The sequence below is a fragment of the Oculina patagonica genome, chromosome 3, assembly GCF_052425735.1.
Source record: "Oculina patagonica isolate OP01 chromosome 3, crgOcupat, whole genome shotgun sequence".
NCBI lineage: Eukaryota > Metazoa > Cnidaria > Anthozoa > Scleractinia > Oculinidae > Oculina > Oculina patagonica.
Window position 1 is genome coordinate 12947827 of NC_135760.1, and position 60948 is coordinate 13008774.

General features: G+C 37.0%; 4 protein-coding genes across 7 annotated transcripts in view; 1 reads left to right on the forward strand and 3 right to left on the reverse strand.

The window, feature by feature from the left end:
* LOC144646702 (transport and Golgi organization 2 homolog) overlaps window positions 1-4478 on the reverse strand; it is a 6022-nt gene extending 1544 nt beyond the window's left edge. Inside the window, exons 1-5 of one of the 2 annotated variants that reach the window (XM_078506378.1) lie at window positions 4359-4478; window positions 3213-3397; window positions 2375-2834; window positions 1483-1605; window positions 1-639 (exon numbers count right to left, since the gene is read on the reverse strand). The exon at window positions 1-639 is cut by the window's left edge and continues 1544 nt beyond it. In XM_078506378.1, coding sequence (XP_078362504.1) covers window positions 309-639; window positions 1483-1605; window positions 2375-2834; window positions 3213-3354 — 1056 coding nt within the window. In that variant the 5' untranslated portion in view covers window positions 3355-3397; window positions 4359-4478 and the 3' untranslated portion in view covers window positions 1-308. Of the gene's footprint in view, window positions 640-1482; window positions 1606-2374; window positions 2835-3212; window positions 3398-4135; window positions 4275-4358 lie in introns of those variants that run through there. The other variant, XM_078506379.1, reaches the window with a different exon arrangement.
* A 103-nt stretch (window positions 4479-4581) lies between these two features.
* Window positions 4582-19727, forward strand: LOC144646697 (rab GTPase-binding effector protein 1-like). Of its 2 annotated transcripts, XM_078506370.1 has the most exons (22): window positions 4582-4679; window positions 4764-4898; window positions 6667-6870; window positions 8209-8489; window positions 8996-9046; window positions 9148-9219; window positions 9355-9438; window positions 9694-9781; window positions 10226-10273; window positions 10584-10858; window positions 11770-11926; window positions 12324-12502; window positions 12841-12984; window positions 13459-13638; window positions 13810-13848; window positions 14217-14372; window positions 15900-15999; window positions 16250-16296; window positions 16445-16555; window positions 16913-17029; window positions 17360-17470; window positions 17958-19727. In XM_078506370.1, exons 1-22 carry the CDS (start codon window positions 4640-4642, stop codon window positions 18126-18128), a joined length of 2790 nt encoding a protein of 929 aa, XP_078362496.1. In that variant the 5' UTR covers window positions 4582-4639; the 3' UTR covers window positions 18129-19727. The 2 variants fall into 2 exon arrangements, with proteins under 2 accessions (XP_078362496.1, XP_078362497.1); XM_078506371.1 differs by lacking the exon at window positions 8996-9046.
* Window positions 19728-22174: 2447 nt separating this feature from the next.
* LOC144646681 (uncharacterized) lies at window positions 22175-23594 on the reverse strand. The gene has a single exon (XM_078506354.1). The coding sequence runs from the start codon at window positions 23492-23494 to the stop codon at window positions 22826-22828; it is 669 nt and encodes a 222-aa protein (XP_078362480.1). The 5' UTR covers window positions 23495-23594; the 3' UTR covers window positions 22175-22825.
* A 1764-nt stretch (window positions 23595-25358) lies between these two features.
* LOC144646682 (CST complex subunit CTC1-like) lies at window positions 25359-46262 on the reverse strand. 2 transcript variants are annotated; one of them, XM_078506355.1, is made up of 22 exons: window positions 46113-46262; window positions 45728-45992; window positions 44424-44554; window positions 43412-43523; window positions 42994-43132; window positions 42499-42555; window positions 41399-41480; window positions 40688-40774; window positions 38324-38443; window positions 37780-37935; window positions 37362-37423; window positions 36088-36187; window positions 35563-35640; window positions 34729-34847; window positions 34328-34366; window positions 33565-33877; window positions 31995-33037; window positions 30910-31181; window positions 29641-30040; window positions 29131-29299; window positions 28495-28642; window positions 25359-27680 (listed from the first exon to the last, which is right to left on the reverse strand). In XM_078506355.1, the coding sequence occupies exons 1-22, from the start codon at window positions 46167-46169 to the stop codon at window positions 27526-27528; spliced, it is 4104 nt and encodes a 1367-aa protein (XP_078362481.1). In that variant the 5' UTR covers window positions 46170-46262; the 3' UTR covers window positions 25359-27525. The 2 variants fall into 2 exon arrangements, with proteins under 2 accessions (XP_078362481.1, XP_078362482.1); XM_078506356.1 differs by lacking the exons at window positions 42499-42555; window positions 42994-43132; window positions 43412-43523; ... (1 more) ...; window positions 45728-45992; window positions 46113-46262 and adding an exon at window positions 42409-42429 and having other exon boundaries at window positions 25791-27680.
* Between the last annotated feature and the right edge of the window lie 14686 nt (window positions 46263-60948).

A 60948-nucleotide genomic window follows, 5' to 3' on the forward strand; every position in this document is an offset into this window, starting at 1 on the left:
AAAATTGTTGACCTTTTATTCAATTTTTTTTAATTGGATGGAACCTGGAATACTGGCAACTGTGCAATTTATTAATTACCTTTTCAACAAAAACATACAAATGTTACACAGTCACTTGTAGAGTGTAGGATTTAATTTGTATCTGCAACGCGTGTTATAATATTTAAAATTTGATTAAATAAGGTATTATGAAATGGTACAATATGCAATTAAAATTCCCATAAATGTAGCTTTTAAACTGCCACTATATAATAAACGAGTTTACTTGTTGATATAATAAACATTTTCAAATATTTCTTAATAAACAGTTATTCTTTAACAATGACTTTCGTTGCTGGTTCTACTGGTAAAGTGGTTCCATTCGTTAATTTTCTTTTCTTCAAATGATTTTTAGCTGGCTGTTCATGAGTCCTTTCAGCTGAGTCATCTTTGTTCTTTTTATTTTCAGTTGTTCCATTTGTCAGGTTCTCTGCGGCAGGTGATTTATGATCTGAACAGTCATCAGTCTCCTGAGTGATGTCAAACTCGTACGTGTTCAGTTTCCACTCAGCTTCATCTGGGTCAGTAGCATTGTCCTCCATTGTCCTCTCTACATAAGTAGCATGACCACTGCCGTCAACTAGCACCACTGTGTTTGTCCTGAGAAAATGTAATCATGGGCAAATATATAATTTATGACTTAGTAGAACACTGGGGATGAAAGTGACGGGGATGCTCGTCGTCTTCGCTTAGGGGTGTAAGATTCGGATTTTTGGACTTGTGTTCCAGGCAAAACGCCAATATTTTTAGCCAAAATGGTCTCGTTTAGGGATACACACGAGGAAATATACAAATATAAATTCAATTCTAGTTTTTTGGTATCTTTTAGGGGGTCAAGAAAAGCTTGAGCCACACCCAGATTGGTCTCTTTAGGGGTTCTGTGGAGGGGGGGGGAACACTTCTAAAAAGTAATTTTAAAAGTCTTCGCATAATATCCAAAATATGCTTTCTACTACTTGTATGAAAGTAGATCATGAAAGATCAACATGGCATGGTAATCACAATCTTGTTTGTCCCAGATTTGGTTACAGAACTAAATACCTCGGAAAATGATCATACAAGGTCAGTAATTGAAACCTCAATATCTGAATTAATAACTTCCTCGTTAAACCCTTAATCATACATAAAAAATGTTCTGCTTTAAAACTTAAAATGCGTGTAACATGCCTAAAAGTAGGTTTTCTTTGCTTTTCTTTGAAAAAGATGTTAATTTAGGGGAAACAGAAGCAGGTATTCTCTACCACTCAGAACTACAGGAGATTAATCCCAAAAAACTTAGTTGCACCCCTGGCCAATATTTATTTCCAATTAATTTTTTCAGTAGGGAACAAAATCCATTTTATTTTGTTTCTACTGTTGAAATACTTCCGTAACATCTACATTGAAGGGGGTCTTGCAAAGGGGGCACACTCCCATCACTGTATAAGACATTAAAACATCTACCTTGTTCCATATCTAAATTCCTTGTAGTTGACAAAAATCGCTCGGCATGCATTGATTGCAGTCATATTTCCACCTTCATCTTGAGGACCAATAAAACTCTTCTCATCACCACAACTAAAGTTTCTGACAACAAAAACAGTTTATATGTCAAATTAGCCTAAACCAAAAATGAAAGTGTTAGTGAGTTAAATTGGTCTGCTGTTCATTATGCAGAAAAGGGTAATTAAACTAAACATTTTAGGAAACTGACTGTCTTAAAGTAATTATGTTGAAAGAGGTGTGGTCCACAGACCATAAGGGTTTTAACCTGGTCATCATAGGCAGAAAATTTAATTAATTTCTGCATTCATCTGGTGTTATTAGACATACACACATCATTACCCCCATTTGGCGGATCTATACTGTTAGCCCCTCTGTCTGTCAAAGTCACTTAATTATTACAGAACAGCTATGACTTCATTACAAATAGCTTTTAGAGGTGTTAGTGACAACCAAACAACTCTGCTATGTCCAAGCTGTATATACCCTATTATTAAAAACTGGCAATGGTATATTGCAATTCCTGAGTTTTGATTGGTTGACAGACAATGGTATATGAGCTCATATACCACTGACCACAGAAATGGTAGCTGATATGCGTCAACGAAAACAGCTGGGGAGCTCAAATATTGCAAGTCTTTGGGCATTTTTAATAAAACAATTATTCCACTCAAGCTTGTTGGATATGAGATTGTTATAGTCAACTAGGTGCTACGCGCCTCGTTGGCTATCTACCATCTCATATCCAATGCACGCTTGTCGAATAATTGTTAAATACACACCACTTTGAACCTGTCAACCTGCCTAACAGAACTGTGAGAAAAACTTTATGAGTTACTTTAAGTAAACTTACCTTTGCCGGACATTCAGCAGGCTCATGAGCTTATCAATAAGCTCCTGTTTGGTTGAGGTTTCCTCTAATATTTCAGCAAATCTTTCTCTTCCATAAGCCATCTTGGGCCATGAACAGTTCAGCACTTTATTTGATAAGACATGTATTCCAGGCTTCAACATTGTGACTTGTTTCTCTTCAATGTTACAATACCACCCCACCTGGGTCTCACCAGTTTGTGACAATGTCCCCACCAAGAGATTGAATCCATTGTATTTCTCTGATTGGCTGCTAACAGTCTTCAGATAACTATCAACATTATCATCTCCTTTTAGAAAATCTGGCACAAGATGACCTCTTCCTATTGCATTAGGATCAACAAACTGTGGTGCCTGTCTGTAGTTAGTAATGGCTGCAAATTTTCCATCAGTAGCCATTCCAAACCATGTGCCACCCTCTCTTCCAGGCTCCAGGTCCATACCTGTAAAACAAGTTGCAAATCAGACTGCTCAGCATTTTTGGAGGGAGGAGGGGTGGGTATGGAGGGGGGATGGGTGGGTAAGAATGGGTGTTTTAAAAGGTGGATTTTTCTCAGACGTACTTTGTGCTTACAAATACAAAAAAAATAACGGGACCTTCTCAAGCAAACTGTCTGGATGATGGTTATAAAGCTAAAAGGAATAATGACAACCGACCTAAAATACTTCTAAGTAATATAAAATACTTATAAGACTCTGAAACGTCGTTCAATTTTATCGTTTATTTTTACTTGCCAACCTAAAATAGTATGGTTCATAAAGCTGCTTTAACAATTATCAATGATACCATACATGCACACATAATGCACAAAATGGTTTACCTGCAATTATGCTGGGATTTTCTTCCCAAAACTTTGCATGAGCTGTTGGTCTGTAATAAAATTCATCCCTGTTTGATGCCATGATAAGACGGTATCCATCAGGGCTTGGATCGTCACAGAAGTACAGAAACAAGATGCACATGTTGAGGTCTTCTCTTGACAATACTGTGTCTTAGAGAACTTCTCTGTGAAGATTAATATGTGTGTAGTCACAAAAGGAAGAATTATATGTCAAAAATATATTTCCTGTTACCAAAATATCAAAACAAAATTGGAGTCATTCACAAAACAAAATTTGACCATTAATTACGTGTCATTGCACTCAATACAATATTCTTGTCAACAAAAGATCGAGTACAAATGTTTATACCAATAACAAACAAGTTTGAAATTCTTTAACTAAAATTTTATTAATTTTTTGAAAACACACTCAAAAATTTAATTGCATTCCATTTAATATCCTACAGTCATTTGTCATAATTATTCAGACTGCTTTCAGAAATACTATCGTATGCAAGGAAGTGTACATAAACTAAGCAAACAAATTCAAATGAAAAGTTTCAAATAATACAAAGTTTAGCCACAATAAAATTACTACGTATTAAGCTAAAGTTATTCTAATGTTTTGAAATTAAAACTCTTATTTCAGTCACAAAATGACTGACACACACACAAACAAACACACTTATTAATTTTTTCAAACACGTATGGCAATCACAAAATTTTCCAGTCAAGACTAAAAATACTTGCCAAGAGTGATGAAAAAGGAGCTGGAACAACACGGAAAATAAAAGCTTTGCCAAGAAGAAACTCAAGAAGAGTTTTGACAGATTTATTTAGGGGAATTGAGATTTTATAGGTTAAGCTTATGAGCGATATTGAAAACTAAAGGTATAAAGAATTTTACAAACATCACGTTTTACCTGAAATGCTAAAGTTCTTAGCTCTGTTTTCCACCGTAATAAACGCAGATAAACGCTGACTCACAGGCTGTTTACGTGAGTTCAAGAAAGAAATATTGTCCCATTCGTTCTGGTCTTTGGTTTTACGTTGACCTGAAGTTGTTTTATGTCACGCTATTGATTATTTTCGCTTATTACACTAATAAGTAATCTTAAAAAGCCCACATACAAGGAAGATACATACCTAATGTAAGCTATAGTTAACCCATAACAGCAGACAAGACCAGTTTAATACCAGTAAAAACCCTTCTTGTCAAATTGTTCAATGGAGCTGAACACATGAAAATACGCATGACTTCTTCAAGTATTGTACATCAGCCCCCTCCCCTCCCCCTGATCCTCCTCCAGGGATCCAGGCCACCCCCGATGAATATTGCAAGGGTATGAAGACGAGGCTAGCCTGGAAGTGAGACTCCGAAACAAAATGGCGTCCTGTTATTTATAAAATTTATATCTACAAGAAATATGGACGACCAAGAAAACAATGCAGAGGATCTTCCTGACGGTAACTAGGTTTCAAGGTTTAATTGCATTTCTAAATCTTTCTGGTGGAAACAGATGCTGATATTGTGTTACATTGTGTTGTCAGACATAAATGTCCTCAGAGCTACCATTCAAGATTTAAAGCGACGAGAGAACCAGCTTTTAAAAAATAGAGAACAAAGTGAAATTGAATTTGGCCAGAGGAGAGCAAAATTTAAAGAGCTTTACATGGCAAGAGAAGGTAAGATGCTTCATGTTTGTTTAAGAATCCTTTCTTTAATTACACAAATCATCTGATAAATATATGCTTAGTATCTACTTCTAATTTAACACTGAGTTTGTGATGTGATATTCTGGCTTATTTTAATTCGTTTATATTTCTTTTGCTGGGAATATTTAATTATGTTGTTTAAATATATATATGCATACCCCCTATATGCATATATATGCATAACTGTGCACATGTTTCTTGATTTATTGTGTTCCACAACTTGTTAGTAGACTAGACATGCCGATGATGAAATAGGTTGTTATATAAGCTTAGCTTATAAACAGCGCTTGTGTGCATTATAATTCCTATTTATTTTGCATTGAATATTTTAAAGGAAGCAACACTAGTTAAGTCTTTTTATTTAAGTGAACTTTAACCACGTCACATCACTGTGTAAATAAGTTGTTATAACAGTTCTTGTAGTTGCATATTGCATCAAAATAACTACCAATTATTTGCTTCTCCTTTCACTTCCAATCCATTTCTAAAGGCCGATTTACATGGTACAATTTTGTCGCGTGTGACATGCTTACGACAGGCCTACGACACGAACTGTGTCGAGTAAATCAAACCTACAACTTGCTTACAACTGTTGTAGGCGTGTCATAAGCCCGGGGGGGGGGGGGGGGGACTCGCATATGAAAGTGACGGGGATGCTCGTCGTCTCGCTTAGGGGTGTAAATTTCGGACTTTTGGTCTCGCTTAGGGTGTTCTGGAAAAAAACGCCCAAAACGCCAATATTTTTAGCCATAATGGTCTCGTTTAGGGTTACACACGAAGAAATATACAAATATAAACTCCATTCTTAGTTTTTTGGTATCTTTTAGGGGTCAAGAAAGGCTTGAGCCACACCCAGATTGGTCTCTTTTAGGGGTTCTTTTCAAAATTTCCGACGAGCATCCCCGTCCGTTTCATATGGGAGCCCCCCCCCCCCCGGGGTCATAAGCTAGTTGCATGCGACAAAATCGTACTGTGTAAATCAGCCTTAAGACAAGCATCTAGCAATTTCAGGGTATTCTATATATGCTCTACAATGGGAGCCCCTACAATGTATATCCAAGGAGGTTTTCATATTTTTGTCTTCTTATTTTTCTGTAAGAAGATCAAGACATACATCAAAGACATACGTCACAAAAGCAATAACATGTTGCCAAAGTCAATTTGCAATTCAAGTTTCAGCAATAAAAACATCACATTTTCAAGTGTTGTGTTGATGTAATTTATCACAAGTCAGTGCTTAATCATGTTGTCATCAAATATTGATTTATTTATAATTATTTTTGTTAGTAGAAACTCAGTCATGTTCTATTGGAAGTCTGAGAATCTGATTGGTTCTCCCACTTGCCCTTGTTTTCTGCAAGCGATAGTCAACTGGGCTGGGCCTCATTGACTATTCGTTCTTAGCATAATCCAGCTGCCGTCTATTGGCAAACGCGCAATCTGATTGGCTACACAGGTGCCATCTATTGATCGATAGATGCAGTTTTTTGCTTTGTTTTATCAATCAAAACTGTCAAAAAATCAATTCTAGCGATATTCTGTGTTTAATAGATCGGCCACTGGGTTTATGCTAAAACAATTAGACGGCTTGCTCTCGGTTTATATCGACTTTGATCGTTGGCTTGGGGCTTTGCCCCTCGGCAACTGTCAGCTGGTAGAAACCTCGAGCTTGCTGTCTAATTGTTAAATAGAGAACTCGGGCCCATAGTCTGATTGTTAATTATTAATTTCATGTCAGAGGAACTTGCAAAAGAAAAATCAAAACTTAAGACAACACAAGAGGAAGCAAGAAAATTAAGAAATGAACTTCAGAGAGTACTTGCCGAAGGTGATGGATACAGGGCTGCTGCAGCCTTGGCAGAGAGCTCTCAGAAAGAGGAATTGGAGACACTACGAGCTAAATACCAAGAGGAGATTGTATCTTTACAGGCCATTATGTCTGGTAAGTGATAGATTAAGTAACTAGTTGAGGCCAGCAGATCTGTGTTTGCTAACATACAAGATTATTATTCAGCAAATAATTTGTCACAATGTCCATATATATGGTCAGAGAGTCCTTGTTATTTGTCATCCGTATATGACAGATATCCTACGATAAAAATACGGTAGTTTACCACATGTGGAAGTGTATTTAAGACGACTTTTCCAACATCTTGCAAAAGGCCGCACAAAGAATTAAGTTCATCTACCTATATGAATAATGAAAAATGTTACGACATATCCTCTGATTTAAGCCAATTTGGCCTACAGTCCAATCAGCACAGAAAGGTTAAGTCTGTGTTTGAGCCAGGCCAGATGTCATCCCGGTTTCCACAACACGAAGCAGCAAGGAGTATTTCTACTCCCTCCTGGATGGGATGCTAGTCCATCCCAGCATTTATACCATGCCATAGAAAATACAGCCAATCAGAATACAGGAAAGCCGTTGTATATTCGACGGTATTCAACCCAACCTTCCCATCGTGCGCTGCGATTGTATTCTCGACGAAATTTAGTAAGCGTATTTTCTATGGCATGGTATAAAATAGTTACACAACACTTTCTCGTGGTATACTATGGAATATCCCACTTGTCACTTGTATTTTCTTGGCATACACACTTGCCTAAAGGCTCGTGTGTATACCGAGAAAATACAAGCGACTCGTGGGATATTCCGTAGTATACCACTCGAAAGCGTTGCATAACTAGTATTTATACACCTGGATGGAGAGAGATACTATGAGTAGTAAAGTTTCTTGTCCAAGAACACAAGGCAGTGCCCCAGACAGGGCTGAAACCCACACTGCTCAATCAGGAGTCCAGCGCCAATCAGGCCACTATGCCTCCCCTGGCTTCCCATCAGCATACCTTATACATTTTGCCTCAGTTGTTGCTCCTTCCTTGACATTAATGTTTCATAAAACAAATAATAATATTATAAAGAGGCTTAAAATGTTTGCATTGTATGACAACATTGTAAATGACTGTTTTAAAGGGACATTGTCAGCATTCTTACAGCGCTGACCTGGACAGCATTCACATTTTGAAAAAAGTCCACCATGGACTTTTTTCTAAAAACGAACCTTGAGAAAATTAATGTGCTTTGACATTCTTCTCAGTGTTTCACTAAATGGGAAAATTTGGAGAGAAAAAACACTGAGAAGATTGAAGCAGATTTCTGAAGGTTCTTGACGCATATTTTTGATTTCAGGTTAAGGTGGACTTTTTTCAAAACGTGAAAACTAGTGTCCAAGTCAGCGCGGTCTGAACGCTGACCATGTCCCTTTAACTATTTTTGCAGAGGCTGTAAGAGAAGCAAAGGAAAGTGCAGCAGAACATTTTGAGATAGAGAGGCACAATCTTAATGCCAGAAATCAAAGATTGGAAAATGAAGTTAAGAACCTTAAATCTCTTCTCTCTTCTGATGAGGAAAGCAGCAGTGGCAGGCCTAGAATGTTGTCAGGACTGTCTGATGCTGTTGTTGGTGCCATTAGACGGAACACTGCAACAAGCCAGACCTCTTCTGTGGATGGTGAAGCTGTCCCAGATGTTGCAAAAACACTTGAAAAAAGCATGGAAAAGGTAATAACTAGTTTGACCATGTAGATAGTGGCAGTGGTGAATTGTCACACAAATATCAATTTTGTTGTCTACTGGTAATCAATATCATTTAATATGCTGTAGTTAGAGGTGTGTTGTTTTTCCAAGGATGCAGTATTAGGGGCAAATTAGATGGTATGATTCTTCCTACGATTATCGCATGTGACATGCCTACGCCATGACTACAACACAAATCACAAGGTTTAAATGAACGTACCACTTCCGTATGACAGGAGCATGTGTGTAAATGATCTTAAGTCATGTCGTAGGTTGTCATAAGCTTGTCGCATGCGGGAAAGTCATACTGTGTAAATCAGCCCATAGACTTCCCCTCCCCCCAGTACAGTTTTGACCGTCATGGATCGCTATGGCAAATATCCTCAGACCCCAGTAGAAGGAAATTCCAACCACTGTTGTCTTTGCCCGATGCAACAAAAACTGGAGCCAGTTCAGTGATAGAGTATGCATATCTGTTTGTTTGCTCAAAGGCTCAAGAAGATGCAGAGGCCTGGCGCTCAATTGTGATGCCATTGGAAGAGGTATATTATAGATCTTTTATATGTGTAAAGATTCATGCTTCTCAAAAAAATCTTTGCATCCTGTGAGAACAAAGTTAACATTTGTTGATGATGTGTTTCAGGAATTATCCTTTATGAAAGCAAAGTTAAAAGATGCACAAGAAAAACTTAAAACCGCAGAAGCCAAGATTAAGGTGCATTATAGTGTTCTAATGAATTATTCCTTTGAATTGTATTCAAAACTGGATGTTTTGATATTTAATAACACCAACAGTTTAGTTGTGGGTCCGGTTGTGTCTTTTTATTGTTTAAAATGACAAATTTTTCAGGAGGGAGAAAGCAAAAAGCATGAAAAGAAATCTGAAGAAGAAGAATCTTTATCAAGAGAAACGTTTGAAGAGCTGCAGGAAAAGGTAAGGAGATATCTTCTGCAACTTAAAACATGTTCATGAAGAAAATTAGTTCTAAGTACTATGCAAAGAATCATATTTATTGAATTAAAAAATTTATCAGTAAAACATGTTTTATTATTAATTCCTGACGCTGGATAAATGAAAAGGTCCTGTAAAAAAAAAACAATATTATTTGGGGTGGTTCTGCTGTACCTTAAGTTATAATCTTGATGTAATTTTGCAAATGCTGGATTAATTATGTTTTTTTCTACACAGGTGAAGGAGTTGAACCAATACCTTGAGTCTGAACGATCATCACGAACAGATCTGGAAATGTATGTGGCTGTTCTTAACACTCAAAAAGGTTAGTAATATCGCAGCCTTGAACTTTGCACCTCTTACTTTTGGTTTGTATCATTGTTGCAGTTTACAGTGATATGCAAACCCTGAAATTCATAATCCAACTAACAATTGTGTTTTTTGATGCCATCAATCATGATCATATGACGACAGGCAACAAACCATAAAAAAAAGAAACAAAAACAAAAAAAATGGATGAAATCTATCAATCACAACTGTCAGACGTTATCTTTGACCAGGTTAAAGTGAACTTCTGTTTCCCGAGAGGTCTCCTAGGATGATTGACAGCAGCAAAAAATGTATACTGTTACTCCTGTTACTTTAAGTTCTGTTCAGAATTTAATTCCATGTTAGAGCTATTTGCAGCTGAAGGTAGCTTTCAACATAAACACAGAGCTCTTTCTTCTCCTCGCTAATCCTTGCTAATGAGAATTTTGGTTTTTTAAAGGTGTTTTGCAGGAGGATGCAGAAAAATTACGAAAGGAACTTCACAATGGTAAGTAATTTTAGTGTGAAATAAATCAAACCCCAATCTCGACATAGAAATTCTCCCTATCTTGTCCTCAGACATTTTTTACAATACAAGATGTGAGAATTTGATCAAACTTTTTGCTTTTGGTAACCAGTAATGACCTGCATGCCTTGCTGTGCATTGATTACTGAAGGAAAAAGTAGATCTTGAGCGCTGTTAGAATGTATATGATCAACTCTTAAGAATTGCAACTAATATGGGAAACTTATTAACAAAAACTGGAAAGTTAAAGCCAGTTGTTCCTAAATTTTTTTCTGGTTGTAATTTTTTTCAGTTTGTAGATTGTTGGAACAGGAAAAAATGTCACACAATGATTTAAAACAAACATGGGAGATGGCGAATGTGCAGTTTGTGGAAAATTTAAGAGTGCAGGGGGAAGCTTTCTCTAGAGTATGGAACATACTGACACCTGATCAGAGAACAACTGTTCAACAGCAACAACAGCAGCCACAGCCACAGGTGGACCAGCAACAGCAGCAGCAGCCACAGGTCGGCCAGCTTATTGATCTACAAAGTCCACAGACCTCCCCACAACCAACCAATCAACAGGTAGTTTGTCTAAGCTTGTGCCAAAGAGACAGCGCTGAATAGTGTGTAAATGATTGTCTCATTGCAACCCTCCAAGTTAAGATCATTTAAGTTGCCTTGGCGACTAAAATTTTGGAGCTGGCGAATAAATTGGAACCAAAGTCGCCAGCCTGGTGACTAAAATTGAGAACAAGGATTGAAAGTGTGAGCTTAATTTTTTCACTGGTGACCAAACTTGAGCAATCAGTGGACAAATGGCCACTAAGGAAAAAAATAAACTTGGAGGGTTGCATTGCATGTGAAATTTGGTAATGCCATTGAAGTTAAGGAATATGTCAAATTGAAGATTTAGGCTGAAACAGCTATACTGCCACTACAGAGATCTGTGTAGTTATTCTGTTTGGTTATCACTCTGTTGTGATTTTTATTGTGCATACATGTACATGAAACAACCAATCAGTCATTTCAAACTTTTACAGTCAAAATAGTCAGTGCATGCCACCTAGTATTCCAGAATAGTTCTGATTAACGGCGAACGGATTGCATTTTTCGTTTCAAACATTCAAATTCAATTTGAATATTGGAAATCATTCAACCGTAAACACGTGAACATGTGAACCTGTCAAAAATTATTGAATTTGATTGGTTAATTTTTGACAGGTTCACGTGTTCACGTGTTTACGGTTGGATGATTTCCAATATTCAAATTAAATTTGAATGTTTGAAACAAATAATGCAATCTGTTTGCCGTTAATCAAAACTATTCTGGAATAAATTATAGGAAGCAATCGCTAACTATTTTGACTGTAACATCTTTCTCCTTTGTGATAGAAAAAGGTTTCGTCAAACCATGAATGGGAGTGAACGTAACTTGCCTAAATCAATAATGTTTCACCTTACAGTTCTAATCAGCTTCATCTTTGTTTTTTTAGCCAAGCTTTGTTCCCCAACAAGTGTCAATATGGGACAACATTCCCACAGTTCCTTGTACAAATCAACTGGGATCTGAGGTGGAGAATACAGAGGACAACAAGGACTCAGGATTAAGGAGAGCGCACTCAGCATCTGATCTAACACTGAGTCAGGAGAGTGAGTAGCAGCCATGCTGTATGTTGTGTTTTAAATTTATCTTTGGTTTAAAATTTTACAAACCAGTGTAATTTTAACTTTTGTTGTCTCATATTGGTTATCACAATCTGAAGCAAAGGGAAATAAAAATCCCATGTATTGTTACACCAAAAATAAATTTCGACCACAATATAATATTGGTAATTTGAAGGTTTATGAATGTACATTCAACCCTAAACTAAACACCACTGTCTAATAAATGAAGCTGAACCAACCAGTTTTTAAAATATACATGCATTACAGTGAAATTAGTTTTAATAGCTTTCTTAAGTTAACCTTTACAAGTACAAAAATTGAGTCAGATGAAATTGTTAATATTAATTATTAAAATAAAGGTTACCACTGAATTTGATTTCAGCAAGTAGTACTGAAGTCTCCAGAGCACGCTCAGTAGAAGAGCTTTTATCATCCAGTCCAGAGCCTGTAGCTGCGTCAAATGTACCACCACCTGAAGGACCCAGTTCCCTCCCAGCCAGACCACGGGTGCCCAGCAAAGGATCTGGGGGCAAGTTTGATTGGAAGAATTTCCAGGAAGCTGTATGTATATGACATTTTGTGAAAGTCTGTTAGATTTTAGAAAAACGCATTTTAATTTGTATATATCGTAAAATCAAATTAATTGAAAGACATTTGCTATGAAAACAGCAAGCAGAGTAAGCTTTCTTTACTTTGTTAACACAAACCGGCAGCAGAAATGGTGTATCCATGAAGTTAAAGTTGCAAAAAATTAACATGCACTTGGAAGCACATTTGACAAATCTAGATGGCCTGTAAGTAATTTATAATTATCTGGAAAATTACTTATGTCTGAGTTTGTTTGACTTTTTGACAACTAAATACTAATAGCATTTAATGTCGGTATACATGTTTTGCAGGTGAAAGTTTCCCATGAGAGTAGCTTGAGCAGGTCATGTGCCATGTGTGGTAATTATGAGCGGCAGCTACAAAAGATGCAGGATGAAAATCAAAAATTTCAAAATTTAGCTTCTAATTTACAAGTTGCACTTGATCAGGAAAAGGTAAGAGCTTAGTTACAGTCACACAAACAGAGCTATTTTTACATAAGGTCTATAAGAATTGTGATTTTTATGTACTAAGATTGATTATGTCTGGTCAGAGAGGGGTAAAGGTAAAGGTAAAAGTAAAGTCTGTGTTTGAGCCTAGTGACCCATAATTTAAGCTAGAGCTTATCCCGGTTTCTGTGGTATTAAGTGACAAGGAGTCTTTCTACTCCCCCTGGATGGGTTGCTAGTCCATCGCAGGGTACCCCCCAGCATTAAAGTTGCTGGTACCCATTTATACACCTGTGTAGAGAGAGGCACTGTGAGAGTAACATGTCTTGCCCAAGAACACAACACCATGACCAGCGCTTGAACCCAGACCGATTAATCTGGAGTCCAGCGCACTAACCATTAGCCAACTGCGCCTCCCACAAATGAAAGTGTAATGAAAGATACATGTTACATTTAATTCATTTTCATGTTTTCCAACAGAAAGAATTGTTCAAAGAACAAAAGATGAGAAATAAGCTGGAGGAGAGTGTAGCACGTGCTGCTGAGGATGCTCAGATGCAAATCAACACGCATGCAATGACAAACAATAAGTTGGAAAAGTTAGTCGCTGGGCTGCGAGAAAACTTTGAGGCAACCAAGCACGGAGCTCAAACACACATTGTAAGTTTAAACTGAAAATGGCTATGTACCAGCTGTATCATGTGCCACTGTGACTGCTGATTGCCCCAAATTCCTTTTCACTAATTCTACCTTATATCTTCTCTAACATGGAGGAGAATCTCCATATTTTATTCCTGGAATCACTTACTAATTTCCCCGTTTTATTTTAAGATGAAGCTTGTAGCATCCAGGGATCAACTTACCCAGGAGGTAAACACCTTTGTGATATTCTGCTCTCAGCAATGTATTTACCGTTTAGAAATAAAGCTGATTTTTTTACCTGGTTCGTAAAAAAATTCAGCAACTAGCTTTGACTCCTTGTTAGTAGTAAAAAAACCTTTACTTGTTCATAATGTCAACCAAGCAGGCTTATTTGGTGTTATGTGCTTTATGAAATTTATAGAAGGCAGAGCAAGCAGGCTTTTGCCCTACATTAGACTTAATTTTACTGCAGAAATTAAGCATTAGGTTGATGACACCAAAAATGACACCAAAAATTCGATCAAGTGACTTGTGAGTACACACAATTTAAAGAATGCTACAATGTATCTAATTCTGATTGAATTTGTCATTAACAGCTGACGAAGTTGAGAACTGATTATGCAGCTCTTCAAGACAATGCTATCCAGCAACTCACACAAATGGACTCTGATGCCAGGTTGGCAGAGATGAGAGAACAACTGATGCAGATCAGAGCTGCATCGGAGGGGACAGAGGAGAAACTGAGAAGTGAGGTAAGAACAGAAAAATGAATATTACGGCTATTTATTTGAATGAGAAAAATAAGACATGGCTACAATATGATGTGAGCATGCACTTTGTTTAAGTCAAGAAGAGAGATTTTGTACCATTTATATGGCCAGTTTACATCCTCGTTAGGACTTGTACAAGTCTATGACCTGTCTATATAAGAAATTGCAAGTCTAATTTAAGACGTGACTTGATAAAGACCACCTTAAATTCCTGGTCCAAAATAAGCCACAAAATGATGAGATAATAGTGGAACACAGACATTCATTTTTAAGTGTTCAGGCAATTAAGTTATTTCAAAGTTGATAAAGTGTGTATTGTAAAGGGAGAAGAAATTACACTCCTGACGATACCAGGCCCAGTGTCCTGCTTAGAGTAGGAATTTATCACAATTTCAAATTACTATAAACTGTTATGATTTAAAGCCCTCCCTCCAATGAGCCCCCCGCCCCCCATTTTGTTGATTAAGGTCGCGGGGGATACCTACAGCATGAATAAATTCATGAAGCGAAATTTCGCTAGACCTGCATGTTTTAAAACGCTTATTTCTCCGCTGTTATGGGTGCGATTAAGCTCAAATTTTACAGAGACATAAAGAAATGATAAATGATTATGTATGTCATCTTTTATTTGGTGAATTGGACTTAACGGCGATGTTATAGCCTTGTTAGTGCCAAATTGGGAAGAACATGATTTTGTGGCAGAGTTTGCGGAACGAGTAGGAGACAGCACACTCTGATCTTGTCACAAACTAATCAGTCAATATCTCTAGAGTGTCATAACAGAAGCGGATTTTTTAATTTAAGATTTGCCAGCAAGTAATGGCGGTTTAAATGCGCAAATTTTAATTGAATGCCTTCTACCTCTTTCTAAAAGCGCTCTTTTAAAATTCCGCTTCTGTTATGACACACTACAGTATTCATAGTTCACCTATCTGCAGTGGCAAGTCATGAAGTTATGTATCCGCGCTGTATTCTCTGCCACAAAATTGTCGGAAAAGTCCAAACTTTGAGATTTCCGAAGGTGTCCCGACCAAAACACGATCAGTTTCCAAAGGAGAGATGTAATTATGATAATTATATTCCACGCTTTTATGGTGAGAACAATGCGTTTTTAAAAAGGAAACGATTGTTTATGCCGAATATTATTGTGATTACTCTGAGCTGCAGAAATTTTCAAATTTGAATAAAAACAAGCTCACAAATTTCCTACAATCTATATCAACGTATAAAGCTAAGTGTTGTTTTAAATCGGTCAAAATATCAAAGAAACAGGATTTTTTTTTAAATCACGCGCACGCACTCATATTTTTATCCAGTCATGAATATCTAGTAAAGTTGTCGATGTCAGTCGTTGCACTTCGTGCATACGCTTTAAATAAATGTATAATGATGAGCCTAAGGTGTCCCCTGCGACCTTAAAGACACATTATAGTAAGCTCCCTGCTACCAATAACAAGAAGGGTGGTGCCTGGCTACCTATACTAACTGATCTGCATATGTTACTTGAAGGTGTCTTTCCTCAAAGATCGGGTTATGGCAGAACAAGTTGCAAAGGACAGTCTAGAGGCAATGCTTCAGGGAGATGTGGACAACATCAGGGCTGAGCTGGGTATGAAGACAGTTTATCAATATTTGTTGACAATTGTGGCAGTTCATTTAGTCGACACTGTGAGAACATGAGCTGAAAATGGTCCTTGAAATACCAAACAAAACCAAATATCAAAATAAGATAGTATTCCAAATCTCTTGCAAGTTTTTTCCTTCCTTGCCCAAGGCTAAAGTTTATTAAAAATGAGGGATAACCCTTTGCTGAAAATAAATATTGAACAACTTCTTTGGTTATTTTGTTTTATTTTTAGATACATTGAGAGTAGAGCTAGAAAAAGAAAAAAGGGCCAAGGCAGAGGTATTGTTGATAATATAGCAACTCAGTGTTTCACTAAGCACGAGCATAAGGAAAGCTAACTTCTTACAAGAGCTGCTCATTTGTTTCCTTCATTTGTTGTGTCTCACCTTGTTGATTATGAATTAAACTGTTTTTGATTTATTGATAGGCACATTCTCAGCTTAGGAAGTCAGATCAGTCATTAAAGAACACAGAAGACAAGTCTAAACAGGTCATCATTGCACTCAGAGGACAGCTGGATGAAGCTAATGAAGAAAAGGTGTGAACATAGTTATAGCTCTTTCCCACTACGTCATCATGGCCATTGTTCTTCTTTTCTCCCCCTCATCCTCTTCATCACCATTGTTGTGCCGTTGTCATCATCATAGTCATTATTATCATGATCATCATCTTCCATGTTTATTGTTATTATGACTGTTATTTTATAAACATTTTTTTGATTCATGGTCACCATGAATACAATCTAACAGTGGTCATTATATGCTACAAGAGTTACCAACAATTGACTGTATTGTTCACTCCATAATAAACCTACAGTTGCATACATCAGCTATTTTACTAGCTGAAGATTTTCATTTTATGTGTTTATGTAAATAGTAACAAACCTCTGTTGCAGTCTAAAGCAGAAGATGAATCTAAACAGTTGAAGAACCAACTGCAATCAATGACAGAACAACTTAACCAAAGTGAAACAGTGCAGAGAGACTTTGTTCGCTTATCTCAGTCATTACAAGTAAGTTGTCTAATATTGCTAAAATGTACTGTTGCGTATGTGAAATAAATTTAAACAAAATCCAGAGAATGTAGCATCATGCTAGCATAAACACAGCTTGGAGTTATAAACTAGTTTGCTTAAAAGCATTAATCTGTTTTGTTAACAATTAATTTTAAAAGATTTAATTTATTGTTTTATATTCCGTTGAAGGAGACAACTAAAAACACCCTCCTCCAGGTCAATTTTTGAATTGAATGTCTGTTTTTACATGTGTTGTGTGATTCTTCAGCCTTTACAATGACCTTATATTTCTTCTAATTGTTATTATTTTTGTCTGCATTGTTGTAGATGCAAATTGCCCAGATCCATGAATCAGAAACAGATGTACGTTGGCAACATCCTGAGGATATTAAAGCATGTCAAAATTGTCAAAAACCCTTGAAATCAAACAAAGAAAAGGTTGGTGAAATCGAGTTAAATTTGAAAAAAATCCTTTGGCTTAAATATCTAAGACTTACAATTTCTCAAAGAATCAAGTGTGCTGTAAGATATTTCTCTGTAAACCTAAGCAGTCTAAATGTCAAGATAGTATACGTTTCTGTACCTTATTACAAAATTTTATACCTTATTATACAAATTCTCCCAATTAAGTGAAAATTCTCTATATTGCCCTACCAAAATTAACGTGTTGCAAAAGTTTTAACTAAGGTTTTTTCATATTTAAATGTAATATATTGGCAACAAGGTAAATGTAATTATGCCAACTTCGAAGGTCAGTAAGTAGTGCTGTTAAGACCATTATGATTGTCTGTGGGAAGCAGGCTTTAACATGGTCAGTTTGATCAAACAGACAATTTCAGTCTTCACCAGTCGTTAGCAAGACTGTTGATGGCTGAAATTGTCTGTTTTGTAGTCAGTTCCATACTGTTGTTTTTTCTTCTCGCAGCACCACTGCCATCACTGCGGCAAAGTGTTTTGTGAACAGTGTACGTCCAAGACTGTTTTGGGAAGCAAATCATCCAAACCACACCCAGTGTGTAACAACTGTTATGTCATACTAAACAAGGACTCTACATCTACATTCTATAATACAACCCTGGCAGATGATAATAGGTGACTGTGGAGCTGTTTGTTATGGCTCACATGTCTCACGTGGTGTGGTGTTATTATCAATTCGAAGAATGGACTCATAGTTCCTGCAGTGGGGCAAGAACATTTCACCTTGTTACTTCATTTTTACAAGAACAGAACAAGAGTGAACGACCTTGTATTTATTTCTGTATGAAAAAGAAGAGCCACTCCTAGTCTTATTATGTTTCATCTGTTTGTTAGGAATGTGATAGATATTGGGTATAAAAGCTGCTGTTTGTCATGTGATGTGACATAAATACAATAGTAGACAGGTAAAATGCAATCCTTCAAGTGAAACACACTTAAACAAAAAACTGGATGTCACAGACCACTGAACTGATGATTTATGTTTGCGGAATATTACCCTGAAGTTATGATGAAAATTTGTTTACTGTAGGTCAGGATACAATCAGATCATTAATAAGCTTGAATTTATGCATTAAAGGAAAAACTATTTTCTGTGTTCTGATTGAAAATGGTGGTGTTGGGTAAAAGAAAATTAAGTTTCATGAATTATAAAACATTAATATTATAGCCAAACCACCAGTAATAGAAACTTTCTTTGTGATCACGTGGAAACCCAATCATCCTTTAAGTGAACATAGTTATGATTAATTTACCTATTAATTAACTAGCCATGAAAAAACAAATTCAGCAGAACATTTTGTTTGTCATAGTTTGCCAGACTCCAGTGGAGATTGACTATAAATTATTTTAATTATTATGAACAAGAGTAAACTATTTCAGTGAAACTTTATGGAGAAGACAGGTAACTGGTGATTATTTGGGAAGCAATTTCCTTGTAAATTAAACATTATGAGCTTTCGCCTGTTAGCAAAGTTTACATGATGGAATTGATGGTTTATCAAACAGATCAGGTCAGTAGTAAAGCTCTACAGATTATATTCAAACTTAGTCAGTATTGATCAAGTATTCTTTGTATACACATTTTCATACACAAATATGGGATAAAAACATAAAGGTAACGATCTCAAACCTCATAGAATTTCTAAAATGGACATAATGTAGTAACATTTGGCTGTGAACTGCAGCATTAACCTGTTGAAAATTCCTCCAGTCTAATTGCGGCATTACCGCTAGCTTGCAAACCTAATATTTTATGAATTCTACCCTTTCTCAGTTATCATACGAAAGACAAACAAATCCTGAGCCATCTGGCGCACTGGTTACTAGGCTCAGACCAAGAAGAAACGTGGCAGTGATGTTAAGATGTACTGACCGAGTTCTAGACTATTTTTACACTGTAGAATTTTTTACATGCCATGCACAGGCTGTGAATTGTCTGCATGGGGGTATCGGAATTGTATGTTAAATAATTTAAATTAACCGTTTTCTAGCAAATAATTACAGCTAGTTCTTATACTGGACATGGTATTTTTTATTTCAAAACAATGTTGGGAAGAAGTTCTCTGGTCCATCATCATGTGAAAATAATTTCAATATCGTCCTGCCTGTATTATTAGTGTATGCCATGGATTTGGTTTTGTCCGGGCAAACTTGACTCTAGTGACACTGCTCTTGAAGTGTCTTTGCGAAATGGAATGAAATAAAGAATGGAAAAGTACTGAGAAGCTTGTCTGGTTGATAAATGCCTCTTGATTCCTGTCTAGCTTTTCAAGACAACCTTTTCATGACCCAAAACAGATTGACTGTGGCCTGGAAACTAGGCAAAATGTCTTGTTTCTGTTGCACCCGCCTCATTTAACTCATCTATGTGTTTCATTAATTATTTAATAAATTAATTTGTTTGTTTGTCAAGTCCCATTACCATTTCTTGATAACCACACCTGGTGGGGGGGGGGGGGTACTCAAAAAAGTGTTTATACAGGGAGGCTCTGCCCCAAGTTCGTAACCCCTTACCTTTTTATATACCATTTTTGACAGAAATTGTACCCCTTTTGTATATCTAAGAGACATGGGTGTGGACTTAAAATAGGACGTTTTCTTGTCGTTTTTATGTAGCGCTTAATGAATTAAAATAATACAGCCATAGATTGCGTCTGTTCGAAATATTTTAATAAATGGCCCTTTTAAATAGCCAAATGACAGATTTCCATACCCTTTCATATACTTAAATTCGTTAAATCCCTACCCTTTTATATACCTGAAGCCTGAAAAAGGTACCCCTTTCAGGCAGAGCCTCCCCGTATAGGCCATTATAGGGAGTACCCCCCCCCCCCCCGGGTAACCACAGCACTGTAACAAAAACTTTCTCATCAGACTCCTGCTGACATAAGAAGAGTCTAATTTTGTTAAGGTTACTCAATAAGTATTTCAATAAAAAGCAACAAAAACAATTAAACACAGGTTACTCAAACCTTGCATACAAATTAAAATTCATTTGTTCTCTTCTTTCACTTGCATACTTACAGAGAACAGAGTGATGAAATAATAATTAAAATAAAAAAATAAAAAAAATAAAAAAAAAAGATTTGCTGCCCTGTGATTTGACAGTTGTAACATACGGCATGGTTTAATGGTACCAATATATACGTCATCACTTCAATTTTCCATTTTTTTTTTTCAATTCAATTTTATTTTTAATCATTACACAACAACAAAACAAACTGAGAAATAATTATATATAATAAAACCAAACTAATATAAAATTCGATGACATTACAACCCTGAGGCTAAAATTGAAAGCCAAAAGGATACCTAGCAAGAATGTTCAAGTTGACTTTGTTTATTTTACTAGTAATAATTATCTCTTACAATCCCCGAGTTATCTGATAGTGCACCTCATTTACAAATAGTTATTAGACAATTGCAGTATGATCAAGTTCCTTTGCTTGTGGATCTTGAAAAACAAAATTGACTGTTGTCTTCCAGGTTTTTGCCAAAAGGTTGAATTTTTATTTTTTCTTCTTTTTCTCAAATTTTACTATAGTCACCAAGTAACAAATTGGTAAAACGACTTAATGTTGTCGAATTTAATCTGCAATGACACTAGTGCTTCTCAAACCAGTTTAGACTTCACTCTATGATGTAGCTCAGTAGAAGTGTCCATGTTTCCATGTTTGATGTCGGACAGTCAAGCCTCTGTTAAGCCCCAATAAGTAATGAATCCAATTACATGTTATAATAGCTATAAAAGCACAAGCCATTTGGCTAGTACTCCCTCCATGTTCTACTGGAAATCTTTGTTGAACAGGTTCTTCCATTGTAGGTTTTGGATTGAAATCCTTCAGTGTCTACTGAAACAAATATAATTACTCATCCTTGTTTCCCACCAGCAATTCATTGTCAACTCAGCTGCACCTAATTGACGATTTGCACATGGAATACTTGGTTTGTAGTTTTATTGTTAAATAATATCAACCCTCCAAGTTTATTTTTTTTTCCTTAGTGGGAATTTGGCCACCAACAGCTCAAGTTTCAGTGGTCGCCAGTGAAAGATTTTTGTCGCTAAATTAAGCTCACTTTCTCAATTCTTCCACGCCAGGCTGGTGACTTTGGTTCCAATTTAGTCACCAGCTCCAAAATTTTAGTAACCAAGGCAACTAAAATGGTCTTAACTTAGAGGGTTGATTATATATACTACTCACAAACTGCACACAGTTTGCATTAGCAAATCGACCACAAGTTTCCATGGTCTACAGGCTTACTGACCATACAAATGACATCATAAAATGTTCAAAACTCAAGTGGAACCACGAGCTGTAAGGCCAGTGGTTTCACTGCAAAGTTGTGATCATTTTATGGCATCATTTTAATGGGCTGTAAAGTGGAGACCATAGAAAAATGTGGTCAACAGAGATGTAGCTAAGAAAACACTAAGCCGACTAATCAACAAGCCCAGCTGGCTTTTCTGGCCTTTGCAGCTCAAAAAGTTTACCCAAGTCTTTGTTTTAATGTGAAATTTCAGCCATATTTAAGGTCTCTTACAGCCAGTCAAATTAGCCGGCGGCCTGCCTGCAGTGAATGAGTTAAATGTTTTAACCACTCAAAAATAAGACTAATATCTAATTGTGTTCCCATGTCATACTTTTGTTATTCAGAACATTCCCCTAGAAGTAAGATGCCTTTATTACATAATCTCTGAAGAATATAAACAACTTATTACCCCTTAGGGAAATACTACAATAATATTTTCATCTGTCATCTGTTGGGAATGATTCTGCATGTATCACTTACGCTGTTTGTCAATCACAGTTATGAATTAAGCATTTCCCTGGAAAACTAGTTCATTCCCTTTAATCAGCTTGGTCCAGATGATACTTTATAATACGAGGGTAAGCTTGTCAACCCATGTTTAATTCTGAGTGATCATCGCTTTGGTTACACATGTAGGTAGCATAAAAAATGTCAACTCCATATTGGTATTTAAAACTTTAAAATCTTTCATAAATGCAACATTAGAGTACATCCAACTGCTTTGTGCCACACCTACACCATTATGACGTCACAATCCCCAGGAGGGCTGCAGGCTGGTTGACATGTTGAAGTGTGACATCCCAGGACAAGTCGAAACACAGCGGTTGAAAGCTGGATGCAACGAACTAATTTCTGTAATTGTATCTTTTACATGATCAATGTAAAATGCAGCCAAGATTGTTTCATAACGCAACGGCATGCTACTGTAGGTATAGCTTCTATTTTACTGTTTTGTATTCCTGATTTCCTCTGTACGCTTTCACCAGGAATCCAGTGTTCATCTCTCTACTTCTTTCGCTGCGATCTTCGTTTGATGCAAGGCGTAATAAAAATCACCTTCGCTGGCGAGCGAAACTTCACCTTCCTTGAACCAGCCTTTCGTTTCAATTTGGAAGCGAACCTTCCCTTGCGAGGTGGTTTCAATATTGTCTTTAATGTTGTAGTTTTTTCAGCAGTCTCAAACTGATCGCCTTCTTCAAACTCTAAATCACCTGAAGGAAAGAGTAGCTTGGTATTTCGCTGTCGTTTTGACGAATTCTCCACTTTGGACCGTTTGTTTTGATGGGAAGCTCTTTCGTGGAATTCGTTGGCCAGTGATGAAATGTTCCTTAACTTTGCCTCTTTAGTAACGACAGCTTTTCTCTTGTCAGATTTCACCGCTGATATTTCTTTTGATACCTTTGGTAGCATGAATGATCCATTGAGACCAACTCCAGTAGAGTGAACAAGCAAACCAGAATCTAAAGCTGTTGAAATGGCGGATTTCACCGTTGCCTCGGCCGGCGAAGGCAACTTCTTTTCACTGTTTGTCACACCATTAAACTTCTTCTCCAAGTATTTCACGATATTTTGCCTCGAAGCTCCATGGTCTTTTCCTTCAGCCAGCATTTTTACTGCTTCGAGAACATGTGGAACAAGATTTTGATTCTTTCGTCTCCTCGTTGTTGGTGACATATTACAACGATTCGAAATCCACGTGAAATCTCAGTTCGAACTGCGCGCCGGTCATATGACGTAACTTGTTTTCTCGGGCTCAATTATGTAATTACAACAAATGATGACAATTAAAATTAACAATTATATGATAATTGATAAGATAATTGATATAGGATGGAAACAATTACCAAGGCCGAGCGAGGATTTTTTTATTATTTGAACGGATCAATTTTGAACCCGACATTGGAAAAACCGAAGGTTGGCGCGCGCGCATTCCTTTCTCATTTTGTTCGAGAATCTGATCTCTCTCGCAAGGTACGCTTAAGCTCGCTTCTCATATAATCGCCCCTATCGTTTCTATCGCCTCTGTCACTTCAAAAAAGTTTTCTTTCGATCGGGGCGATGAAATGAGAACATTACACAGACGATCGCTAACGCCTATGGCGATTGGGGCGATCACGATCGCTTGGATCGCCCGTGTTCTATCCTCCTAGCTTCTCTTTCCCTTCTTCGCCATAAAACTGAAATAACTGAGAAGATCTATAGGAGGCCACAAGTTTTGCTCTTTCATTGAAGGCTGTTATTGTGCTGGATCCAGGACAAAAGTGATTTTACTTCGCGCAAACCAGGCGATCGGGACGATCATATTAGAACCCTCTGATCGCTTCACTCGCTTACGATCGTCTCAGTAGTTGCAAACGATCGATGCGATAGAAAGATCGGGGCGATATATGAGAACCAGCCTTAAGCTTTCCACGCAGTCGTTTTTAGGGGCGATCGTGTTTTTAGGGAGGAGTGAAACAGTGTGGGAGGCTAGGTACGCCTGTGACTGTTCAAACAAATAATTGAGACTGGGAAGGACTAGCTTTCGTCGGTGAGCATCTCGCTCACTTGGATAGGGACGGCGGAGCAATTTTCCAAGTGGGGGGCTGACTAGTGACTTAAAGTGGGGGGGCTTTTAAAAGACTCTTCTCTTAGTAAGTCTTTTTTTTTTCGGAAATTCTGGGGGGGCTTAAGCCCCCCCCCCGGCTCCGCCGTCCCTGTTGGAAAGGAACAACAGCCAGTGCTTCGCAAACTAGCAGTCAATCGAAGTCAAGCGGTCGTTTTACGGTGTGTTGGTGCCGCATTCCTTTTTCTTTCAAGCACATGCTTTTCGGTTGGTCTGGTATATATTTTCTAAGCTATGTAATTGTGATTCCGTTAGATTTGTTTGCGTTTGGTCAGGTGGGGGTGGGGCGTAGAAAGGGCGCTTCCTGGCACATCGCAATAAATTCAGTGTACCACTAATAAACCTCCCCGTGTGCAGTGCATTTTATAAAACCCTTTCGCGGCTTGACCATGCAACATTTTACACGAGCTTGGAGTGTTTTCATAATAATAAGTATTGGTAATCAAATGGTGACGAGTGAAATTAGGCAATAATTTCACGCGCGTTTTGTCAAAATGCTTATAATTTCCCGAGCCTTTAGGCGAGGGAAATTATTAGCATTTTGACAAAATGCAAGTGAAATTATTGCCTAATTTCACGAGTATACCATTTGATTACATTTTAATATCATGGGTGACAAATTACGCTTGCAATCATAGGTTTTTGACTGGTAAGCTTATATTGCATCGTAAACTCTGAGCTTTGAAAAGTTGAAAGCATACATTTTGCTCAAGTTCGCAAGTTTTTTAGTCTTTGAAGAAAACCTTTTAGAGATTCCTTTTTGCTGTTGACAAAAAGTTTCAAAGAAGAATGAACTGTCATTAATTTCTCACATTACGACCGTAGTTCGTCTTGAATGAACTGAAAACAGTGCCCGTGTAAAACGCTCAAAAATCCGCTCGATGCCATTTATGTAATTGGCTTAAATCTAGAAGTCGTTTGGATGTTTTGAAATATAAAATATCATCAAAAGTTTTATTACATGGCCAAGGCTAGCTGGCTAAGGTGAAATTCAAGCGAAAATGTACAAAGTTTAAGCTTTAAAACATCTTTTATTACGGACGCCATCTTGCCGCTAACTACGTTGCCATGGCAATTTTATAATTTCACATGTGAAATTATAAATTAATGCTAAAATTTCGCGCCAAAATTAAGGAGTAATTTGTCACCTATGATATTAAAATAGAAATTTATTGTACAATTAGCCGTATTTTTACAATATGTATCTTCTCCACTTAAACCTCACGAATTTGGAGTGTTTTCATAGTAATTCGTTGTAGAATTAACTATATTTTTACATTATGGATCTGTACATAGATTTAGTTATGCACCAGTCATTTGAAATCCCCGCCCCCCCCCCCTCGGGCATGAGCGGGGCAAAAGCGGGGCTTTCACTTCAGATTCACTCCATTTTGGTCCCCCACTATGCGGGGGATGCGCCAGAAATCACGCTCTTCGCACCCCGGACCGGGGGAATAAGCGGGGCACTCACTCCATGGTCAGCGGGTTGCATTTTCGCGCCGCATGGTAATTTCGCATACATTATTTATGTCCACTCGCTCAAGATGAATAAACTACTAATACTGAGTGAAATACAACTAAAAACTGTCCGCAAGATTTTAGAAATTCCTTTTACGTTAAATGTTAGTTTCACAATAATAGCGCATTATTTAAAGATGCTGGAGACATTCATTTTTGATAGTTTAAGTTGAGTTTGAATACAATGTACCGGTAATAGGAAGTTTCTAGTTTTAGAGATCCATTTAATAACAGAGAGCCAGCTGTTCAAACAACACAGAGCATATTGTAATATCATCCTGCATTTCCATATAAAGTTGAGTTGGAAATTTCAAATAGTCGTCTTCTTCCTTGTCCATCGGGGAGCCTTTGAAAATGTATTCCTAGCTGCTCTGAAATCAATGTGTTCATTTCACGGCTACCAACGTTTTTATCATCCCTTACTGTCATCCCTTGTTGTGCTTGGCTATAACAAGTTTTCTACATGAATTACCATGTGTGTGGATCATATAAAGGGGCGGGGGAGTTCACCATTCACTTTTCTCCCGGGGACCGGGGATTTCACTTGCTTTCACTTGCCAAAAAAGTGAATGCCCCGCTCATGCCCGAGGGGGGGAGGCGGGGGTTTCAAATGACTGGTGCATTATATTGACTATAAATTACACCATAAAGTTACAAAAACTTTGGGATTTATAATTAGCAGCCTTTCCTATCGCTACTTTTGGGAAGCTAAAATGTGTATCATAGGTAGGTCGACCCATGTTACTGAAAATAAAAATATTTTGAATTTAAAAACGAAATCTTGTTGAAAAGAATTGATATTGCACCAGAACAGTAACGTTACTTTTTGAACAAGGGTCGTTTAATACAAATTTCGGATGAAGCTTGTCTTTCTGTTATTTCCATTGTTTCTTTATAGAAAGTCAAGTGAGGGTCGCTTCATTCAGCATTTGCTAACAATCTCTATCCTCCGCAGAAGCTTTCAATAAAGCGTGGGACAATGTGAAGAGAGGGAAATTTGAAGCGCGCGGTGGATGACTAGAATAGGGCCTTGCCCTCCTTCCCTTCTTTCCCCGCGCGCCATCTTTTTCCTCTAAGGCCCTTTATACAAATTTCCCCACGGAGCTGTTACGGAGGAGAGAGGCTAACGACCGTAAAATTTTATCGTTAGTTTTGGGGAGTCGTAATTTTCGGTACATTACGGTATACTAAAACAATTCAAATTTGCTATAGGCGGTTTTCTTTTCTTTCGTTATTGAATTGGTCTTATTTTAAATTCCTATCTCAGGACCATATTTAAGCAAATGGCAACAGCAACGACAACATATCAAAGCGTGTGTCATACAGCTTGATACAGGAATAACTATATTTTACATTTCTCAAAGGACAACGACGCCGAATTTTCCATATTTTAAACTGGAACTGAACTAGAGATTCTCTTACTTCGTGAATAAAATATATTTTTTTTGTAGCCAACGTTGTCCCCGACGTTGCCATTGTTGTTGCTTGAACTCCCTAAACGCCAAAGATTCTCGACACAGCCTTAAAAAGGTTGTAGCATTACGATTTGATGTCCGTGTGTCCTGAATTTACTTTGCTTGTTTTACTTTGTGTCTCCATCTTTAACTTCTGGCAACAGTCGTCGAATTTCATCCACAGTGCGCACCTCAGTAATAGACACTGCTCTCAAGAGGAGTTTAGGTAACACAAGAGTGGTATGCTCTGTTGAACCTACTGTTATACTGCGAGACTCGTACCCTGAAAATAAAAATTAAAAGAGAAATACGGATTGATATAAATCTTGAATCAAAACATTTTCCATAGACATTTCTTTGTTGTAATGTATTTCGAGACTCTCTATACCTAGCATACTCAAGATCTAATCAAAGGTCGTAGCAGTGTTGTCCACGGAGTATTGATATTTTTTCCCCCTCCTGTTCTGTGTAAAGAAGTCATTGAACTGGTGAGAGGTCGGTTTTGGCAAAATATTGGTCAACTTCCTTTTCTGAACGACACGAACAAGCTAGTTGAGGGCATAGCCTGCATGTAGACACAATAATACATTGTATGACTTTCTTTCTCGGCAAACGCACGCGAAGTAGCGCACATTGAGGCATTTACCAGGCTGGTTCGATCGACAGAGCCAGCAGGAATATTTTATGTCAACAGACCTCGGATCATGTGACTCCAAATTCGAGCAATGATTGGATAACTGTTTGTTTTGATCTGCGGATCAAAACATTTCCAAAAGTGGACATTCTCCTGGAGTGTTTACAAGTTGAACAAAAGTTGTCGACAGCAAACAGTTACCTTAAGTACTGACAATATTTCAAAGGAGCAAATTGACGCAATTCACAAGCGGCCCTTATTAGCGGTCCATATTGCAAAATTCGGACCGCTAAAAGAACCAATCAGAATGCGCCTTTTTAACAACGACCACTATGCCCATAAAATAAATAACGGTAACACCACGCACTAATGAGTCGTTTTAACCTTGAACATAACTTCGGGAAAGTTAAACAAATTTCGTAAGACTTGGCTAATCAGCCAGATGAGCATTTTCTTTTCTTACCTTGCTTTGTTCCGCTCCCTGTAGTCTTGTTAAAGCGGAACAACTTACATTCCAACAAGACTCGTCGTTTGACTTGTGATGAGCAACAGTGATTTTCCAAGATCATTTTAGCTTCTGCTTCTTTAGATGATAGGTTTCCTTGGTTTAGCTGAAGGAAAAACAACGCACTTGATTTCGTTTTCATCTGCGTCAGTTTTATTTTTGCCTTTCACAAGTACACGTATATATGTACAAGTATGTACAGAAGGGCATACAAATCGTAACCAGAAGTACATAATCTATGTACTTCTGTCGTAACGTAATTTCGAAACAACGCAGCTTCCCTGGAATTTTAAAATAGGCATGCAAGCCACACTACATGTCCCCAGGCGTCTAAGGCAGAACACGTCAGTTTATATTTAAAAACACTCGAGAAATTCAGGAAACGCCCACCCACGGCTCATTTTAATCTAAATTTGATTTCATGTTCTCAAATTTGTCCCGTGTTCTTTGAAAGTAAGATGCATGACCGTGACTTATTTTATTATTTACCCCTCGGAAAATAAAACTTCGTTAAAAGGGAAGTGTGCAGCACGTGTCATAATTGATAAAACTGAAATTTAAACTTATTTCCAGCAAGTGAATGCTTTACTTTACCTTCCTGTCTCCGCCAAACCACCTGTGCCGCTGATACAACAGCTCTCCAGTACGCATGGCCAGATCCTGAAGATGACGCCACTGCTGACTAGACAGCTTCAGCACCGTGGGCACCATATCGTCATAAACATACAGCTGAGCCTCACCTGTCCCGTCTTCCACCACGCACCTGGGAGAGAAATACCCACAAATCCAAGCGGGTTAAGTTATTCCAGGTGTACTTCAGCTGGATTATAGTCCCAGGGTGTGGTTACGGTACTAGTAATTAACAAGTGAATATCTAAACAAAAATCTTCATTTGGCACAAAAATAATGAACGTGAATATCACCAGTAATTTATATGTTAGGACAAAATTGAGCATCGCACATTCCACGCAAACTTTAAAATCTGGGTGATGTCGCTTTCGGCTGGAAGAGCATCAGGCGACGTTTTAAGGCCAATCGTGGGCGAGAAAATTTTTAATTGATTACAAATATGTTAGTCCAGCGTAAAAATAAACAGATATGTACCTCACTTCAGCATGAAGCTTGTATCCTTTGGAACTGAAACATCCAGCAGTACATTCATTTCTCGTTACCAGCTCCTCGCATCGTTTGCACAGCCATCGCAGGCTCGCCTTCTGTACAGCAGTTACTCGACAACTCACACATGAAATAGTCTGTACAAATTTCCCTTGTGCCTCGCTTTCAATGAGTTCGATGAGACGACGATTTGGAAGTTTCTTAGTAATTTCTTCGCCGGATGTTGATGCTGTAACGAGGGCCGAAGATTGTGGATTCGGTTGAATATCGGTAAGGTTCGTAATTGCTCGTCTCTCCACGACAACTGACGAACACGCCTCAAAAGTGCAATACATGTTTCTGGAGCGGGAAAATTTTCTCACCAATCTACGGAACTGGACAATGGCGCCTAAAAAAGGAAACAGACTTTTACATGAGAAGGCCTATCTTCGTTACCTGTGCTAGTAGAAAAGGAAGAAAAGAGAAAGAACATATTGCAAATTACATAAAACTGGCTAATACTGCCTCGCCAGAGAGATAGACAGCTCCCCTTTGAATGGTAATAAAAATACAAAGCTCCTTACAGATATGCACCTGGCCCAATTTTGCGTCACAAAAACCAGGAAGGCTGTTGTTTGTAGACATGGCTTCTTTGCAGTGGAGCTGCTACAATCTCGCTCTCACTCCATCATATTTTTATTTACTTGTTTCAAAAGATGCTCGCGTACCCCTCGACCTCAGGTCATCCGTCTTTTCAGAGCTAAGTTTTTCTCTTGGCAGGGGGTTACACTAAACAAACTATTAAACGCCCCCATACATGCAAGATCTGTTCTCCGGTCGTGATTTTTTCTACAGTATCCGTAATTCTGAGAACATCCTGCAAGTGCCCAAACCAAGAAGTAATTATCTTAAACGCAGTTTTGGTTTTTCCGGGGCTGTTCTTTGGAATGGACTGCCATCGAAACTACGTAAGCCATTAACCCTTGCATGCTTTAAAAAGGGAATCAATGACTTTTACTCCCCAACGGGCACCCACACGACAAACACGTAAAACAGTATCATAGATATGTTTATCATTTTTTACTGTTTTTACCCTGAATAAATAAAGTTTGTCTTGTCTTGTCTTTTTGGTTGCAGTGGAAAATGTGAGAGCTCTTTCTATCACTTAGTCTTCCCAACGGCAACCCATACTATATAAAAGCATATGGTGGCCATAAAGGATCATTTGTATGTTTCTATCAGAACTCAAGGCATACAGCCGGATTACTAATAACTTACCAGGCAGTATCCCGCAAATATAAGTTATTCTCCTCAAGTCCAGGTACACAGAGATCACGTTTGGTGATTGAAGGTCACGCACTCTCAGCTGTATAATCGTATTGTTTAGTAGAGTAAATCCCAGCTGCAGACCCTTAATGACTGATATCTTAACAGGTCCGAACTTTGGTACTTCCACCAGCTCATTAGGTAACCGCTGACTGGGAGTGTCTGACTGGCGCAGTTCTCGGTTGACAATAAGACCTCGAAAGCTCACTTGAAGGCTCGAAGAACTGCAAAGAAAAAGGAAGCTTCCATTTTCATCTCTCGACAGCGAAAGGACAGCAAAACAGATCTGTTGCAAGTTAAATCCGTTTTCAGGTTAAATCTGTTTCTGACCTAGATTAATCTGCTTCAACCTGAAGAAAACACTTTTCCAGTGACATAACTTGAATTCATTAAAAGGAAGTCCAATTGATTGTTATCTTCAGGTGGAAACAGATTATACTAGGATGGAAACGGATTTAACCTGCAACATATCTATCAAGTCACGTTATTTTCTTTATCTTTCAACAGCGTAGATTTCTAGCCCGTGTGCAGATATCTCTTATTGCATTCCTGTATCGGAAGAGTAAAGAAAAAGTACATCACTTCTCTGACACAGCAAGGAACATGAAAAGTCTGCAAGCAGGCTTCCTGTATAAATAATCGCCTTTTCTTCATATAATGGCGAAAAAAAAAATTAAAAATGGCACAACTTGAAAACATGTTGCCAACATTTATCAAGTACGTCGTTCGTCTTTAGTCTCATTCTCCCTCAGTCATTACTATCTTGGTCCGTTTTTGAAAATGTGCCGTACCGACTTTCCTACGGTGGTTAATTTCTCCTTATCGAATTCAGGCGGATGCCTGGATGGTTATTATTACCTCTGATTATTTTACCTTGGTTAAACAATTTCTCCTTAGATTGAAGTAACTTTGTGCAGCGCAAAAATGGCTGCGTAAATCACAAGATACCAAATGAAGTGATCTTGCAATTCACGGACGTCAGAAACACAGCTTCCAACTAGAAAGTAAAATTGTTCAAGACAACAATTCATTATTACCTTGTTTTCAAAGACTTGTCACCTCCATCTTTCTTACACGAGGCGTTACTAAGAACAGTATCTACAGTATCCAAACTATCATTCTTCAAAAAGTCGTCTTTCAGCCCATCAAACGCTTGAACAATTTCCGTGTTGTTTTCTGCATCCTTCAATGAGGCGAGGCCACAATTTTGACACCAGCAAATTCTCTCTAACAGCATATCAGAACTGACGTTGATCAGCGACTGTATGTTGCCATCTTGTAAGACACGCGAACAGTTTTCATTTGCGACTGTTTCGGTGATGACGTAGAAACAACCAGGATGGAGAAACTGTGACCAACACAAGCTTCTCTTCACCAGTTTTAACGCAACAGTTTTTCTTTGGAGTTTGAAGCCTGAGAGAAAAGTAGAATTATTTAAAGAGCAAGAACATGTTCGTTCTGAGGTTAAGCCCTTATTTTCTGCTGCCTTTTGAGTTTCATTTCTGTAAACAGCAACGACTTTGATTTCCACACCACAAGGATAACACAGCTCTTCTTTCACTCGTCGAAGTGTTGCAACTTCACAGTTTCTGACAATAAAAATAATTTTGCACATGAATCCGTTACTTGCTTTGTCCAAACTTGCGTTGGCGCCCTCATCCTTAGCATGATTTTTAGATTTTTCCTCCCCTGTTGCTGAACATTTCATCTGTCCATCGCAATCTGGTTTCCTGCAAGTGTCTTTAGATATTAAAATTTCTGCATTATCAAAGGAAAACTGAAGGTAAATCCGATTTTTATTTTCAGCAAAATCTTCATGTACGAGATTTCTCGACTGAAAATTTTCCATGACAACTTCGAACTTGTTAATTTGAATCATGGCGTCTGTGTGCCATGTCTGCGCGAAAGGACAGCTGGGACACTTGCTGTCAACTGACAATTTCCTGCAACAATCTGTTGCGCAGTCATGTTCTGTGGCTTGCTGGTCAGCGGCTGCAATCATGCAGGTGATTTCTCCTGTTTGGTCAAGTAATTTCAGCTGACCAGTTTTTGAAGAGCTTCGGAGACAACCAATAAGAATCTACGTAAAAAAGAAACGCTATTAGCCTGAATAACCAGAGATACCTGAAGTGTTAGAGGTGAACAGAAGTCACCGAAAATCGACTTAAAAAACCTTTTTATAAATGTCTTCTACCGATGGCAATATTGGTTCCAGTATTATCAGTAAAACCTGAAGTATCTTTAGTTGCTTATAAGCGAAAATTCAAAATCAAGAAACAACCAATCAGAGGAATGGAATTTTTCCAATCCAATCTCAGACGCCTCTCGACGGGGCCTGGGTAAGAGTTGAGAACGCGAGGAGACGGGTCACTAGTCGCCTTAGCCTGCGTGGCAAACGTTCAAAAAAGAAGGGAGAGGGAAAAACGGGAAGCGCAAAGGCAGGCGTTCACATCGTCTAAAGTTCCTCCGCAGTCGTCTCCTAGCTTCTTCGGCTGGCCTTAAACTCTGGCTATCAAAATAAATCTTTCTAGGACATTTTTATTTTCTAGTATTTCTCTCGTCATTTCTCTCGTACTTAAAGTCGGCTCAAATTCACCCTTCACTCACCACCGGACGGCCGAGACATTCTTGAGACATAACCTTGTAGACCCAGTCTTCTTTTTCCTGTGTCGCTGTGGTTGTGTTACTCGACAATCCGCTCAGCCAGGGCTTATCAGCGCTCTTTTGATTCACAGAATCAAGGAATTCCTTAATTGTCGGAAGCCAGAGAAATGTCAGTACACTAGCTCTGTTCGGATGACACTCGTGAGGCACTTCGAAGAACTCATCATAGATGTTTCTTGAGTGAACGCTTGTAGCAGCTGAGGTGCGTTTTACGAAGGAGAGTAACAACTCTAATACACTTTCTTTCTTCAAGTGTCTATAATCAATAAACAATCACTGGATGAGAATTAATACAACAATCAGAGATTTGTTCAGGGCGTACTTTCCTAAATCCTGAATTTCTCAGTCATGCTCGAAATGCGCTACCATTGGGTTAATGTATCACAATATGGGCTGTTTATGTTGTGGTTCAATTTTACCCTTGGTACAACTTGGTATTGTTCTTTGTTTTTGTATTTTAATTATCATATATTTCCATACACCAGAACAAAGAAAAATGCCAAATTGTACCAAGGGTAAAATTGAACCACAACATTTATACAACGCATCAACTTTACTTGTTAACATTCAGTAATCTCTCACATTTTTTCGATGGAGATGAAACCATTCCGGCTAAGTTCGGTAGTGCGAGATCTAAATTATAGAAACCCGAGATTGGAAATACCCTTGCCTCAGCGTGCTGGCTGTATCGTTATACATCGCTTACCTGTTCTGTTTTGAAGAGTAAGAGACCAGCTGACTTGTCCTGTTAATACAAAAACAAAGTTGACCAGACTACCTCAATGATGCTTTAAAATACAACCAACCTTATGTAAAATAAAATAAACTATAAATATATATAACGTTCATAAACCCCATCTAAAATTTAAAAGAAACCTTGACACTTACATATTATAAATTCGTTGAACTGAGGGAAATGAAAACTTGCATTGGAAATAAGTTTACGTCTCTTTATTTTTCCTTTTAATCAAAGATACTCTAAATAAAATGTACTTTTCCAGTTATGCAGAGTGAATCAAAGAGCTGCTGAAAGTAGCCAGCTATTTAATTAACGTGTGTTTTAATAATCTACATACGTGTATTAACCAAATATTATATCTATAATACCTGTAAAGATGTGAAAATTTCTCAAGAACTTTCTCGCACATCTCAAGCAAGTCCACATAATCAGCCAGGGTGAGATTCTGCGCCAACAGAGCCAACGGGCTTACACAAGGACTGAAAGGCTGCAAAAATGACTTTGTTAATTTAAGTTTGAAAGTTATTCTCTTAGTGTTTCAAAGGATATCATATGAAGAACATTAGACTGCGAGCAGTTTCCTATCTTTTCCTTGCGTGCGACGCGAAAACACGAATGCGAGCCCTCCTCGTTTTTCCCCTCATTTGCATAATTCCAATCTTCCGGTCTCGCGTAACATTTCAGTAACAAAAACCGACTGCTCGCAGTCTAGAACAACATGTCTTCTGTATAAACCGGGTTTTGGCGGGATTTTCCGGCAGAACGAAAAAAATGTTTGGGCACTCGGAAGCTCTGCACAGAACCAATCCGTTCATCAAGACGCCAAACCAGAAAGCATTGCGTATGGCCCTCCCAGGCAGTCAACAAACAAAGAGTAACTAGAAGGCTGGTCTTAACTGGGCATAAGCATAAGCGAGTAAGAACGAAGAACAAACACACTCATTCGTATGACTGATGTCCTCACGTGGCATAAGCATAAGCACAAGAAAGCAAAATTGTTTGTTCTTCTTGTGCTTATGCTTCTTCCTAGTAAGAACAGCAAAAGAAGAGTCAGTGTTCGTTCTTACCATGCGCTTGTCCTTATGCTTGCGCTTATGACATTGAAAACCAGCCTTAACGCAATGTAAGAAAACCTGGGGGAGTGTTAATTGTAAACGTTGTACGTTGTTTGCATCTCATGCAAGTAAAATTGATCTAAATACCTTCCAAGGTGACGCTAGAGGTGAAAATTTCACCACCCGCACAGTGCTTTGCGTACAACAACACAAACCAAGAGTTTTCTGAAATGACAAAATAAGAACAAACACTATTTAACAGGTTAACATAGTAACAAATTCTATTATTGCTACTCAATACTAAACTCAAGTCGGTAAAGCATCTTTATGTCGGCTTTCTCACTGCTAAGCCAATCGAAAACAACCGTAGTCAGCGGCTACGTCAGAGTAGCACGTGCCGAACTACTGCACGTGCAATTATTACCTCTTACAGCCAAGAAGTCTGGAAACCGATTAAAAGATGCCAAAATTGTGAAAAAAAATTTATCCATCATCGTAGCTTATCTGGCGAGTGATAACAGTTTGCTGCTCCTCTACATTGCTCAATACGTAGACTTTCTCAAAGTCCTTTTATCTACATAATACGCTGTTTTCTTTTTCTCAACGCACGAAAATACCGTTTAGATTGTTTGTTTTATTTTTAAACATTAAACCGACATAAAAAGCACTGACCTTTCCTTTCTTACACAAGTGAACATTGTGAATAGTCACGTGTGCTCCAACGCGCAGGCCGCGACCAAGATTCGGAGAGGGCTGGTGACTAATATATAACCTGCGAAAGAAAATTGTATTCTTTTAGAGCAGTTTTCACTTGAGTGTCGAAAGTAAATTGCGTTTGCTTTGGTTTTGTATTACTACGCTTAGTGATTGGCTCAAAAATCTCGCGTCACTTTCTCAGCCAATCAGAAGTAAAACCAAAACCAATCGTGGCTCGCTCGCGCACGTTTTCCTGCGCTTCGTGGCAGCTACATGTATTTGCTTGGAGTTTTGATTGGTTCACTGGATTGTCTGTCTCCTTTGTGATTGGCCGGATTAATAACTTTGGTTTTGGTTTTAGGACACTCAATTGGAAACTGCTCTAAACTGTACATATAATAACTATTGTGAAGAAATAAAGAGGAAACACACGCTCAAAAATCTACTCATTGGAGAGCAGTGGACCATACCGCTCATTGATTGTATATGGCTGGGTCTCTGACTAGGTATCCATTACAGTCATTACAAACGGAGCTGTCCGCAAGAGCTTTTGACTCATGGTCCCAGACACATACAAACACTGCATTTTCAACCTCCGATTAGCAGACATCTCTTGTAAGTGGACACTTAGTCATGATCCCAGACACATACACATATTGCATTATTAACCTCCGATCAGCAGACATCTCTTGTAAGTGGACACTTAGTCATGATCCCAGACACATACACATATTGCATTATTAACCTCCGATCAGCAGACACCTCTTGTAAGTGGACACTTAGTCATGATCCCAGACACATACACATATTGCATTATTAACCTCCGATCAGCAGACACCTCTTGTAAGTGGACACTAAGTCATGATCCCAGACACATACACATATTGCATTATTAACCTCCCAAAAGCAGACACCTCTCCTAAATGGGCACTTGCTCTGGTGTTCGCTTCCTCTCTGAAAGCTCATGTGTCAATTATATAAACTTAACACTACCTCTATTGTTTTAGGGGGCTAAGTCGTGTTGTGAGGTAGTAGGCGACCTAAGGATTGGGCAAAGATACATGGAGTGAAGCGTACATTTTTTTTTACCTTTTGTGCAAAATTAAAGCTCAAACCTACGCCAAAACGTATTCCTTGAACGTAGTGTTGTTATAGGATTAGTTTCCGCTGAGGTGGTTTTAAATTTTCCCGTACTAAACGGAGGCACTATAAAGATTGAATTGCTGTATATGAAGCAGGAAATGTTTTACCTTATTTTATTGTCCAGTTCAAATAGTCCAGCTTCGGGTTTGATGCAATTTGTTATCACACCCTGAAACATAGTTATTAGAAATGGATGAAGGTCAAAATTAAAGGTCTACCTAACAATTAGACTACAAGCCAGAGTTTCCTATGAGCGAATATTCAACAAGGCACTGTTGAGCGGACAATCACTCATAGAATACAATAGGAGAACCAATCAGATTCAACTTTTAGTAGACATTCAGCCTGTTCATTCGCAAACCCTCGAATATTCATGAATGATCTCTATAAAGCTACGTCACAAGTAAGGATTTTTTATCTGGTCGAATCTCAGATGTGTCTCCGGTAGGGGAGAATTGAGTGCCCAAATAAGATGTTTGTCTGTTCAAGCTATTTCTATTTCTTGGCAGTTCTGAAGGTACTTACCATGTAAGACATACTGACTGGTGGCCTGGGTCTTGGAGGTTGCAGTATTTCTCTGTTAACCAGTGTATCACCTGATTTCATCTCAGCGTTCTCATTCATTATTGTGTGGTTCAGATCATCTTGTTCCTGTGCAATTCTTGGGCGCTTAGATTTCCCCTGAAAAGTGTAATTGGCGTTCATAAGTACACACTAGCTACAATCACAATCAGCTGATGATGTTTGGTGCAACTGGTCAAAAGAAAAAAGAACAGACCTATGACAGACAGACAGACAGACAGACAGACAGACAGACAGACAACACCTGAGACAAGTTTTGATGAAAGCCATTGAGAAGCACTTCCGTATGGTATTATTATGCTGTACATACAAGGTGGTTCTAACCTTTTTAGTCTGTGAATGAAGCCACTGTGTGTGACCATCCCAGTGGAAGCCATTGACCAGAACTTTTCAGTGGCATTGTTTATGATCATTTTTATTGCCCAAGTGGAAATTGTAATTGCTCTTACTCACTCACTCACTCACTCACTCACTGAGAGGAGATTACCTGCTCGTCTTCAAGAGGTCGTTTTGCGCTTTTTGACACTGTCATTGTAATTCCAGGCTGGTATTTACGCAGGTCTGAATGGCGCGATGTGGCAAGAACCTTCCGTTCATTTCTTGTTCCCTAGAGAGTACAAATTATTCTTTAACTACATAGCTCTGAACTTGTTCTTCAAATTTTCATGCACAAAAGTCCCCAACTATACCCTTACTCTGATGAAAATATTTCTAGGATCTTCAGAAACCCTTGTGATAACCTTTGAGGATCTTGAATCATAATTCCCAAAGATCCTCTAGGTTCTTTCCGACTCCTGCACAAAAGGTTAAAGATCTTCCAACAACCCTGCAGAACTTCTCAACGATTTTGCATATCCTACAAAGTATTCATTCTGAGATTCTGAAAAACCCTCATGAAATTTTGAGTATCTTGAATGACCCTTACAGAGATAGGTTGTAGATCTTTACAAGGATCTAAAGCTGCCAATCTTTGTCATCTTTTAAGATGTTCCTAAAATCTTTTAGAGGTTCTTGAAAGATCCTTATCTTTTAGGATCTTTGACAGATAATGAAGATCTTTAAAGATCCATTACCACAATTTGCAATCCTTTAAGATCTAGCAATGAGTCTATTGGAAGAGGCCACTTCCAGATACCTTCAAATGAGTTGAAACAAACATTGATAGAGACAAAATAATCAGCAATTTCCCCAGAATTTCAACTTATTCAATTAATGAATCAGTCACTAAATGAGAGTTAATCATTTGGGTCTAACCACCAATTTAACAGTGCTTTAGTTGACTCTTGTGTGCTGTCATTTAATTTGAAACTGTTAAGATTTTCATGAGAATCCATGAGCATTTTTGCTTACTGGTCAGCCTAATGTGTCAACTCTCACTAACTCTTAGCCACTTGACCACAGGTCGATAATTGTTGATAAAAACAAAACTCCGATCCAAACTCTTGTTGCTTGACCATTTTTTTTTCTCATTTCCCATTTGATTGAAGGCCTAAGCGCAAGAAACGCACTTTGTGTTTTGGCCAAATTAAAAAAATGTCACAAACAACTCCAAATTTCGCACGCAAGTTTGTTTACGTGTGCTTAACATTGATCTGTATTCAAATTCGCTGAATCTAGCTTCGTTTTTTAGAAATTACGTATGCAAAGAACAAAGGCGTTTTGCAAAGCTTACGTTCTCCACAGTCAGCCAGCAGCATGAGTTTTTCGACACATCGCGTGTAAATCTTTCCTTCTAGCGTTATTTAACTGTCCGGGGAGGTTGAAAAACGTGTCAGAGCCATGATTTTAGTTCCTATCCACCATTTTGAGGATTCGCTTTAAGAAAAGGACTGGACTGAACACATTGTGACGCGATGTCACCTGATAGGCGTCACGTGAGAGGAAAGAGAAAAAAAAAAAATGGCCGTTTGTTCCTGAAAATCATTTGAAGCCTTTGGTTAGTTTTAGCGTAAGTGCTGCTGCCAGGTGGTTGAAGGACATCATTAAGTCTGAATACCCGTAAGTTTACAGCATCGCTCGAAGAACTGAGTGATGTTTCTGCCTTTGTTTTGTACAACAGCGCTGTTTAGCGCTTCAGAAAAAACGTTGCACAAACCGAGGTAGTTTTGAGCCTGGCGGCATAGAGAGTCTAAAACAAGAGGTTTCTTGCCGGGAACTTCGTCAACGCGAGTTTTGCAGGATCCGCTTGGGTTCTGCCGCGACAAAGTTGCCGAGAAGTGACCTGGTTTTAGACTTTAAAAAATTCTTTATATGTTCCCCAGGGCACGTTCCCTTCGCAAAATATTTTGTGTCTCATTAAATATTCATCAATGAATCTATCGATTCGTGCGAACGAAAACCTCATAAGTTTATCTTGTTTTCGCGGGATTTTGTAGATGTGTGATGATGTAAGGAGTGGAGATAGAAGTGAGAGCAAGCCGGCGGCACTCAACTGAAAGCAAAACTAGTATAATGTGACAACACGAGCAAACGTATTCAATCAACAATCAGTCTTTATTTCACTTTCACCTCGGGGCTAGGATTGTAACCCTAAAAATTTAGCTGACTTCATCGTCTTGAGAAACAAAAGGTTTCCTTTGTTTATCGTTTGTAAAAGAAAAGTCAAAAGACGCCGCGCAAGCAAAAACCTTGTCTTTTTGCATGTGTTATTTTTCGAAAACGAAGGAAAGACCAGCAAAATTAAATACAGGGCAGTGTTGAGCACACGTAAACGAACTTGCGTGCGAAATTTGGAGTTGTTTGTGACAATTTTCAATTTGGCCAAAACACAAAGTGCGTTTCTTGCGCTTACGCCTTCAATTATAATAATATTATTGTTATTAATAATATTATAGATGTTATTGTTGATTACCTTGTTCATTGTTGTTTCTCTCAGCTTATAGAACACATACTGCTCACCAACTTGCAGGAAATTATGCCAGAACATAAACTGTTCATCCTATAAAAAAAGGAAAGTTTACTACTTGAAGCTAAACCCTAAACAGGATGCCGTTGAACGTTTGCATTTTTATCTTGCTGAAGAAGGCAACAGTAGTGGCCGAAACGTCCAAAAACAATATTTTTAGCCAGTGTCAACTTTTTTCATTCGTAATTTTTAAACCCTAAAATACTTTGACTGTAAATGGATGGGATGTTAGGCCATTGCAGGGTTACTCCCCAGCAATGAAGGGTGAAGGGGGCACTACAGGAGCAAAGTGTCTCGCCCAAGCACATGACACAGATGACCTCAGTCAGGGCAGGTGGGATATACTGATAGCTTATACTTCATCATAGTGAAAGTACAGTGGCTAAAAATGAAAAGTTAACACAGACTACATCTACATCTACATTTTAATATGTCGGTAAAAAGTCCATCAGGATATCACACCAACATCTAAAAATAAGTAAAATACAATATGTACATATATAATAACTGAAAAATTCTAAATTAAAAAAAAAATCTAGACTGATTTACAAGTCAAAAAATCTAGACTGATTTACAAGTCAAATAGATCCAAATAGGCATCATGTTACATCATTTAATAACTGTTTTCTAAAAGCTAAATGGGTTTTTGAATCCTACCTGAACAACAACCGAGGTGGTAAGATTTGTCACTGGACAAGAAAGTTTGACCAAGAAGAACGGCTTTCCAATGCTTGCCATACTGTTCAAAAAATAGAGTAACACATAAATAATGATCAATTAATTAACTGAATTTTCAGAGACCTCATATGCAGTAAAGGGGAGGTGAAGAAAGATGCTGATATCAGCCACACGTAACAACCTTCACATGTGAGAAGTCCTGTTTTCTGCTGGCTGAAGAACGATTTAGGCAAGAAACATTTTTCTCACACACATGATCTGGGAGTGTGGGTGCTAGTGTGCGAGGGGTCTAGGTCACATGGTTTGACATGGTTCTCAGTCTTCTTGTTGCCATTCACCATTGCCTGTCTCCCACCTTTTCACCCCCTTTTTACAGTGTTGGCAGCTGCATTGCAAGAGTAATTAGTTCATTTTCTTTCTATTTCATGGGGCCCGTGTTGGGATTTTGTTTCTTTGGTATTCAGTTGGAGGACTTTTCAATCTAATTTTTTCTTGTGTTGTTATGAGAGCAGTAATTCCGTTTTGTTATGTCTTAAATAATGGTCAGGCTGCATGGTTCGGTTTGGCATGGCTCCCAGTTATGTGTGAGAAGCAACCTTCATATGCCAGTCTCTAAGCCTGCATAGCAGATGGAGGAGTAACATATGCCAATTTGCATCACCAATAAGTGCTTGGTACTAGGAGATTAAACATGTAATTATTTATTTAAAGTTCTCATTTAATCATGAGTTGGCCTAAATATTTGCGAATACTTTTTCTACTGATAGAGTTAACAAAAATATTTAAAATAAACGAAAAATAATTCTTGTAACCAAGGTCTGAAAAATTTGTTAGTGAAGCTTTCGAATGTATCACACAGCAAATTGTTTAATCATGTGACCACAGGTGTTCAAAAATGGCGGGAAGATCTTAGCCCCCGTTTCTGTTCAGCGTTGGGCATTGACGTCTGATATGGATGGTCTCCTTGAGTTGTTTTTTTTGACACCTACCGACTCTTTATCAAGAATCTTGACTCCTTTCCAGTCGATCTCTTGAAATAATTTGAAATTTCAAACTTGGCACAAATCAGTTCTTAATACCTGTGAATTGGGCTCAGGGCATAAATATTTCCACGTATATTTAGGTTGACAGTCAAGCTACAAAGACACAAACAAAATAGATGTCATAAAAAAATATTACAAATTTTATACTCAACTTTTTAATTTGTAATTTGTTTGGAACAAGAAGGGGACAATTACAGTGTACCGACACTTTGTCCTTTCCTCTTGAATCCTCTCTGAAGCACATGCACCAGTATTATAGGCATGTAATGTGTACAGAGAGGCTATGTAGCTATATTATGCAAACATTAAACGCTTATGATTGACGACTGGTATTGGTTTGCCACATAAAGTGTTCACAGGAAGCAATATATACCGGTAGTGTGTATATTAAATACCAACTTGTTAGGATATTGGGTAAGAATGGGCCAGAAAAGCCAGCTAGGCTTGTTGATGAGTCGGCTAAGTGCTTTCTTAGCTATATCCCTGCTGATTCTTTATACAGAAATTTCAAGAAAAACACATGTTCAATACCTTCTATCTTGCTGGAGCTCCTTGATGTTCAATACATTACACATATGCAGCTTGTCATCACGTGAACTTCTTTTTGTAACAAGAATTGGTGCACATGTCCTAATGATTTCAATATAACCACTATGTCCATCTTTTGAATCTGACAATAAGCAATTAATTAGTACACAATTTATATCCTGCTTCTGTAATGACCAGTGCATGCCTTTGGACTTGTCCAATATAAAAAAATATATAGTCAGATTGCACTTGTGAAAGATTATAAAACTTGTCCTCAAGGGTTGATATTTCATGAAAAAGTTGCATGAGTAGTGTTTTAACATATTTACATATCTCTCCATCCCTATATATGTATAATATTAATACAATCATCATCATCATTTGTAAAACCTATACAATTTACCTGAGTCTATACCTTTACCTTTCAAACTATTTTTAGCAGCTTTGGCTGTTGATGAAGAAGGCACAGGAACATAATTCCACTCAGGAATCAATACAAGCTTCTCTAGCCAATGTCTGTCGGGATTTATAATCTGAAAGCAAGCAAAGAAGGGATTGAAAAAAATCAAAGAGACAGGACTTATTACCTATTGGAAAGTTCTCAGATGTACCAGACTCTTTCAACACTCACTCAGGGATGTCAAGAACACCCAGCACTTGCTGTAACTCCAGCAAGTATTCTGTCATGAATTGCCAGCTAAACTTCATGCAGCTCAATGCAAAGGGCACATGCTTTGAGCTTCTCATTTTGCTCTTCGACAGGTGTCACACATGTACAACCTTTTACTTCTGACTGTATTAAAAGCCCTGCTCAGTGAGTCTTAGTTTGCTGTTGAACAAAGTTTTTACTTTCTGGCATCACAAAGTCTGTCTGAGACCTTGTGGAACAGGAGTATTAGGTATACGTCTTAAGTCTTATTTTGGATGCTTATAATCCCAGGTCTTCAAACACTTGACTGTGTGTTTGATTTATATTAAATACACATTCTAGTCATTTACACCTCTAATGTGAAGTACTATCGCTTGCATCTAAGCGTAAACACTTGCCACTAAAACATGATCTAACTGGATATTAAACATGGCATGATTCGTCATCAAAATGTTGAAGTTTAGCAGACCGTAACGGCAACTTTCTCACTCAAAATGATCACCATAAACAGTTAAGAATGGATGAAACTTTACACTAGAAGTGATTCAAGTGAACCTGCAAATGCATATTGACACAGATCAGGATCAACTTTTCATTAGAAGTCTCTATATCCAATCCTTCCACCATTTCGAAACTACAATGTGTTGAACTTTTGGCGTGAAAGTTGTCGTTACGAACTGCCAAGCTTCAACGTTTACTGACGAATCATCTCATGTTTATTTAATTAGATCATGTTTTGGCAGCGAGTTTTCATGCTTAGATGCAAGCAATGGTAGTTCTTTACCTCACAAACAACAGCTGCGGAGTTATCCTCAATGTACAGTGTTCCTGTAGCTGGCATGGATTTTACAGACTTGGGCTGAACTGTTAAATATCCCAGGAGAATAAAAGGCATCTTCCAAGTTGTACTGTATTCTGTGGAACGCACAGTTATTATTTACTACTAATAGGGCTGTTAGGTTTTGCTGGTTCCAGGTTCAGACTATTTTTAAACAATTATTAGATTCCGTTTATGTGATATCCGGAATAATCAAGGTCGAGGTAAGTGTTATCAGCCGAAGCCGAAGGCTGAGGCTGATAACACTTACCGAGACCTTGATTATTCCGAATATCACATAAACCGAATCTAATAATTGTTTTATTATACATTATTTTTCTGGAAAAAGAATAGAATAGAAGTAATGGCAAACGATTTCAACCTGTTTCAAAACTTCTGCTAATTCCGGCTGGTCGTCCTATTAAATCGTGGAATAGTTCCTTTCCAATTTTTATTAGTCATTTTGTGTTTTCCGAGACTTTATTGTCCAGCAATTTTTGAACTTTGGTCAAACTATTTCTCGTTTGAAGGAGTGAATCAACGAACTATGAATTTCCTTCGCCGCCAGATGCCTGACACATTGCTCTTGGAAATCATGCATTGTGCGCGCAACCTACAGATTAGTGAATAATCTGCTAGCAGATTATTCACTAATCTGTAGGTTGCGCGGGGTTGCGCGGATTCCCAGAATTAGCTGTAGGCTCTTAGCCAATGAGAAGACAGCTAGTGACTACAATGTATAATAACAAGAATTACCGGTATTACACATAGCAAATATTGTAAATAATAAGTACTTAAGCTTCCCAAAATTGTCTTTGTAATAAAATTATTAAATGAGGTAGAAATATTTTTCCATTTTATCAACAAGTCACTTTGGTAATAATCTCCCTTGCACCTGTTTTTATTGTTGTCACGCAACGCTCCTCACCACAAATGGCCGTTTGTTTGGAGGAGACGACACTAAAAATGGCTGTGAGGGAGACTATTTTGCTAAGGCCAGTTCTAATAACTACAACTACAAGTTCTAATTAATAATAACTACAAGCTGTGACCACACAAATATAGAATGGGAAACCTGTGATTTTAGGCCAGCCATTTGTGGGGAGGAGCATTGCGTGATGACACTAAAAATGGCTACCAGAGAGACTACTTTTCTTACGGCCAGTCCTAATAACTACATTGGCAAGCTGTGACCACACAAATTTAGTATAGGAAACCTGTGATCTTGGCTTTACATTTGCATAGGTATTTTATCTATTATAATTTTTCACCTGGAACCGTGTTTTCTTCCTGTGATGTACTGCAAGCAAGGGAACCTCCAAACACATCCTTGCTTGTTGTAAATAATGTGTCGAGTGGCACGACTTGGTGACTCATAGGAAGCCAAGCTGAAGACTTCACTGTATCGTCCCCGCTTCTTGTCTCTTTGATTTGATGTAATACAGCAAAGCATACTTCAGCAAACTCGGCATCACTTTCATTTTGACGGATACATTTTTCTACATCATAGTAAAAAATCTTAAGCCATTCCTTTTCCTGAAATTTATAATATTTTAACAACACCATGAAGAAGTGACCGTCAAAACAAGAGTTGACTGTTAGTCCACTCAGTGCCACTCAGGCATAAACCGTAATATACGTCATTTGGATACCTACATTCTGCACGATTCCAACATGGATTTCTTCCCTACATCGTCTTAGGAACTCATCCATTTATGGAGCTGCTATTTTCAGCGATCAGTGCAAACGACGCCTTGCACAAATGCGCTGAACACAAACGAACGAAAAATAAAAGTCAAGACTGCCGCCATTTTGCTTTGTTTTGAAAAACCGCTGACCGAGTATGAAGACTTGCGCGCGTGCGCAAGGCGCGAAGCTTGGAAAGACTTTTGGGAGGCTTGGGGGTGAAACAGTTAAAAAGAATAAGAAAGGATAAGAGGGAAAGGTAAAAAGGGGGAAAATGGAGACTTCTAAAGATCTTTTTTCTCATCTGTAGCTTTTCGTTCGCTTTTACATCGCTTTCAGTTTGGATTTACATTCAGTGACGCTTTAAGGAGTCAAGAGCCTTGTTTCCACGTGTCTGAAGAAGCTTGAAGAGAAAACGAAATCACTTTTGCCCAGTCGTTGCCTCATTAGTATTCCGCGCGTGCAGCAGCCCTCTACTTCTAATATGAAACTGTCCTGCGCAGCGTTAATTTAATGAACACATTGGATTCTGTAATGTTTAAGTTAAACATTACAGAATCCAATGAGCGCTCTACTTCTTACCGTATTATGAACCCGTACTACCTTTCAGTCTTGCCTTGTAAGCTTGAAGCTCTGATCTGAAAACGTTGCCCAAAATTACTGTGTGTTGTTTTAGATCTTTAATTATCTTGATGCGTTTGTTATCTTGATACGTTTGTTTTTCTGGCTAGAAATTAATGTCGGGATTCTAACAATCAAGTCAACAATATGTACCATTTCTAAAGCTGACATTTATGAGCGCCTCTTCTAAAAAAAACATTCCGCGGTGATGACTGGAATGCGAGCTTTCTTCCTGAATTGATTAGCTTACATTCAGTACACAAGTATGTTGAACATTTCGAAAAAGATGTTAATGGTGCATTGTTTTGTGCAAACCATATTTGTCGTGGTATATTTGAATGAATATTAATTGCGTATAAAAGTTTTAGCGTCCTGACACTCCCATAATTTTAGTGTTGGTCATCGTTGTTGTGTGAAGCAACTGACAAACATCTTCCTGCATCTGCTTCTTTCAGATAAGTCCTCATAACTTCTCTTCATTGTTTCATTGTTATGTCTTTAGTTGTAGTGTAGCTTTGGTTTTTGAAACTACGCTAGCCTTTAAGTTTTGCCTTTTAAATGGTCTAAAAGAGCCAAGCTGTAAAATTTTGTTCGAGTTACATGTACTCATCGGCCACGCCGCAGAAATCGTTTAAGTGTAAATTTTGAAATACTGAGTTTCCAAACACGTTTTATACTGTTAGGCTAAGCGCGGACTGTTTCTCGTTCGCAATTTGTATCGTATCGAATTTAAGGGTTGTTTTCAGTTTTCTATACTTGTAAGTAAGCTGGCGTCAAACCAAACTCCTTCGACGCCTCCTTCCCGTCCCAGAGGAAAAATAAAAACTTTTGATTGGTTTAGAATACAAATATCTTAATCTTTTCCTGTTTTTTGTTTGTCAAGTTTAGCAGAGCAGTAGAAGTGCTTCCAAAAGAACTGCAAACAGAGCGCCCATGTTCAGTGTTGGTGCCAAAAAAGTCATGAATCAGCAAGCAAGTGGGGCGATGTTATTCCATCCTCGGCGGCCTCTTCGCGTTACAAACAATTACAATTTCAGGTAAGGTGATCGTTCGATGATACCTGAACAGTTAATTTCCCAATTACAAGATCCTGTCTCAATCAGTTTAAGTCTGTCGCATTAAGACGTAAGCGAAGCACGGCTGAAATCTTACAGTATACGTACTGACGAAAGCTAAATACAAGCTACAACAGAAACGGTGAAGAAGAATGATCTGAATAAAAATTACAACCTAAACGTAGACGGTGAAAAGGAATGTAAACGTGACAAGTACAATAATTATATTTCAGCTATTACAATCTACAGTGTCTACAGTGAAAAAGCAAACTCAGTTAAGAAAAATGCTCACTATTTTATACAAAAATTAGAAAAAGTTACCTGATCGGTGTTAAAAAAATAAAAAAATATTCAAAAGGAGTGGTTTATAAAGGGACTGGAAATCCTAGTGGGAATAATTTGCAAAACATGCTTATCAACAACTAAAAGAAATACTTTTTTTATTTTTTCTTGCATAAATGTTTTGCACTGTTTATGTTTTGTGGGGTGAGCGTTAGTCATAAGCATTTTACATCAATCGAAGCAAAACTGAATCGATCAAACCATACTGAAATGGCGTTAATAGTCACAATACTCAAGTATCAGCTTAGAAATGGAAACTTTACTGAACTCTACAAGAATATGCTTTTCAGCAGTAGAAATAAATATACGTATATTAAAATATATATAAAATAATGTGTAAAAACTATGTGTTACACTATTCTTGTTTCAAAAATTCGTCCAACATCTTTCTTAATCCTGCTTGTCATTGAAAAATAAGCAAAAAAATACACTTTGCTCGTTTTGGGGTTTGGAGTTTGGAACTCGGTACAAAATACCAATAAAGCTAAACCAAATCTAGAAACCGTGTGAAGGAACTATTGAATACCTGCATTTAGTAAATTGAATGTAATCAAAAAAAATTGAACGGCAAACTGATTATGCAGACAGAGATATAAAAAGATGTCAAAACAAGAGAAAACAAACTAAATTCAAGACATGCATTATATATAACGCCTTATTAACTGATAACATCTCTCTGATTAATGAGACATGGTAAAAGCACGATTGTTCAAGACCTACACCTAGCGTATTTTTAAAATTACCAGTTTTAAAAAAACACAGCAAGCAAATATGCTCAATGATAAAACAACTGGCATAAGTTATATTGACGTTTCCTTTGTTTCTCCAGGTGGAACATAGATGCAAGTAAAAGAGAGTGCAAGGGCTCCGAAGTGTTTCCATTACGAGTCAAACCGACGATGATGGTGTAGCTGTTGGATTCTGAAGCAAGTTGACTGTTGGCAACTTCGTTTTTCAAAGATAAGTCCATAGTTTTTTTTCTTCTTCTGTACAGTTTTTTGTGGGAAATTATTCGAATGAACTGTTTCTAACAGAATAGCAATAGTTGTAAAGTATTGCGTAAAGAATATTATTTCTGGAGAATATTGTCTAGATGTATCACCAAATTACAGACAGAACCAACACTAAGAGAATAGTAATTGCTAAGATCCTGTTCATGATTTTCGGGGTCAACATGAGTCTGCTGAATATTGTTTTGCAGAATTTGAATGTAAGTCGAATGACGTATTGATCGATAAACGAACACGAAAAAACTGTTTAAGAGAGATACATTCGAACAAACAAATTTTAACGGGGAATTCAAACGAAAAAATTCTCATGTCAACCCATTCCTTGTATCTCAAAGTGCAACTAAAACAGTTCTTGAAAAAGGCCTGGGACTGTAAAATTGCATGTCCACTCGTCACTAGTAGATTGCTGAAAAATTGTTTGACTTGAAAAAAAAAATTGTTTGACCTGAAAGTTTGACTTATCAAGAATGTTAGATTATCATCATTGCCGTTTGTTTTTAGAAGGATATTTCAAAACAAAGAGAAAGAGAAAAAAAGTATCGTTGTTTCGTCCACAAAGAGTATCGTTATAAATAGTAAATCTTCAGTTAATTTTTCTATCAAATATGTTCAGGTGATAAACACCGGGAGGATATTGTCTTGATGTACTACCAAAATCTCACAAAACACATTTAAATAAATGTACAGCAATCAGTTAGGAGAATGGATATTTTGAACTAGGATTTGAAAGGTACATTAACATTCAGTTTTCTAAACTCTACCTTGACGGTCATCCGTGTGGGGGGTGTTTCTGTAGTACGGTGAACCAAACCAAGTACAAAAAGAAAATTAAACTAACTTGCTAGAAGACTTCTCAGGAAAGTATTTGAAAGGTGTTTGCAAAACAAGGATATTTGCGATTGTTCTGAATTCAAGAATTCAATCTAAGGAAACATGCGCCTAAACCATACAGGCGCTAGCTCCATGTGTAAAACCAGCTTGCGTTTGTTTGTAAATGATAAAATTAGTAACTTTCTTGAAAAAGTGATTTAAGAAGATTTGCTATGAAATGAATGAACCGAAATTAATCATTTGTTTTAATTTGGAAGGCGTTTTTAGCTAATTCTTACTTGTTATTAACTAGTGGGGGTTTTTTAAGGAATTTGTATCGGAGATGTATATTAAAACTTTGTATTTTTAGGACTTTGCTGTACGTATTTTTAGGACTTAAAAGTTCAAGTCCAAGTATACTTTGATGGCAGAAAAAATTCAGAGAACGACTTACAGCTTTATAGCATTTGTCCTCAGAACGTAAATCCTTTTCAGATCTTTGTAAACGTGCGTTAATGCGTTTTTGTTTAGCGATAAATAAAGTAAATATCAATAAAACCACATTACTTTGTTGACTGACCTTTATAAATAATCTTTTTTCTGTTTTTAATTCCGTTGTTTCAAGCCGTTTGTCGCTGTTTAATCAACACTTTTCAAAGTCAAAAAATGTTGGAAAAGTTATTTGGAATGTACTAGAACACTTGGGGGGGGGAGACCCTGGACGCGGACAAACATTTGTAATAGTCCTGCAGTTATTCTGTTTAAAATGACATATTTTTGTATAAAAATTAAAAACATTTAGAAATACGTTTTGGTAACTTCATAAACTGACATTTCCTCAAACATACAAATTATCTTTGCTCGTCACGAATGTTTTGCATATTTTCCTTCTAGCGATCCCGAGAACGATTTTGTTTCTTGAGCTCACTTGTATTATAATTTACAACTAATATTATTTTAATGCGCCATTGTAAAAATCTCGGAAATGGTTCGATAGATGTCTTCAAAACGTTCAACAAGAAAGTTTTTAAAAGTAATGTTTAATAAAATCGCAGTTCGTACTTTACTTACTTTATCAAGTTAAAAACACTTGTCGCGGCTTCAAAAACCTCTGATGTAGATCTTTTCATTCTTGCACTGATGTTTACATTTTAAGTTATTTTGGCCAAGAAAATTAGACATACAAAATTTAGCCGTGTCTTCAACAGATATAAAGATCCTCATTGAACATTACCTCTGAAATTCTGTTCGCCGAAGCCAAGAAAGTATTACTGAACATCATAATGAACACGAAACTAGTTTTTGTACTCGCGTATTTAAATTAAGTGTGTTGAAAGTAAATGCAAATGGGATTTTCCCATATCATTATGACATTAAACATTAATTTCATTTGTATTTTCTTTATGAAATATTATTTTGGCAGTTTCTCTTAAAGCGGTCCATCGCATTTCGGGTCGAAAAAAAAGTTTTCCCTCAAACTTTGCCCGGTGAACTATCTTAGGTTGTAAGTAAATGCAACAACTTTAGTTTTTGGAAATACGTTAAAATATATTTTTTAGAGCTCTCAACAGTGAAGGCTGCAAAAGGCCTAATTTTGAGCTTGGCCAGAACGAGAAATTTCATAAGTTGACGAGCTCGCCGTTAAAAAACAACCAAATGCACCAAATTATTATTATTATTCCTAAGTTAAGTGGTCCTTCAAAGGTTGGAAACGCATGTTAATTTTGATACATTTTGATTTACGGGTCCGTGAAAATTTAAATATCAGCAACCGTTAGATCGCTTTTTGTAAACATGCAAAAGTATGGTGTCTTCGCCGGCCTTTATTTCACGAGTCCAGACCAGACCATTCTAAATTCCATCTGAATCCTACTAAACCGATGTTAGGAAGCATAGAAATTTAAAAATACCTTGCACTTTTTATCTTCCTTTGCCACAGCGACTTCGAAAATTTCGTGCTTATGCAAGTAAGTGAGCTCATTTGCATAATGTGTATGAAATACTCGTATAAGCAAAAATTAAAACTAAAAATTAAAACAAAAATTAAAATTAACATGCGTTTCCAACCTTTGAAGGACCACTTAACTTAGGAATAATAATAATAATTTGGTGCGTTTAGTTGTTTTTGAGCGGCGAGCTCGTCAACTTATGAAATTTCTCGTTCTGGCCAAGCTCAAAATTAGGCCTTCTGCAGCCTTCACTGTTGAGAGCTCTAAAAAATATATTTTAACGTATTTCCAAAAACTAAAGTCATTGCATTTACTTACAACCTAAGATAGTTCACTGGGCAAAGTTTGAGGGAAAACTTTTTTTTCGACCCGAAATGCGATGGACCGCTTTAAGAGAAACTGCCACTTAATGTGTTTTTGAATAGTTTACATTTATACGCCTGAGTTCTTTAAGGTGAATTGCAAACGTTAGACACAGTTCCCAAAACGCTCTTTCGAGACACCTCAGAATCGAACCTCAGACTTAGATTTCCAAAACACAAGCAAAGATCGTGTGCAGTCCAGTTAAATTCTTTACAGATTATTAGATTGTTTAGCAGCATTTTGAATGGAAACAAGAGTTTGATGCGGGTTCAACCAGCGTATGCTTCAAACATTTGGAAACTTAAACTTTTCAAAAACCAGGAACAACCAAATTTTGTTAGTCTTGCATATCAAGTTTTCCAGTTAAAAGTAAGACCATAAACTTGTTAAACATGCCTTCTTATGTATCAATATCCTCGTCTATATAGGAACACAGAAATGAGACGGATTGAGGAAATGAACAGTGAATCATCACAAACGTGTATAATGGAGCAATGAAATATTGTCAAGAATAAACTTCAAGATTCTTGAAGAAAAGTATTGACTGCTATTTGTTTTCGCTAAATGCTTTTGGTTATTTACCAAGCAGCATGACTAATAAACGCAAAAAATGAATTTTAGTTGGGTAATGCGATACAGATATTAAAGAAAGGGACGGACCATTATTTTTCTTGGAGAGGGTATGAAAAATTTTCCGATGCAAACTTTTTTTTTAGTTTATGCTCCTCTGCCAAAATATTGTTGTTATACATATCGTGTTTGAAAACAATTTATTTTGTATTTCAAGGCTCTGCAAACGATGTTTTTCAATATTTTTCATGCATCCCAACTAAAAAATAATGGTCTGTCGCAAAAATTAGAAATTCAACTCGTGTAAAGAAAGTGAAAAGAGCAAATTAAAGGAAGACCGATGAAACGCTCTTAAAAACTTTCTACTAAAAAGTAAACAGCCCATAATTCAACAAGAATAAGAAGAAAAGAAGTCGAGCATTCTAAAATGAATGCTTCGTCAAAACACGTGTACTTGTGTCCTTTTTTACTATACTAAATATTCCTCCATTACTACGACATTTAAGAAACTCCAAACAAAAAGAAAGGGTGGAAAATAAACGACTCCCACACACCCTTCTCCCACTCCCCTCCGGAGAAGGAGAGCGTGAGGGGGAGGTACTCCCACACACCCTTCTCCCACTCCCCCTCCGGAGAAGGAGAGCGTGAGGGGGAGGTACTCCCACACACCCTTCTCCCACTCCCCTCCGGAGAAGGAGAGCGTGAGGGGGAGGTACTCCCACACACCCTTCTCCCACTCCCCTCCGGAGAAGGAGAGCGTGAGGGGGAGGTACTCCCACACACCCTTCTCCCACTCCCCTCCGGAGAAGGAGAGCGTGAGGGGGAGGTACTCCCACACACCCTTCCTGGGTTAATTTATTCATATATTCCGGCAACAAAAATGAAAAAAAAGTATTCCTTAATGTTACCTTTGTCATGTGTCATTTTACATTCAAATTCTGTTTACTCCTTATCGCAACCCGTCTCTTTCAAAGAAGATTTTATCCTTTTTGTGGGAAGGGCTGGATTCTATTTAAAATTTTCAACTCTCGTTAAGCTGGAAGTTTGGGGTGGGAGGTCATCCTCAATCCTTCAAGCTCCCAAGGGAACAACTTTTACTTTGAACCCCCTTCACATCATCCACCCTTCTGCAAGTGAGGATTAGTAGAGACAATTTTTCTCTAATCCACAATCATCCACTATCCCAGATGAGAAAAGTGTTGGTTGAAGTTTAATTTCCATCCAGTCCTCTATTCCTTTAAAAGAAAAGATTGGGGAGTGGATTCTATTCCAATCCGACGTGAACATGTTGGAAGGGATTGAACTTCTATCCACAATCCTTCTTTCTTACATTGAAAATAGTTGAGATTGTGGATGGAAGTTACACTTCTTTCCCCAAAACTTTTCCTTTGGGATAGCGGCGGACTTTGGATGGGCGTAAAGGGTCCTCCCATAAACTTCTCCTTCAGGAGAACGAAGGTTGTTGATGGAAGTAAAACTTCCTTGTACAGTTTTCTCTTCTGGGAAAATAGGGATTGTGGACGGGAGTAACACTTTCCCTGTATCTTCACTTCTAGTTAACGTGGAGGATTGCGGGTGGGAGATAAACTTTAATCCACAATCATTTCCTCCAGGATGTTGAGGGTTATAAATCAGAGTTGAATTCCCTTTCATATAATCTTCCCCCAACAAAAGTGGAGAATTTTAGATGGAAGCGAGACTCCTTCCCACGGTGTGCGCATATATCTCTTCTGCGTCACCTTCTTTGGGCAAAAGGGAATTGCTCATCGGAGTAAACTAAATTTAAATGTAAAAGTAATGGACAGCGACACAAGTTTCACCGCATTAGTAGTAATGTACTACACTCTGAGGCAAAAAATTTTTTGCCTTAGAGATTTAGTACATAACTACTATCAGCACTGGATTCCAAAAACTGAAGCCAAATCTGAAACCAAAACTGAAGCCAAATCTGAAAAACTAAATCTGAAAAACTAAATCTGAAGCCAAAGTGAAAAACCTAAACTGAAATCAAATCTCAGAATCAACCCTAGGTCAACCCAAGGTCAAAAAATGGAAACCAAACCTTGAAGCCAAATCTATAAACTAAACCTTGATTAAATGATAAAAATAATCTTTGATTATTTTTGACAATATTTAAAAAAAACTTTTTATACTCTTTTTCAAAATTTTGGATACAGTGCTTTTAAACAAGCCGAGTTTTTATGCTGTTGTTATTATCATGGTAAATCTCTTGTACTGAATATCTGTTGTGAATTATCTTCTAAAACGATTATGATTTTTGTTATTTTTGAATTCATTTTTTCTTTTTCAAGGTTGGATAATACACTGTTTAAATCATTGTAAATGTTACATATGTATTTACTTGTTTCATTTTCTTCATTTAATAATTTTGTTAATGGCTTGCAATGTCCATCTTGTTTTAGTTTTTTTTCTAAATATACTAAAGTGTCTAGATTTTCATATACCAAATCTCCGAGTTTTGATAATTCTTTTAATGTTACGATATACTTCAGTGTGTTTATTGCGTCATCAGACATATTTTTGAATGTATTTGCTTTGAAACATATTTTCTTTAAATTTTCCATGTTTATTTTCATGTTGGTCATTTATCTATATATATAGTGTATGTTTTTATTTTTATGCGTTTTTTCATGAATCTCTTATACTCTTTTTCAAACTTTTTTTATAGTGCCTTTGAATGGGATTGTCTTATATGGGTCCACTTGCTACCCAGACTGTACTCTTTTTTACATTGCTCACAAAACCATCGTGTATTTCGCATATAACGGGCTTTTGTGCGCCTTATAGCTTTCATTTTGTCTTCTTTGGTAAACCATCTCTGGTATCGGCCATTAACAATATTATCATTCCAAAACATCAATTGTTATATATTAATGACACAATATATTAATTTCTTATATCATTAATAGTGCGTTTAAGGGAAAAACACATATAAAAATAAAATCTCTTTGTAATATATATATGAATAATAAAAGATTTATAATCGGTTTAACCTCGGATAAAAATAATAGATCGAATGATATTAAAATAATTGCTAAAATCTTAGAAGATGAATTTAATTTCAAGCACATGGTATTTAATCAGCCAAACAGTGTAATTGTTATGGATGGCGGGGCTAACCCATGGGCCGATTATATTGAAGCATATTTTGATAATTATAAAGATACTAATTACGTAATATCAAATTTGTTTAATTTAGATATTGTCGAAATGCTTTTTGATAACGGCTGTAGTATTATAAATATTGATACCTTTTTTTATAATGAAAATCAATTAGATGAAAAATTAGTTGTTGATAAATTCAATGTTTTTTTAAAATGAATGTATGTCCTAAAATATTTTTTGTAATCAAATACTGATTTATAAAAATATTATACTTAATATTTTTATTTGCATGTGTAATACTTGATAATTGATTTTAAGGCACTCTTAACATATACTCCATAAATAAAATTAAAAATTGTTTATATATCTTTCAAATCCTTGATTGGAATCCAACTGTTGAAGTCATCACTGTATCCTTTCCACTTAACTAAAGCTTGTTTCTTCTTATAATCTCTACGGATCACTTTATCAATTCTGAATACATCCTGTTTTGCTTTTAATAATTCAGGTTCATAAAAGCTACCTTTTATTTCTTCATCATTCAAATCTTTTATTTTGTATGTAATGGGATTAGTATGTTGGATCTTAGTAATTACGAACATTTCTTCACTCCAATTTGGTGTATAACCCTTATCGAAAACAATTCGTTTATACTTAGATATTCGGACCTTATCACCAACCTTAAATTTGGGTTTTGCTGATAATGGCTCCATATCACCGTATAGGTTAAGATATACAATTCCTTGATTCTTTTCCTTTGAAGCTTCTGTTGGTGTCATCTTTATTGAACTGTGTTTTGTATTATTATATTCTTTTACTATTTTTGGAAGTATTTCAAGATACTGTGTATTACCTTGAATAGTAAACTGTTTGTACATTTTATTTTTCAAAGTTCTATTAAATCTCTCAATAACAACAGCTTTACCTTCATTAAAAGTGGAATACATGTTAATATCATTTTGCTTTAGCCATTCCTTGAACGTTTTGTTATAAAATTCAGATCCCTTATCAACCCAGAGATATTCAGGTTTACGCTTGTCATTAATGATAATATTGTTGAAAGCGCTAGTTATTGATGCACCTTTCTTATCTTTCAATTGTATAGCCCAAGCGAATTTACTGAATACGTCAATTATAGTCAATAGATATTTATAACCTTTATTCCATTTTGAAAGTTTATCCATAAAAACTAAATCAGCAGACCATATGTCGTCAATTCCATTTGATATTACTCTTCTAGTTTTAAATTTTCGTCTGATTGGTTTATGTAACTCATCGGCTAATTGTTGAGACCAATCATTTTTACTCAACGCCGTTTTCCGTTTTTTGGCTTCTTTTTTTATACCTAATCCGATTTTTCTTTTACTAGCGATTAAAGCTTGTACCCCTGTTGTTCCCCATGGACGGTCTTTAAATGGTATTTTTGATATTCTCTTAAGCATAAGATCATCTGCCTTATGTTTATCAGCTAGTGATTTTGAATTACTGTAATCAATATCATGCTGTTGGCATATGCTATCTAGATTGTTTATTGGATCTCTATATTTAGGATCGTTAGATGCTAATCTTTTTTCTAATTTAGTTCCAGGTCCACAATAATTATACTTTTTGCCTGTAGGTGTTCTCATGTGTAGTTCTCCAAGTTTTGATAAGTGTTTTTGAATATCAAGACCCTTACCCTTTTTATAGTAATCAACATTGTCTTTTACACCTTTGAGAGCTTGACCTGCTAAAAGTCTTGCCATTGAAGCAAAGCTAGGTGATGGAGTTACGAAATTTGATGCTACATAGGCTATTTTATCAACAGTAGAAGGGCCTTTATAACGTGCAAGAGCCCCACCTTTTATGAATTTACTCTTCTTTTTACCGCAAATATAACAATTTGATTTTTCCATAAGACGGCCATTCTTTGCTTTGACTTTTTTAGAATTCATTGACTCAGTATTCTTTTTACATGAAACACAGTATGATTTACACTATATATATATATATATATATACATTAGATATTTAATCACAGTATGTGTTTCGCCATTTTTTAGATTTCTTATCCCAAATAGTACCAGAGCATGAAGGATCTTGGTGTTCACTTGGAGATGTCCAGAATTTCTTTGAGAATAATCCGGTTTTCGTGTTGAAGGCACCTTTTGCGATGTCTCCACTCCAGAATCTATCTAATGTTTCCTTTTTTGTACTCGGACTAATGTAACCAATAAGATCCTGAATTTGTGCAAACCCGGGTATTTTTTGGCCGATCTTTTTGTTGATCGTCTGTCCGACATTACCCCCTCGTGTCTTTTTTTCACTAACAAAACGAGTTTTAGTAATACCACAAGAAGCGCATTTCGATTTGAGCATTAAACGATTGTTTTTTGTTCTCACATATATTTCAGAGCTAGGAACTGAATTAGTTTGTATTTTTTCACGTACGCAAAACGATTTTACCATTTTATATATAATATGATTACATATTTTTGAAATAATTGCTTATAAAACGTTCATTGTACATCGTATCAGACATTGATAATGGCATTAATATATCGTGATACTTTTTATCGTACACCAATGCTTGATGCAGGAAATAAAGACAATAATAGCCACAAAGAACTGATTTGATATGTTGATAATGTGTGTTGTTATATATTATTTCTTTTATACCATCTTTTTTAGCTCTCAATAAAAATTCCTGAGGGTAACTTAATCCAAAACTGTCAAAATATAACAAAGTATTTTTCCTTTTACCATTAATACAACAAGTCCAATGAGTACCAACACCTTCATAGCTGTCTAAATTAATGATACATGGGGTATGTTTTTTAGGCATGTGTTCATCTCTGCTGTATATCCCTGTGATATTAATATTTAAATACTTACACCATCTCATTAGATCATTGTTACTTAGAGCTTTTTTGATAAATGTTGGCTTTATTACTTTCTTTTCGGTTTTAAGATTTTTTTTTTTGGAAGCACTAATCCACCTGTTCTAAGAAATTTATCATATTCACCCCATGATCCTATTACTGGAGGAGATCTGTAAGATAATACATCTTTCTTACTTGGTAGTTTGATTTTGCCACCATTTTTTGGTCTTTGCTTCCTAATGATTTGTGGTGAATAATAAGGGTATTCTATTTGCATTCCTGTCCCTCCTTGAGGGGGAGTGACTTGAATTCCTTTTCCAATCATATCCCTTCGCATTTTACTTATTTGGGCTTTAGATAAAGTCAGTGTAATGCCTTTTCCTTCACTTTTTACTTTATTGTGCCGTGTTATTTGTCTTTTTGTAAGGTATAACTCAGTATTACCCTTCTTTTTGATCTGATGCTTATCAATCAATAAACTCACTTCACTTGAATTTTTGATTGCTCTGGCTAGCTTTTTCATTTGGCCTTCTGTTAAATGAATATATGCTGAAATATATTTTGTGCTCATAGTCTTGCTCTATATATAATAGTGTTAGATTAAATATTACATAAAAATAAGTTCATTCCCAATTTTGTCAATTACAATTTTTTCTTCATAAAGAACTACAGCGTATATCATATAATCGTCAGTAGCTTGTACATTCAATCTGTAATGAAACAATAACTGTTTTGGATCATCAGTAACCGATTCCTTATGATTTCTTAAATCGAAATAGATAACAGGAAATAATTCAGAATAATTTTGTAAATTTAACTGAGTTCCTGTATTGTAGTCGTTGGTTCTGAATGCATATTCTTGAATGTCATTATATAATCTTGGTTTAAAATCACAATCATACTCTAGTTCTGGAGTAAAATATGAATTTCCAAGTTGCAATCGACAGGTAGATAGTGTACATGCATTATCACCCGCATTTATTTTAAAAGTATCAAAAATAAAGGGGTTTTCTAATTCATTATTTGACTTGTTTCTTTGCAGATATACAAAAACATGTTTTGCATTTTTAATAGCTGGTGTAATTTGATATATCCCAGAAATAGCAGTTGTTGGCGATGAATGTTTAATAAATTCTCTTAAATATGTCCATTTTGTTGCTGTTAAAAAACTACTATTCACTAATTTTTGTCCTGCTGATGTAAAGTTTAAACGCGGTAGCCATAACTGAAAATCTTGAACAACATATCGTGTTTCATCCCCAGCAACTCTATAAATAAATTCTCTATCATCATTTAGTGTTATGTTTAGTTCGATTTGCATTGGTGGTATCATTTTATCGCGGAGTTCTTGAAAAATTGAAAACCTATTTAACGGAATGATTGCGTATACGTCTTTTGATTGTGAACACAATTCAGCTCTTTTAATTGCTCCTACTTTTGGGGCTGTTCTTAAATCGCCAGCTAATACAGCTCTATCGTCGAGATACCAATTGAAATTGGTAGCTACTGTACGGCTATAGTCATCAGAAAATTCAAGCAATCCTTTTATGAAACAGATTTTATGCATGTCATTACCATCGTAAGGTTTTTTACCTCCTGAAGTTATCATAATGTGATTTATAATACTGGTACTATCATTTATCGTTGACGTTAGCGCAGGTGTTTCTAGAGCATTGACCGCAATGTTCGATCCATCAGCCTTTTTCTCAAGTTTATATTTCACGATAAAATACCCATTATACCAATCAAACCAACTAGACCTATCAGTCATATTGAATATATACCCTGTTTTTTCCTGATATAGCCCATTTGCAGGTCGAATAATGGGTGTTTGCAGATTGAATCGGAGATAATCAACTTTTTCAACATTTTCTATGCTTCTGAAACTCATTTATATTATTAGATTAGATAATTTACTTCAATTGTGCTAATCGTTTCAAAATAAGATCACCAGCTTTTTCACTTCTATTTAACACGGATTTTAAACTTTTCTTTTGTGCTTTGATTATTGGTGATTTATTGAGATATTTTACCATTTTTTTAGCATATTGTCCGATATTTTCTAAATCATTAGTTATTAAACCTGATCCTTTATGACGA

Excerpts from the sequence above, each read along its gene's own strand:
- LOC144646682 (XM_078506355.1), bottom strand. The coding sequence starts at position 46,169 with ATGGATGAGTTCCTAAGACGATGTAGGGAAGAAATCCATGTTGGAATC. Across the intron at positions 33,878-34,327 it reads TACTCTTCAAAACAGAACAG|ACACTTGAAGAAAGAAAGTG; the intron begins GTAAGCGATGTA and ends TATTGATTATAG. Across the intron at positions 29,300-29,640 it reads AAGCTTCATGCTGAAGTGAG|GTGCGTGGTGGAAGACGGGA; the intron begins GTACATATCTGT and ends TTTCTCTCCCAG.
- LOC144646697 (XM_078506370.1), top strand. The coding sequence starts at position 4,640 with ATGGACGACCAAGAAAACAATGCAGAGGATCTTCCTGACG. Across the intron at positions 10,274-10,583 it reads ACGAAAGGAACTTCACAATG|TTTGTAGATTGTTGGAACAG; the intron begins GTAAGTAATTTT and ends AATTTTTTTCAG. Across the intron at positions 14,373-15,899 it reads AGGAGAAACTGAGAAGTGAG|GTGTCTTTCCTCAAAGATCG; the intron begins GTAAGAACAGAA and ends TGTTACTTGAAG.
- LOC144646681 (XM_078506354.1), bottom strand. The coding sequence starts at position 23,494 with ATGTCACCAACAACGAGGAGACGAAAGAATCAAAATCTTGTTCCACAT.